Raw genomic sequence first — 72,089 nt, forward strand, 5'->3', positions numbered from 1 at the left:
GGCTGCTGCAGGGAGGGGGATTGTTGCTTTTCTGCTCAGCAGAGGGTTTATGCGGAATTTAATGCGTGGATGTTGATGGCGCGCGAGTCGCAGGGAGAGCAGTGCTTCATGAATATTCGAGGTGGCGAGCGCGCACCGGGGCTGCGTTCCTGGCCGGCCCCCCGCGGCCGCACTGCCAACTTCTGCATCGGCCCGCCTGTCCCTGCTGCCTAACTCACTCTCACCTGCTCCTATCCGCTCCCACCCACCTGCTACAATTAGCTGGCGGCCAGGCGACTGCTTATTACAGTTGCGGAAGGGTTCTGCGCTCTCCATCAACACTGTTACACTGTTCGTAACGAAAAACAAGCTTTCGACCCAGTTAGGCCGATACCCTCACTCAAGGATAGGGAAGGAAAGAAAAACAGTGATAACAGAACTTTTCTGGGTAATGCACGATTAGGTGGTTTGCAGATTATATATGTGAGGAAAGCAATGAACTGATAACACTGTGAGTTATCTGCCAGCGTGGGTTGTTGTTCTTGTGCAGACCAGTGTGTTCTTACCTTCCAGACGCTCAAGCCGAATTTCAGCTCCATACACCCGTCACGTGACGTTTTAGCGCGCCATCAGTGAAGTTGTGTTTTTGTTGTGTGTCACTAAAATGGAACAGTGGAATTTGCAGCAATGTTATTCAATCCAGTGTTCAACTTGGAGAAATCGCGAACGATACGTTTGAGAAGTTGAAACAGGCCTATGGGGAACATTTTTCATAAGAACACAAGGTTTTCGCTGGCACAAATAATTTTTGGAATGGCCGAGAATACGTTGAAGATTAATCTAGCTCAAGGAGAAATTCAAGTTCAAAAAGCGACGAAAACGTCGATCCTGTGCATGCTCTTGTGAGATCAGATGGACGGAAATAATAAGGATGATGGGTGACCAGTTAAACACTTTAACCATACATCAAATTTTGACCGCAGATTTGAACATGTGAAAAGTTTGTGCCAAAATGGTTCTCAAAAATTTCATAGACCGTACCTCACACGGCCACTTCCATCACGGAATTTGTGACTTCAAAAGATATTCCTGTTGTTCCACAGCCACTCTATTCACCTGATCCGAGTTGGTGGGACTTTTTTTCTTTTCTCAAAATTGAAAAATATCTTAAAAGGACATCGTTACTCTGAACATTCAAGAGAATGTGGCCGACATGTTAAATACGCTACCAGCTGAAACCTTTCAGCGCTGCTACCAAGACAGAAAATAAACTCCGCCGGTATATAGCTGCCAAAAGGAATTACTGTTGTCTTATAAAAATAAAATATGTCGTAGACAAGAAATCAGTCTCATTAAGTTTCTCAAACAACTCGTAGACGTAAGTTACGTGATTAACTCTTCGTGTTCAAGTTTGTATTTCGAACAATTTGAAGTCATCGTTCATCTCTGCTAATCATTTATGGATTCATCTCATTCTTTGGGTAATATTTCATGATTGATGGTGCATTTTCAACTACGGAAGCCAACTTACAGTAAAATGCTTCAGACGTACCGATACAAGTCACAGAAGTGACACATTAGGCCTACGTTGTAGATACCAAACAGTACGAGTTTCGGCATAAGTTCTTAGAAGTTTGTTGGAAAATCGAAACAACCTCTCTTTTTGTCACTATGAAGCGTGTTTTTGACCTATTATTATGACAACTAAAAATTGCTGCGCTGTTAATTCTGCAGAATTTAGTCGTATTACTAATTCGCATTGCTTACCCATTCCAGATGATAATACCAGAAGTATTTTTTTATCGTTTGTAGCTACCATAGTATGACACCGTCTTTGGTTTCTGATTTCGACGGTGCTATACAGTTCGTTTCTAGAATGAACGTAGAAAATGATAGGGCTGGTAGAGTGGGTCATGACAAGCATAGTTTTCCATGTCCTCATCCCTTAGCGTTTGGTGTTAGGCGTCATTTAACAGCGTCGCACGCCACCGAGAATGTAGACACCCAACCCTGTGCTTGAGTCGAAATTGTAGCAAGAATTCCGAGCGGTAAAATATCGCGCAGTTTCTTACTGCATTTGCAGGGATGAAAGCGCGTATGTTCTGCAGTGCAAAGGCTTGTTTAATATGCTGTCCCACAGAGAGCTGCACCCGTGTACAATGCAGAGTTCGGTTCGCCCTGCATCAGTGTGTCAACAAACGGGGACAATCTTGTGTTTGGTAATCTGCGGAGCGGACGGGCAGTGGAGCACTTTTCTTGGGGCGAAAGGGCAGACATGTACTGTGCTCAATGGGTGGTTGATGTCAGTGCTCTAACTGGTCTACAGTTGTACGTTCTGAAGTTTTTGAACAGTCGAGTGCCTGGTCCGCGAATGTTCATCCACAGATCACTGAGACACGCACGTGCACTTCAAGTGGTTTGTCCACTGACGAGGAATCTTATTGGCGCGTGTGCATTTGAGGCATACATCGAAAGCCGATGCATTTACCTTGTGATACAGCTCCGGAGGCCGGACGGAGGCGCCTACACCGCACAGTACATACAGCAGTTTGGAGAAGGGGTGTTATTACTCCTGAAAAACACACCCTCAGCAAGCTAGCAGAGCGTTGTTCGAGAAATGTGTGTAAGCCATTCCACGGTCTGACGTGTGTGGAATGACGCTGATCCGAACCGTTACCACCGTTGGAAAGTTCAAGCCCTTAACCTAAAAGATTTTCCACGTCGTATTGACTTATACCAAAGTTTTTGCAGAAGTGTTCCATTCAGCCAGAACTCCCACACTTTGTGTTTTTTACGGGTGAGACATACTCTACAAGGGAAAATGTGTTCAACAGCCACAGTAAACACTCACGGGCACAGCAAAATCCGCTCACCGCCTTTGTTCATGGTCACCAAGGGTCCTTCGCCGTTGATAGTTTGCCTGGTTTGGTTCGCAATAATCTGTTTGGTCCATAAATGCTTCCCCGATGACTGAAAGCGAACCTTAAGGGAAACATTATTAGAATGTGTCCCAGTCAACATGCGGCTACGCATGTGGTATCAACGAAATGGTGCACCTGCGTACTTTACTCTTGCGGTGCAAAATCACTTTTCTCAAGACCTAGGGTGAGAACTGCAAGGGCGTGTTGGCCAGGTGGCATAGCCTGCACTTTCCCCCCATTTCTCGCCCATTGACTTTTTTCGACTGGGACACCTGAAATCCGTTGCTTACGAAAGACCTATCGAGACGAATGAAGAGTTTATAGCCCGAATTATGGAAGAGTCTGATGCAGTCTTTACTTTGCCGGGGGTGTTTGAAAGGGTGTGACGATTACTTAGGCATTGCCGTACAGAATGGATTCAAGCAGGAGATTCTGATTTAATGTAGTTTCTGTAACTGCAAATAAAGGGCATGAAACGTTAACCCCAACCCCTCTTCTACCTTGATGTCACAAATAAACTGAAAACATTGCCCTGAAAATCTGCTACCATGTAGACAGAATGAAAGATTGTATGTCTATTTTCCCGGCCGCGCTCGACGCTGTTAAACGATGCATAGCGCCAAACGTTTAGGGATGCAAACATAGGCTACTAAGTGAAAGTTGCTCGTTATAACACACTCTAGAATACTCTCATTATTTATGTTCCATTTAGAAACACCTTCTATTCCTTTTATGTGACACTGAAGACCTGGAGAAAGTTTCAGTGACAAACATATATGGAACCTGATCAAATATGAAGAAGGTAACGTAGCCGTAAACCACTGTTTCGCCGACACGACAAGAGGTCGGACAAACGTTGACCCTACTATGGGGTTTTGACATCTGACTTGACCTGGTAACGACTCGGACGGCCATTGTTGAGGACAGCAGTTAATTCCCTTACAACCATCGAGAATAAGGTTTTCGCGATCCCTAACAACCATCAAGATTTTCGCGATCTCTCTAGATCCGAGAATTTTGCCTTCGAAAGTCCACGGCGATTTACTTAGCCCTACTTTCTCAAATTCATAAGCTACGATTACGTTGAACTATAATCTTTTATTTCTATACTTTGAGTAAACGGACAGATTAAAAATAAATAAATAGTATGCTTAAAAGAAACCAAATATTTGTCCTCGTAATATGTTACTTATTGTTTCAAAAAAATGGTTCAAATGGCTCTGAGCACTATGGGACTTAACATCTGTGGTCATCAGTCCCCTAGAACTCAGAACTACTTAAACCTAACTAACCTAAGGACATCACACACATCCATGGCCGAGGCAGGATTCGAACCTGCGACCGTAGCAGTCGCGCGGTTCCGGACTGAGCGCCTAGAACCGCTAGACCCCCACGGCCGGCTTATTATTTCATTACGCTCTTTAATGAAATAAAACGTAGCAACTTCAGGAAAAAGGAAGATGTATGAATTTTGTTACAGCAACCACAATTTACGACGAAACTGAATAACAGATTGTAAGGCGTTTCAGAAGCATATAAAGTGAAAAATCTTGTACTAACTAATCATAATGTGACGAACAGTGCAGTTCCAAAGACGATGATTATTTTATTAACGTTGACCGAAAGATGCAGGAATCATTAGTGTATATTGTTGTGTAAAAATGGACTGCTTGCTGTCTTAGCTGATATTTCAAATACTTCAAAGAAAGTTGACAACAGTACAAAAACCAACAGGGGAACTCCCAAACTTGTCAGGTTGATTCGGATATGGCTAGTAGAATTTTAATCCTTTCACTTGTTGGGGTATTAGACTGCCAGGTTACATGAGTTAATCATGATTCAGTCGATACATACATCTGAGAATTGGCGTAATGATGCAAGTTATTCGAAATTCTGAGAAAAGTAGAGGTAAGTTTCAGGGAAAGACGTGCAATATACAATATGTACAGTACAAGAGCCAATAGGGCACAATTGGAGTAGAAGACCAAGTGTGAAGTGCTGGAATTAAAAAGGGTCTACGACAGGGATGTAGTCTTTCGCCTTAAATTCAACCTGTACATCAAAGAAGCAATAATGGAAATAAATGTAAGGTTCAAAAGCGGAATTAAACTTCAAGGTGAAACGATATCAACGATAAGATTCGCTGATGACATTGCTATCCTCAGTGAAGGTAAAGAATATCTGTTGAATTGAATTAAGAGTCAAACGAGTACATAATTTTGAAGGAGAATAAATCGAAGAAAGACGAAAGTATTATAAACGAAAATAGCGAAAACCTTAACATCGGGATTGATGATTACCAACTAGATAGGTTAAGGAATTCTGCTACCTAGACGCAAAATAACCCATGACGGACGGAGCACTGAGTAGATAAAAAGCTCACTGGCACTAGCAAAAAGGGCATCACTGGCCAAGAGAAGTCTACTAGAATTAAATATAAGTCTTAATTTGAGGAAGAGATTTCTGAGAATGTACGTTTGGAGCACAGCATTGTATGGTAGTGAAACATGGACTCTGGGAAAACCGGAACGGAAGAGAATCGAAGCATTTGAGATGTGCTGCTACGGAAGATCGTTGCAAATTAGGTGGACAAAAAACAGGGAATGAGGAGGTTCTGTGGACAATCGGCGAGGAAAGGAATATTTGGAAAAACTCTCAAGAAGAAGGGACACAAGGTAGGACCTGTTAAGATGGTTCAAATGGCTCTGAGCACTATGGGACTCAACTGCTGTGGTCATAAGTCCCCTAGAACTTAGAACTACTTAAACCTAACTAACCTAAGGACAGCACACAACACCCAGCCATCACGAGGCAGAGAAAATCCCTGACCCCGCCGGGAATCGAACCCGGGAACCCGGGCGTGGGAAGCGAGAACGCTACCGCACGACCACTTGTTAAGACATGAGGGACTGACTGCCATGGTACTAGTGGAAGCTGTGGAGGCTATAAACTGCAGAGGAAGACAGAGATTGGAATACATCCAGAAAATAACAGAGGACGTAGGTTGTACTCTGAGATACTGTGCTTCTCTGAGATGAAGGGGTTCACACAGGAGAGGAGTTCGCGCCGGAACGCATCAAACCAGTCAGAACACTTATGACACTAAATAAAAATAATAAAACAAAATAAAAATGCTGTTTGATATTGATCACAACCTGCGAGATGTCTCATTAAATATTTCTGATATATTTGACAGGTCACTCTTGCGAAAGAAACAATCATAACTTAAGAAGGTTCATGTGAACCGAAACCGTTAATTTTTATAAATAAAAATAAAGTAATTTCTCTGTCGACTTTACACCTGTTTTCCAAAGATTAACGACAGCCGGTCTGGTTCACTGGACAATCTCCGTGTGGCTTTTAGGCGGTTTCCCTTGCTCGGTTAGATAACAGGTGACGTGTTCCGCAGTATGAAAATACAACAATTGAACAAAATATAGTGAGAGAGAGAGAACAAAGCTTACACAAGGTGTACATGACTTCTATCCATTAGAAAGGTTGATGTACTCCAACACCACTAAGTACAGGGTTATTACAAATGATTGAAGCGATTTCACAGCTCTACAATAACTTTATTATTTGAGATATTTTCACAATGCTTTGCACACACATACAAAAACTCAAAAAGTTTTTTTAGGCATTCACAAATGTTCGATATGTGCCCCTTTAGTGATTCGGCAGACATCAAGCCGATAATCAAGTTCCTCCCACACTCGGCGCAGCATGTCCCCATCAATGAGTTCGAAAGCATCGTTGAAGCGAGCTCGCAATTCTGGCACGTTTCTTGGTAGAGGAGGTTTAAACACTGAATCTTTCACATAACCCCACAGAAAGAAATCGCATGGGGTTAAGTCGGGAGAGCGTGGAGGCCATGACATGAATTGCTGATTATCATCTCCACCGCGACGAAAATTCAAAGCGTTTGACTTTGTCATCGGGTGTCAGCGCTTGTAGCAATTTTAAACGGTAAGGCTTCTGCTTTAGCCTTTTCCGTAAGATTTTCCAAACCGTCGGCTGTGGTACGTTTAGCTCCCTGCTTGCTTTATTCGTCGACTTCCGCGGGCTACGCGTGAAACTTGCTTGCACGCGTTCAACCGTTTCTTCGCTCACTGCAGGCCGACCCGTTGATTTTCCCTTACAGAGGCATCCAGAAGCTTTAAACTGCGCATACCATCGCCGAATGGAGTTAGCAGTTGATGGATCTTTGTTGAACCTAGTCCTGAAGTGTCGTTCCACTGTTATGACTGATGTGAGTGCCTTTCAAGCACGACATACGCTTTCTCGGCTCCTGTCGCCATTTTGTCTCACTGCGCTCTCGAGCGCTCTGGTGGCAGAAACCTGAAGTGCGGCTTCAGACGAACAAAACTTTATGAGTTTTTCTACGTATCTGTAGTGTGTCGCGACCGTATGTCAATGAATGGAGCTACAGTGAATTTATGAAATCGCTTCAATCATTTGTAATAGCCCTGTACATTATCCAGACACAATTCCGGTGGTACATGACGTCGAATGCGGGAGGATAATCCTTAGTTACTTCGAAATCAACAACAATGAACAATAACTAAAAATAAAAATAACTATCACAGATGAGTGCAGAAAAAAATAGTACGAGAACAGCACTTATTCTCAAAAGATAACGAATTCTCAATTTGACCGACGTCTGCAACTCCATGTCCTGTCAAGGCAAAAACATTGCTGAGATCGCACTCATTCATTGAGAATTTTCGATTAAGCTGCAAGCCAACTACGTTGTGTGCATTCTGAACGTACAATGGTGTTTTATGTCTTTCCCTGTACATCAGCGTTTATCGTGTAGCTTTCTTTGTCCTCAGACGTATCTCGTGTATCGCACGACAGTGTCTGTCTTTATTAGCGAAACATTTCGTAGACTATGCCTTTGTCTCTTGTTTTTGATGTTTTCTTTTTTCTCGATGTATTATCCTCCTTTATTCATACTTCTGCCATTTAATAATTCCCGTTATATTTGTTGGACACTCACCAACGACATAAGCCTGTGGTTAATTGGCTGCATCTGCCTATATTTTAGACCCTCAAATTGCAACACCAAGATATTTCAGTTATAGTGCTTATACAGTATAGTACGAAGAAGATCAATTTTGTAGGTGATTCGGAAGTATGAAGCGTGTGAAATTTAGTACATATAGCCTCTATGTATGACAGGAACAATGATGCAAACCCTGATGAGCATCGTGTCGACTTCAGCTTGGATGACAGATTTGGGTGCTACAATCGATACTGCTTCAGAGCTATGCTAAAGTTCGTCAAATTTAGTGGGTGCGGATCAGTAGCATGCCAGGCTCTACGCAACCCATGGCCAGATACTTTCAGTGGGTGAAACATCTGGAGAGCACGCTGCCCAGGGAACAGTAGAACTTCCTCTGAATCGAAGTGTGTCAGTATAGTGCGTGCGACAGGCGGTCTTGCGTTATCTTGTTAGAATATTGTGTCACCGGAGGTCAAGAAGGTAACGCACCGTCACGTCCTTAATATGTAACAAACTACTGAATGTGCAGTCCACAGGTTACCGAGTCGTCTACCAAGGTTACCGAGTCGTCTACTATCATCTCCAGGTCTTAGGAAGGATGCAATCCGGCACTGTTCATCCTTCTACTATTCTCCACACAGAGGTGCGTCCATAGTGATGCTGCGGACAGAACAGGGAAATGGGAGATACTGCAGCTTCTCTGCTCAGTGCTAACGGCGTGCCTCTCTTTGCTGCCGAGTCAAGGGAAGCCACAACAAAAGTCACCGTGTTTATAACTCTTCGTCCTCCAGACGTTAGCCGTGTGGATAGTTGGCTCACAGCTAAAAAGCCCATTTCTTGACTCTACATCGACGTACATACTCCACAAGCCACCGAAAGGTGTGTGGGGGAAGGTACCCTGTACCAAAACTAATCGTTTCCTTTCTTGTTCCACGAGCAGATAGAGCGAGAGAAAAGCGACTATCTATATGCCTCCGTAGGAGTCGATTTAGAAGAGATAAGGGCCCAGTATTAGAATCAGAAATTAAGAACTTTGGAGGGCTTAAGCGCAAATAAGACAGAAGGGATAGACAAGATGCTATCAGTATTTCTGAAACATTTGGGGGAACTGGCAACGAAACAACTATTCAAGTTGATGCGTAGAAAGTGTGAGTCTGGCGACATACCATCTCACTTTCGGAGAAATATCATCCACACCACAAAGCAACTCTCCCAGGGGCTCGGGAGACCGCTTTGGTTGCGCGTATACGGGGCGCAGGCACGTCGCATTCCGCACCCGGCAACAAGTGAAGGGCATTACCTCATAGCTACCGCCCGTCTCTGATTCGCCTGTATACATCAACGGGAGGAAATAATATAAACACCAATGAAACACGTCTTTATCAACGAGTGACGAGGAATAACGTAAAGACCAACAAAAAACGCATAACATCTCTCTTCCTATCCTCAAGTATCCTGTCAAATTACCCAAACAGCTTCCTTTGCTACTATCTAAGATCAAAAGTCTCTCTCATTCAGCAGTCACCTCAGTAGAAAGCCCTGGGCAGAGCCACTTGCAATAGCTGCCAGTCAGCCCCGATAGCTGAATGGTCGCCGCAACAGGCTGCCGTCCTAAGGGGCCCGGGCTCGATTCCCGGTTGGGTCGGGGTTTTTCGCCGCTCAGTGATTGGGTGTTGTGTTTTCTTCATAATTTCATCCCCATTCGGCGCGCTGGTCGCCCAGTGTGTCTTCGAATGTAATAAGGCCTGCACCAAGGCTGCCGGACCTGCCCCGTAAGGGGCCTTCCTGCAAATGACGCCAAACGCTCATTGGAATTTCCAATACCTGCCAGAACATCAGACAATTTTAAATATTGACAATGCGTTCAACAGCCCAGAAGAATTTTGTTGACAGTGATTAAGGGTACTCTGATGGAAAAACGGTACGTCACGGGCATCCTTTGTCGTCGTGTGTTACCCCCAGCCACAGTACCGTGGTGCCAGTTTTCAACAGGACAAAGCAAGACACGTGTCTGTGTGAAATGTAAGGGTGAAGCTAAGCTACTCCCGTGGCTAGCAAGATCTACAGACCTGTTCCGACAATACACGCATGGAACCAGCTTCTGTCGACTCCGATCCAGTGCCATCATCCAGGACCAGTTTCAACAAATGTGTGTCAGCTTGCCTTAGGAGAGGATATATCACCTTTGTTAACATTCCTAAGCCAAAGAGTACATCCATCCTGATCAGAAGGGAGGGGGGGACATTCTAATATACTAATAAATAGGCTGTTACCGCCACCGTCTGCATAAATTTTACTAGATTTCGTAATCACTAAAATAACATCACATAGTCTCTTAACCCATTGAAGTTTGTTTCTCCTTCCCCTCTTGATGCTTCAATTTTTTCTTAGACAGACTTTGTGTAGTTGCTTTAAAAAGAAATTTTGCCGTCTTCACGCTGTTCCAATTGTAATTGCCACCAGAGTATGTTAGTCCAACTTCTTACAGTATCATAGTTGATGCAATATAATTTTTTCTACACAGTCCCTTTCATAGTATCATAGTTTATACCGTATAATTTTTTTTACACAGTCTGTTTCATAGCAAACTCGAAGACCCTAGCAAGTTATCGAAAGCTCCCATTTGATTTACCTACATGTCCTCAGCAAAGTACAACACGGTGACAAAAGTCATGGGATACCTCCTAACATCGTGTCGGACCTCCTTTTGGGCAGCGTAGTGCAACATCACGACGTGACATGGACTCAACAAGTCGTTGGAAGTCCCCTGCTGAAATATAGACCTTGCTGCCTCTATAGCCGTCCATAACTGCGAAAGTGTTGCCATTGTAGGATTTTGTGCACGAATTGACCTCTGTGTCCCGTAAAAGATCGAGGGGACTCATGTCGGGCGATCCCGGTGTCAAAATCATTCACTCGAGCTGTCCAGAACGTTGTCCAAACCAATCGTAAAGAACCGTGGCCCGGCGGCATGCCACATTTTCATCCATAAAAAATAAAATCGTTGTTTGGGAACACGAACTCCGTGAATGGCTGCAAATGGTGTCCAGATAGTTAAAGATAACTATTTGTAGAGCCAACGACCGGTTCAGTTGGACGATAGGTCCCATCCCGTTCCAAGTAAACACAGCCCGTAACATTATGGAACCACCACCGGCTTGCACAATGCCTTGTTGACAACTTGGGTACATCTTTTAGTCGGGTCTGCACCATACTCGAAGCCTACCATGAGCTCTCAAATCGAACCGAAATCGGGTCTCATCTGACTAGAGCATGGTTTTCCAGTCATCTAGGATCCAACCGATATGGTCGCGAGCCCAGGAGAGGCGCTGCAGGCAATGTTGTGCTGTTAGCAAAGGCACAGGGTCGGTCATCTGCTGCCGTAGCCCACTAATTCCAAATTTCGCCGCACTTTCCTAACGAATACGTTCGTCATAATCCCTCATTATTATTATTACTATATTAAGCATCAATTACAGTAACACACATTTAGCAAAACAAATAAATACATATAAAAATGAACATGTGAAATTATATACAGTACACAAGTTTTTAAACGGCTCAGACTACACTTGGTTGTTGATGGACTCGATCCAGCGGAGTGCCTCGTGGGATGCTTGATGGAGCTTCTCAATTCCACCAGGGAAGCGTCTGATAGGTCACACACATTGTCTTGAAAAGCCCCACTTGTGTATGTTGTATTTGCACCTACCCTCTTCAGTCCGATACCCGTTGAACTGCACCCACACCTCCCTTGGTTGGTGGGAGCCTGGAACTGGAACTGTAGGATTGTCTACAAGTTTGTGGTTTCGGGTTCTTGTAGCTTGCCACTCACGTTTCCACTTTGCGTCCTGGTCGAATCCTGTGGATGGCATTTGGACACTCATTGATTTCTGAGGTTATTTCACTCAGTACTGCTTGCGTATTACCGCTGACAACTCTAGGCATGCGCCATTGTTATCGGTCGTTAAGTGAAGGCCGTCAAGCGCTGCGCTGTCTGTGTTGAGAGATAGTGCCTGAAATTTGGTTCTCTCAGCACACTCTTGACACTGTGGATTTCGAAATATTGAATTGCCTATCGATTTCCGAAAAGGAATGTCCCATACGTCTAGTACCAACTACCATTCCGCGTTCAGACTTTGTTAATTCCGGTCATGAGGGTATGGTCACCTTTTCACATGAATTACCTATGTGCCGGTGTCACCTCCGCCAATGTACTGCCCTGTACACCTTGTGTACGTGACAACACCGCCATCTATAGATGTGTATAACGCTAACGAGTTTTTTTTCCTCAGCGTATTGTTTATGTCGTATAATACTTGTACACGGTAAACTGGAAGTCTTTAGCAAGTAGTCGAAAGCTGCCATTCGTTTTACCTAAGAGTCTACAGCGCAGTACGCTGTACTCGCTGTGGCGCCAAAGTGCACAAGCACAAAAGAGAGGGTGTCAGCGTTCTCGGCGGGAGTACGCCACCACAGTATATCATAATAATCACAAAGGGGCTATCGCGCTGCGGCGCGCCCACTCCGGGGGACGCTAATCTCCGGCGACCACCCCTGCCGACCGCCCTCGAGTGGCTCCCAGAAAGAGGCGGAGCCGCCCGGAAGCGCTGCCCTAACTTGATTGGGCGAGCCGCCGCCACATCGCGAATTATGCATGGCCGGCTTTACCCGCGCGCCGTCCTAAATAATGTTACGTCTGCAGCCATAGCGCTCATAACTTACTTATATGGTTGCCACCCCCGCGCTCCACTCGGATAAACCCCATTTCTACGCTTTTCTGTTTTCGTCACGTTCTGGTTCAACATGGGAAAGGCAGAGAATGTGAACACAGCAAGAATATGTCAACCCTTCTTCGAACGAAATTATGATACTCTTCAACGCAAAGATAAGCCACGGTGTCTGGCCACTCGTTCTTTGGTTCAAAGGGCTCTGAGCACTGTGGGACTTAATATCTGAGGTCATCAGTCCCCTGGAACTTAGAACTACTTAAACCTAACTAACCTGAGGACATCACACACATCCACGCCCGAGGCAGGATACGAATCTGCGACCGTAGCAGTCATGCAGTTCTGGACTGAAGCGCCTAGAACCGCTCGGCCACCGCGGTCGGCCACTCGTTCTTTCCTAGCGTTTAACCTCTCATAAGGAGTACGTACGGGCGTCACTCCAAAAGAAATGCACACTATTTATGTAAAAATACAGTTTTCATTCTGGATGTGTGAAAGTTTTACAGTGTGTAGATACATCCTTCCCGCTTGTTTTCAAACTTAGTTCAACCTGTTCCCGTGAGTGGCGCCGTCACAGCATGTCTGCTACACTTGACATTCGTCAGAAGCAACGTGCTGTCATAGAATTCCTGTGCTGTGAAAACGAGACGGCGGGAAACACCCACAAGAGGTTGAAAAAGGTGTATGGAGATGCTGCTGTCGATCGCAGTACAGGTAGTCGGTGGGCAAGCAGGTTACGTGATGAAAGTGGGCACGGGAATATTGAGGATTGTCCTCACAGCGGCAGGCCTCGTGCTGCACACACTACAGACAATGTGCAGAGAGTTAACGAATTGGTGACTGCTGACAGACGCATCACAGTGAACGAATTGTCACACTACGTTGGGAAATGGGAAGGAAGTGTTTGCAGAATACTGAAAGTGTTAGCGTTATAAAAGAATTGTGCCAGGTGGGTTCCGAGGATGTCGACAGTGGTTCACAAAGAAACAAGAGAAACGGTATGCAGCGAACAGTATGAGAATGGTGAAGATGAATTTCTTGGAAGAATTGTGACAGGTGATAAAACATGGCTCCATCATTTTTCATCAGAGACGAAGAAGCAATCAATGGAGTGACATCATGCAAATTCACCCAAGAAAAAAAAATTCAAAACCACACCTTCTGCTGGAAAAGTTATGGCTACGGTGTTTTTCGATTCCGAAGGACTCTTGCTTGTGGACATCATGCCAAGTGGAACCACCATAAATTCTGATGCGTATGTGACGACACTGAAGAAACACACATGTCAGTCAAAAAAACATGGAAGCGACAATACTGAAACACCCGCCTTACAGTCCAGACCTGGCTCCATGTGACTATCATCTCTTTTGGAAACTGAAAGACTCTCTTCGTGGAACAAGGTTTGAAGATCATGACTCCTTTGTGCACGATGCCAAACAGTCTCTCAAACAGGTTGGTCCAGAATTTTACCGTGAGGGTATACGGGCGCTGGTTCCAAGACGGCGTAAGGCAGTTGAGAGGGATGGAAATTATGTGGAGAAATTAAAATATTGTTCCTAAAGGATGTATCTACACACTGCAAAACTTTCAAACATATAGAATAAACGACGGATTTTCAAAACAATAGTGTGCATTTCTTTTGAAATGACCTTCGTAATTTTTCAAGATTTTGTGATACACGAGGACTGTTCGGAAACTAAAGGACGAAATGGAAAATACAGTGAAAATCCTATTAAGTTTTGAACAGATGTGGTGGGCAGTGTCTCTAGTATGACCGTAGATAACGCCACGTCGTTCGTCTCAGTTATGAACGCACAGCGAGTGCGTAAAAGATTAGAAAATAGTGTCTCTCTCTTAGAATCGCTGCCTGCCGCGAATTTGCGTCTGATTCAATGCAGCCCCAAATAACGTAACTGTCATCCATTCCCTTCTTCATGACGGTTCTAGGCCGCAAACTGCAAGGGCAATGATGACGTTCCAGCAGCGTTTTCGATGGAACTGTTTCATGAACTGTAGTATCCTGCCAACTTGTCTAATACAGGATGCCTAGGATCCTGTTTTCTCGGATCGCTAGACAACAATTCAAGCAAATAGGATTAATGGAGTTCATTACAGTAAGTTAAATTGACAATACTTAACTATGTGTATTGACAAAGGTGTGTTGGAAGAAAATAGAGAGATGCAAATAATCAGTATCGTCCCGTATATACAATTTCAATGCAAGGAAAACAATTAAGTTCTTAAGTCACTACTGTAGCGTTAGTATGACGGCTAGCCTTCCAATCCGGCCGCGGCTAGACGGGGCGGCACTTGTATTCTCTTCATGTTGAAGCCGCTCCTGTCGAGGTGTAATAGTCAGCGTACTATTGGATGACGTCGTCTCACAGCCCTCTCTCCTCTTCCGTTCTTCATCATCGTAACGGCGCTTGTCGTTACGCCGGAACATCACCAACCATACGGAATCGACTTGGCTCCTCTGTTTTCAGCTGCTGTCAAATAAACCAGTGGCCATGAAGAAAACGTTTTGCACAGAGAACGAGCCGCAATCCAGCCTAGAAAGTTGTTGCTTTCTATGACGAGGCAATTAGAAAGTTGGTACAACGCTACGACATGTGTCTAAGTCGGAGCGTCAACTATGCAGAGAAGTAGCTGGAAAGCGTATCTAACTGTCGCAAATAAAACAGTTTTAAACGATAATATTTGAAACCCTCAGCTGCCGACAGGTGTTGTTGATGTACCTCTATTGAGACAGCTGAAAATGTTGCCCCTACCGGGACTCGAACCCGGGATCTCCTGCTTACATGGCAGACGCTCTATCCATCTGAGCCACCGAGGACACAGACAAGTAACGCAACTGCTGAGACTTATCCCTTCCACGCTTCCAGTGAGACCGACATTCCCAACTGTCCACAGAAACTCTGTTTTATCCTTCCGGTTGCGCTCACTGCAGTCAGCCGAGTAACGTGTTTGCCTCTTTTGCAATGATGCGAAGTGTCCAGTGGAACAGTGGAACACGGAGTGTGAGCCGTTAAACCTCCAGTGTATGCAGGGTGTAGTTAAGACCACAGGTGGTTTTATTATTTTTGGGAGTATTTTTCGCACCACAACTTTACCCAAGTCTTCCATGTTGTGGTGAACATAAATTACGCTGTATATTTTAACTTTCCCGGGCTCATGTCGTGCCCTTTATGGTAAGGTTGTTATGATCACTACTGCATTTCAAGTTGACAGCACATGTGTTCTCACAGCTGCTCTCTTAAGCTCGCGGTTTGAGAAACACTCAGGCAGCCCATGGCACCTCGACAGACCCGCTTATCATAATTCGAACGCACGTTATTATTCCCCACTCTTTCAGCTATAAAACCCTGTTTTTCAACTAATACTTGTTACTGGAGGGGAAGGGCGCAGGCTTTGCGCCGACATGTTACCACTCTAGTGGTTGATGTCAAAACCAACTTCTTGCTGCGTCAGTACCCTCCCGATCATCCACGTACTGTTTCCCGCACTGTGCGTCCTTCATTGGGCCATAGAGTTGGAAGTCGGAAGATGCTAGATACAAGCTGTAGGGTGGTTGCCAAGAAGAGTCCACTGAAGCTTTAAGAGCTTCTGTCGGGTTCGCAGACTTATGTGAGACCTTGCGTTGTTTTTGTGGCACGAACGCGCTGAAGTCATTCTTGCTTGTAGCACAACACAATTCAGAGTTGATCTTTTGTACCATGAGGAAGGAAATCGAAGAGAATAGTGAACCGTGAATTTACTTTCAAAACCTTTTCTTAATAATTATTTTATTTACTAGCGATTCATCAAGAACATTAACACATTTAATCACACTATGTGAGCGTGGAAGTCGTTTCTAGTGGGTAACTGATGAAAACAAATTAAATTTCTTTCAACAAATTGAAAATTTATTCCTAAAAGCCCTCTTTTTAAAATAGATTTAAAATTATAATCTGAAAGCACCCTCTAAATATCAAGTTACAATTTATTCAGAGTCAGAAGAACAAATTTTGACAGTATGAGCTTTCGGGCTGTGAACCTTGCCGCTCCCTTTTTACACGGCCGTAGTCACAACCGCTCACAACAATCTTTGAAAGATTGCACTGGTGCAAATCTGCAACACACCGGATTACTTTAACTAAAAATTTTAACAACTCACACAAGCACATAAACTATGCACCCCGTAGGAGGGATGGAAATGGTACAAAACGCTAACATTAAAAAAATTAACTTGCCACCGAAGGTGCAACTTGAATAAAAAAAACTCTTACGGTGGAAGGGTGGCAACTTTATATACTAAAATGACCATCTAAATAAAAAAAACCTATGAAATGCAGTCTTACATAAAATATACAAACATGCTCTACATTACACATATACCGCCTCTCAAGATGACAGGCAAGATAAAAACATGTTTCAGGAATTCGGCCGTTACACTTCAAGCAATAAATTCGTTAACACCGAATCCGACAAACATGACAGAGGCTGCTATTATCGTATGACAGATTGACAGGGAGATTACTGAACAACCCGAACCGCAGGTTGCTCTAACACGCCCCTACTCCACAAGGGAAAAACGGACCACTCAATTCATAAATACCCACCTCCCCGCGGGTGGGCAAACGGAGAAGAATGGTGGGACGACCGCAAAACAAAGCGGCTGGTGACCTCACCAAGAAATCAAGTGGAATTTAACAAGTAAATGAAACAACATATCTCCAGTCACTTAACTTCTAATAAACTGCAATTTCTGGCGAAGACCTGGAGCAGCACCCCCAACGCTCTCCCGAACCGTCCGCTGCCAGCCGCTTCAACGGACGCAGGAAGGCGTGCCAAACTCCCGTCTCACGGCGTCGCAGCTCGGACCGGCTAGCCCGATGTCGTGGGTTGACTCCTGTTGCTCTCGTGTCGACCGCGAAGCCACTACCCCTCGCTATACGGCGCGCCCCACTGGACTCACGTGGCGACCTCACATGGGCCGACGCTCTAGGCGGACAAGTCACCTTGTGTCTCAGTGCGCGACCGACCAACCGATCGATCCAATCGCGAACGACCGTTGCCCGAGCAACTCGAGCAGACTGGCGGCTTAACGCGCAAACTCAGATGCAGGAACTCAGCCCCGACCGGACGATCACGAGCTGAGTTCTGTTACTGGCAGAGTGGCAAGACTCTCACTTGCCGGCTTTAAAGTTTGATCCAAACGACAGGCATACTAGCACTCCGACGACAGACAGACACTAACTGCCGCACAAATGCGAACGAGAGACAGACCAGCAACTGGTGAAGCGAGACTGACCCAGACTCACTCCGAATGACCAACCGCCGCTGGCGAGCTCGTCGCGCCCTTAAATGCACGTGAACAGGCAACCTTTTCCCTTTTCCACCAGAGGGAGGCACCAAAGCTGCGATTGCCACAGCGGCGCCACCGCCAGAAACGGAGGGCGACTGCTTCACACAACGTGCTGCGGCGCGCTCTTGAAAAGAGCAAGTTTTTCCACGGCTCAAATACAACGTTCCCGAAGACCGTCGCCGCGATTTTGCCTGATGCAGGTGCATCTTTGAACTTTTCTGCGGAGGAGAGTTGGTGCTCCATGGACTGCCATTTTGTTTCCAGTGGAACCAATATTTCATCACCTCTGACGATATTTGACAAAAAACTCTCACAGTCAACCTCGTATGGCGCAAGCAATACCGCACAAATGGTGCTTCGTTGCTCGTTATGGTCTCTGTAAGGCGGCGAGGAACCCAGCGGCACGCACCTTTGAGTAACAAAATGGTGGACGAATGTGTCAGCACTATCAAGAGAGGCGTCCAGTTGTGCAGCGAGGTGTCTGATTGTGATCCACGGATCAACTCAAATGAGCCCGCGCGTTTCAACATTGCAGGAGTCACCGCTGTGTGCGGCCGGCCGACACGCGGAAGATCGGATAGCTTTGTGCGACCTTGTTGCGATGATGACAGGTGTCTTGCCCAACGACTCACCGCGCTTTTGTTTATTTTCAGGTCTTCATAGACCTTCTGCAAGCGCCTGTGAGTATCTGCGAAGCTCTATTTTTCCGGGGAAAGAAACTCATTGAGAGCTCTCTGCTTTGAACGTACCTCTGTTACGGACACCACTTCTTTCACGGTGCCCCACAAAAAATTACGCCTTTTTTCATCCGGAACTGGCCGAGAAACAATGTGCTGCTGCTTTAGTGATTGGACGCCCCTCGCGTTTGCAGCGGTGGCTTAAGCCTTACAACCAAAATCTCCGCATGATCTGATATGAGAGGCTTCGGATGGATATGACATACCGAAAGAACCTTGTGATCTCTATTCCTCTTTGAAGTGAGATCCTTATCAAGGACGATATGTTTCTTCCAGATATTGATTACTTTTTTTAATCAGGTCCGCCTAGTTTCGTAGATTGACCGTGCATCCAGTAGAGGTTGCAGTAGCGCCCCGTGCGGGGGTGGTAGGACCTGGCTGGCTGCGGCTAGGGCGCCGCCCCCAACACCCGGCAGCCAGCAGCCCAGGAATGCCTTTGTGGGCGGTGCGGGCGCCCATCTGACTGACACGCACGCGGCGCGACCTCCGCAATCGATACGACACACGCCGGTGAAGCTGTTTAAAGGATATGGCGTGCAAACAGCCCCTCCACCGCCTTGGAAGGGGAAGCCTGGGCTCCGCACTGCTAACAAGGCACTCCACGGCCGCTCCGTCGGTTCTTTACAGGCTCTCCCGACAACAGGTGCGCCCCTGTCGCGCAGAGCATCACATGCTGGAAGCTCTTCTGGTATACCTCTCTTGATGTTTTGTCGGTATAAAACTTGTTGGTCCTTACAGAAAAGCGTATACACAAACAGTGACGGGGAAAAAGAACTATTAAAAATTGAGAGGGGGGCCGGGGGTATACGTCTTGTGAAATGATTAGTCTAAAGGTAAGAAATGAGATAGATTAAAGGAACACTTGTTGCAGGTTTGAGTGACACCCGATATCATGTGCAGCCGTCTGAGGCAACGAACTCTTTCTTCAGAAATTTTTAGAATTCTCTCCTGAAAGACATTTTACTCCTTTGGACATCGGTGATAAACGCAGACGAAAACCGTAATCGCAATACCAAAAAGAGTCGTGCGACATGAACTAAACTTGTATTTCTACATCTGAAAGATGATATAAAAAACTAAACTTCTCCCGAACAGGCCATGAGGGCCCAACGGTACCGATCGGCCTCCGTGTCATCCTCAGCCCACAGGCGTCACTGGATGCGGATGTGGAGGGGCGTGTGGTCAGCACACCGCTCTCCCGGCCGTATGTCAGTTTCCGAGACCGGAGCCGCTACTTCTCAATCAAGTAGCTCCTCAGTTTGCCTCACAAGGGCCGAGTGCACCCCGCCTGCCAACAGCGCTCGGCAGACGGATGGTCACCCATCCAAGTGCTAGCCCAGTCAGACAGCGCTTAACGAAAGACGATATATTGGGTGTAAATTTCAATTTAAGAAACCAGAATAACTCGAAAAATAAGCTTCACACGAAAAAATGTGTAGAATCCCAAGTTGATTATTTTCGAGGGGACCATCTGCTAGTGCTAAAATTAGCCCGCCACCCCAGCCCCCTAGGGGTGGGGCGGGAGGCACTTTAAAATTTCAAATGGGAACCCTGATTTTTTATTGCAGAATCAGATTATACAAAAAAAAAAAAAACTACGAACATTTCGTCTTAAACATTTGTTTCGATTCTTGGTAGTTGGCGCTGTAATTCAAGAAAATCAATGGCCGGCCGCGGCGGCCGAGCGGTTCTAGGCGCTTCAGTCCGGAACCGCGCTACTGCTACGGTCGCAGGTTCGAATCCTGCTTCGGGCATGGACGTTTGTGATGTCCTTAGGTTAGTTAGGTTTAAGTAGTTCTAAGTTCTAGGGAACTGATGACCTACGATGTTAAGACCCATAGTGCTCAGAGCCATTTGAAGAAAATCCATGTTCTCATATTTGTGTGGTAAATGGTTACGGATAAACAAAAAATACTTATTTACTTGGTTTGGTTAGTTAGTTAGCAAGTCAGATGATTTTTATAATTAAAAGTCGTGTGACCTCATAACCACGAAACAAACAAAACGTATCCGAATCTGCGCAAAAAATTAATATGTGGGTCAACATTTGTAAAATTGTAATTCCTCTCTCCCAGAAAGGGACAGTTTCCATATTATCGAATCAAAATTTATGAAGTAAATAAGTATTTTTTATTGATCCGCAATCATTCTCCACGCAGAAATGAGAACATGGATTTTCTTGAATTACAGCGCCAACTACCAAGAATGAAAACAAATGTTTAAGACAAAATCTACGTAGGTTTTTATGTAGAATCTGATTCTGCAATAAAAATGGGGGTTCCCATTTGAAACTTTAAAGTTGCATCCCGCCCCACCCCCAGGGGTTCGGGTGGCGGGCTAATTTTAGCACCAGCAGATGTCTCCCTCGAAAATAATCAACTTTGGATTCTACACATTTTTTCATGTGAAGCTTATTTTTCGAGTTATAATGGTTTGTCATTTTAAATTTTACGCCCTGTACATTCAAATTTCGCGTCAGTGCATAAGAGTGGGCTGCTACCGCCACTATGAGTATGCAAATCAGTTTCCCTTTACATACATGCAGTAACGGTATTGAGATTTAGTTACATTTGTGATTGGTGGTGGTGAGTTGATGTTAGCCACCATTATCAACACCTCACTGAATTTGAAGGAGGTCGTGCAATACGGCTATAAGAAGGTCGACGTTCTTTCTGCGATAATTCAGAAAGACTTGGCAGGAATTTAGCAACTGTACACGATTACTGGCAGCGGTAATCACGAGATTGTACGGTCGCAAGGAGAAGGGGCTCCATACGGCCATGTGGCACTACCGAGAGGGAGGAACATCTTGTTTGCTGACTGGCTCTGGCGTATCGTACTGCAGCAGCAACTGAGCAGCAGTCGCCACCACAGTGACACAAGGAATTGTTACAAATCGGTAGCGCATCCCTCTGACCCCGAACTACCGCCATTTGAGATTTCAGTGGTCTCAAGTGAGAGCTCATTGGAGGGCAGAGTGGAAGTGGTTTTTTAATCTGACGTAAGCTGCTTCTGCGTCGGTACCTGTGATGGCCGAGTGTTGCTTACAAGGGAACCTCCCCATCGCACTCCCCTCAGATTTAGTTATAAGTTGCCACAGTGGGTAGGCCTTGAAAAACTGAACACAGATCAATTGAGAAAACAGGAAGAAGTTGTGTGGAACTGTGAAAAAATAAGCAAAATATACAAACTGAGTAGTCCATGGGACACATAGGCAACATCATGGAGAATGTGGGCTAAGGAGCGCCGTGGTCCCGTGGTAGCGTGAGCAGCTGCGGAATGAGAGATCCTTGGTTCAAGTCTTCCCTCGAGTGAAAATTTTACTTTCTTTATTTTTGCATAGTTATTATCTGTCCGTTCGTTCATTGACGTCTCTATTCACTGCATAAGTTTAGTGTCTGTGTTTTGCGACCCCATCGCAAAACCGTGCGATTAGTGGTCGTGCCTCTCCAATGGGAACCGAAAACATTTGATCGCCAGGTCATAGGTCAACCGATTCCTCCACAGGAAAACACATCTGATATATTCTATACGACACTGGTGACGGCATGTGCGTCACATGACAGAAATATTTTGTCGACCCACCTAGCTTGTAAACTTGGCGAATAGGTAAAAAGATTCTTCTACCTTGCCCGATTTAGGTTTCCTTGTGGATCTGATAATCACTCCCAAAAAAGTGATGAAAACATAACAGTTTGTCACATAAACTGAAAATAAAAAATCGAACTTTTTACTCGATGGAAGATTTGAACCAAGGACCTTAGGTTCCGCAGCTGCTGACGCTACCACGAGACCACGGCGCTCCTGCGTTCCCACAGTACTTGATGTTGCTTATCTTCTCATGAACTATTCAGTTTGTATATTTTGCTTATTTTTTTCACAGTTTCACACAATTTCTTCCTGTTTTCTCAATTGATCTGTGTTCAGTTTTTCAAGGCCTATCCACTGTGCCAACTTATAACTAAATCTGAGGGGGGTGCGATGGGGAGGTTCCCTTGTTAGAAGCGGGCCAGCTTAGGGCCTGCCACCAACTTGTCTGCGTGCTAGACACACAGGTCTTACACCTACAGTTATGGTCTGTGGTGAGATTTAGTGTCTTACCGAACTAGTATCGTAGTTATCCCACGCAATATGACTGCAAATTTATACCCAATCTAGTGATTCGACCTGATGTGTTGTCATTCATGAACAGAATTCCAGGGGGTGTTTTCCGACAGGATAATAGTCGCCCACCTACCGCTATATATTTTGATGTGTGTTACCTTAACAAGTACACGCAACAGTGTTTTAGTTGTTTCCAACAGTGTACCCGCAAACACGTCACATAATTTATTACCTGATGTTTAGTGCACAGCCGTAACTGCGCAGCTAAGTGGCCTGCACTCGTCAGTACACAGTGCCGATTTTGCGTCCACGCGTTCACACTTCAACAACTGGCTTGCTACCCAGGGTAAAATAAGCAATAGTATTAATGGCTCCTGCCACACGTGATTAGAGGTATTACCTAAAGTACAAAAGTATTATTCGTAAGAGCTGTGATTACTAGTCTTCAAGGGACGTAAATACTGATGTAATATTGTTCAGTACACCATCTTCAACCACCAGTAGAAATCTCTACACTTATACCCTTTAAACCATGTAATCCTGTCATATAAATGATCTGGCTGACAGGGTGAGCAGCAGCTTGCGGTTGTTTGCCGATGAAGCTGTAATCAACCCCAAATACAATAAGAAGCGAAATATTGCAGTCAGTTTCGACCTGAAATGTTGGTAAATAATGTACCGTGTATGAGAACATGTCGAAATTAAGGTACTATAAGAGGATAAGACGACTCGGAAAAAAATTATACTTGGTTTGATGAATGAATGGTAGCTAGCTCGAAGTGTAGAAAAATATGTTTGTACGGATTATTAGAAAAAAAACACCATAATATTCAGATACAGTATTAGTAGAAACCTGCTTGACACAATCAGGTCGTTCAAATATCTATGTGTAACGTTGCAAACATTATGAAATGAAACGAACATGTGAGGATCGTAGTAGGAAAGGCGAATGGCCCACTTAGGTTTATTTGGAGAATTGTAAGAATGTGAAGAATGTGTGGTTCATCTGGAAATGTGACTGCATATTGGACGCTAGTCCAACCTATTCTTGAGAGCTGCTAAGTGTTCGCGATCAGTACCAGGTCAGGTTAAACGATGATATCGAAGTAATTCAGAGGTGGGCTGCTAGATTTGCTACCAGTAGGTACGAACAACACGAATGTGTTACAGAGACGCTTGGGGGGCTCAAGTGAGAATCCTTGGAGGCAAGGCGACTTTCTTTTCGAGTAACACTTCTGAGAAAATTTTGAGAACCGGCATTGGAAGATGACTAGAGAATGATTCTACTGCCACCGACATACATTTCGCGTAAGGACCACGAAGATAAGGTACGAGAAATTATATGGAGGCATACAGAAAGTCGTTTTTGCTCGCTCTATTATCGAGTAGAAGAGGAATGAAAATGAGAAGTGGTGGTACAGACTACACTCCGCCACGCACCGTACAGTGGCTTACGCAGAGCGTATGCGCATATACAGGATGACAACTATTGAACTACATGAGAGATAACGTAAATTAGTTACAAACTACGGCGTGCACACACTTTATTCAACATGTAAACGTCACCACAGATAATCGGATTTAGCTCATGACATGTTCGATATGGCTGCCATTATTAGGTTTAAGTAGTTCTAAGTTCTAGGGGACTGATGACCTCAGAAGTTGTCCTATAGTGCTCAGAGCCATTTGTGTTCAGAGGTCCATTCCATTGTCAGTCATGCCAAAGTCAGAATGCGGTCCCGGAACTGCTTCTCCAGGACACCAAACACTCTCCTGCTTCGATGATGTCGAGCTCCCTCTTGCAGGAAGCACATCTTTTTGAAGTCAGGGTCACTTTGGATAATGGGAATTTAATCATCTTCCAACACCTGCACATGCCGCTTGATAGTCACCGTGCCACAAAGGAATATCGCACCGATTATTCCATGGCTGGGCAGTGCACACCACGCTGTCATCCGTTGAGGGTGAAGAGACTTCTCGGTCGCGAAACGCGGATTGTCAGTCCCCTAAATGTGCCAATTTTGCTTATTGAAGAACCCATCCCAATAAAAGGGGGCTTCGTCACTAAACCAGACCATATACACATAGTAATTCCCATCATGTCCTCGGCCAACCGTGCAATTTGAACTTCCTAAAGCAAACCATTCAGAAGTTATGATGATTTTATCTCATATAGTTCAATAATCTACGACTATCTAGTCGTCAGCAGGAAGTCTGGTCTGCTATCGTATGATCTTGAAAGGCGTTATCTGTGATGTGTGTGATAGTCTGTGGTTCTCCACAAACACAAAATAGCGATGGTTGCTTACCACATTTGTATTAAAAATATGGTGTTGGGTTCTGATCCTGCTTAGCATTGACCAAGTTTCGATTGGCAGGCCAAATCCTAGTGGTTTTTGCATGATACGAGGCATGTCCATCAGTAAGTTTGAACAAATCTTCCACAGCGGCCCTTGCTGTTATTCCAGTATTAAGAAAACAGTCTTAATCGCCACACCTCGGTAGACGTGACGTCACCAGCAGTCGACCATATGCTCGCCCTGAAGATGGCCCCTGCGATGGGCTGAAACCGGTCTGCAGTAAATAAATAAAAAATCGCAATTAAGACTGTTTTCTTTATACCGAGTTAGTTTATAGCAACCGCTGTCTCTCCACAACTATGTTGTCCAAATGTGTTGCTGTTATTGTTGGTCGTGTAGAGCGGAGCCGGTTATGGTTTGCCTCATCGGCGTCTTGATGCGATAGTGGATTCTGTTTCGTCCCCCGTTCGTGAGAGGATTCATGCGTCGCTGTTATGTCGGTGGAATGTGGCTTAGTAATGGCAGTTCTTCCGTAGGTGTTGTTCTGATAACACCAGCAATCATTCTCATGCAGTTATTTAGTTGAACATCCATCTTTCGTGCGTATGATCTGCTTAGCCAAAACGGGGCACAATATTCAGAGGCTGAGAAGACAAGACCCAGAGCAAAAGAACTTAGAGTGGACTGGATGTCCCCGATGCCCAGGTTGTTCCTTATTTTCAATTTTTTCGGATGTTCTCATTAAGTACTCTCTGTAAGATGGTTCTGTGAAGGGGTGTCCCAGGTACTTTGGTATTTTATTGCAAGTATAGTGTTTTTAAACTACATTTTAAGTTTTGTACCAGCTAGTTAGTTATTTAGGTGAAAGCAGGAAACCTCCATTTTGGTAGTGTTTGGTCAGCGTCTCCATTTGCGGAAGTACGAGGATTGGGACTTCAATAATGCCAACTAATTATTTACGAAGTATACAAAATAAACACAAGTTTGGAAGTATTAATGTCCTTCAGAGTAGTCACCAGGATTGTGTATAATCCGTTGCCAACTACACAGAAGACATGGGATACCCTTAGCAGCACCATGTTTGTTGTTAGTTCAAAGGGAGCGGTCTATTTCGCGACAAATCTGTGTAACAGTTCTGAAGCGATGCCACGAACTGCTTTCTTCATCTTAGGAATCACGTTAAACCCACAGGGGATTACGTTCGGGCAGTATTATGTGTGGTACAGCACTTCGCTGGCCCATCGCTCGAACAAATTAGTCACAACTTATCTCATATGCGCCCGAGCATTGTCCTGCAAGATCATGGACGGGTCCTGCATAAAGTGTCGGCGCTTCCTTCTCTAACCTAGTCGCGTGACGTATTCCAGAAATCAGCAGCTGTTCTACAAGCCACAACAATTTGCCGACTTAAGCCTTTGTGATTCAATGTGATTCCTGAGATGAGAGAACCACTTCACGGCTTCAGAATTATTAGAGATTCGTCGCGAAATAGACCGCTTCACTCGATCTATCGACACAACTGGCGCTGCTGAGGGTGTGCTATGACTTCCACATTGCTGACAATGGATAATACACAATGCTGGTGACTACTTTGAAGGAGAGCAAAACTTTGAAAGACGCGTCTATTTTATATAAACTGAAAGTAAATAGCTACCTCTATTAAAGGGCCAACTCCTATTTTTTCATTAAAAAGAGAAGTTTCTTCAACCTATCCACTTGCTCCTCCTTCTTTGTCCATTTGTACTACCAGTCCCACACCTGTATCATTCACATGAGATAGCTACACCATTGTAAATGTTCTTCTATAGTGTCTGCTTTCACACCACGTCGGTTATCTTTTAATTGATGTAATGAAGAACACTTGCGGCGATTCCCTGATCATGATATGCAATATGATGCCAAATATTTTCCGAGTATTATCATCCTGGGCAATCCGAACATTTTTCCCCCTTCATTGTGGCTCTCAGTAATGTGGGTGGCTGTTTGTTCGATAATCCAAAGTGCTGCATTTTGTTTCATAACTGGGTATCGCATGCAGTCAGGCCGCACCAGTTTACGAATGTTAAGGTAGCGTGCGTTCATTCTATCAGAGACAGTTAATCGGTGGCTGAGTAAGTTCCACATGTCTAATGCTGTTCTTTGGGCGAACGAGTCACCGTTCACGCATTTGTGGCAGGTGACTGTTGTACTAAGGTGGATTCTGTGCAGTTTATTTGTCGTGGGGATTTTTATCATTGACAATCAGATACCACCGTGAGCGAATCCGTGAAGACAGAGACGGTAGATGAATTTTTCGCCACAGTACTATTCTGTTCATCTGTGATTCCTTTTCGTTAGTGGGGTTTGTACGTGTGGTCCTTGTCATGATTTTGTATATTGTCTTGTTGAGGTGCTGTGAGGTGCGTGGAACGCCGGCACACACATAACTAAATTCAAGGACGTATTTCTGAATGTTTTGGTATTCCGGAGGAATCGTCGCGAGGTGGATCGGTGGCGCAAGGCTTTTTGGTCTCATGCTGGTTAAGAAAGAATGCATTTTCTACTCGTAGTTCACCCTGTTCCAATAAACCCATCAACTTTTCCCCATTCTCACTGCTAACATGCTCCCCATGTATCCTAATAGCCTTGCTAGCCCTATCTTTCCCTAATCTGGTACTCAGTCTTCTGCCCGTGTTAGTTCATGGCCACTTCGAAAGGCTTTTCTATCAGCATTTGTTCAAATTCAAAGGAGACATGCAACAACATTTTATCGAGATCTGAAGATGGTAGCCGGCCGTTGTGACGGAGCGGTTCAAGGAGCTTCAGTCCGGAACCGCGCTGCTGCTACGGTCGCAGGTTCGAATCCTGCCTCGGGCATGGATGTGTGTGATGTACTTACGTTAGTTAGGTTAAGTCGTTCTAAGTCTAGGGGACTGATGATCTCATATGTTAAGTCCCATAGTGCCTAGAGCCAATTGAACCATTTTTGAGGCAGTGTGAATGTCACGAACTGTGCTTTAAAGATCTTTCCACGTAGAAGAAAGTAGCTGAATGCCCGCTGAATATTCGTCGCCAAAGCTACATGGAGTGGAGGTACTTGGATTATGTAGTATATTTTTCTTGCGATGGATTGTGGCCCTGATGCGTTTCAGGAGGTCCGCCCAGCTCTTGGAAGATGCCCAGTAGATGCCCAGAGATTGGTGTGAGGCCAACTGCTCGGCCCAAATCACTTCAGGAGTTTCGTCAAAGCCGCCACGAAGGGGAAGTATGGTCATCTTCCTGCTGCTAACCTTCACCTAGATTTTAAGCATGTCTTACAGGAACGTCATATCTTGTTGGGAAGACACAACACCACATAGGTCGTCTGCGTATGCTGTGCAACAGATTCTCGTTTTCTGAACCACTAAAAATCATGCTGCCAGACCATTCGCACTCAGATATCCTCGTACTTTCCGCAACTTGTATGTCCTCAGTCAGGATTTCTCTGACTGTACAGCTGAGGTACACCGCCTTACAAGTATAGAAAATAGTGAATTTTCTTTGATTGGAGCACAGAACGATCTCTGTGGTTGGGCTGGATCAGGAAATGATCCCTGTGGTAAACTGTTATTTTAATTTTCTTGTAGAGCTGATGTTTGACCCATGACTTCTTCGAACAGTAAGTCGTTTACAATATTGTCGGGTAGGTAAGCGACTTCCTTGCAGCGAATTATATGAAGATGCTTGTATATCATGCCTTCTCTTCACACGTCACCAGTCACCGCTGATATGTCAATGAGCGCAGCTGCGGTTTTAAGTTTTCTTTGAAACTCTCTCTTGATGTTAGTGGTAAGTGACTGAACTTGATCGGCATATCTTCCTTTTAGTAGGAAGCCTGTTAATTCAACCGGGGTTGCGCCAAGTAACTTTCACCGAGCGAGGTGGTGCAGTGGTTAGCACACGAGACTCGCATTCGGGAGGACGACGGTTCAAACCCGCATCCCGCCATCCTGATTTAAGTTTTCCTATGGCTCAAATGGCTCTGAGCACTATGGGACTTAACAGCTGTGGTCATCAGTCCCCTAGAACTTAGAACTTCTTAAACCTAACTAACCTAAGGACATCACACACATCCATGCCCGAGGCAGGATTAGAACCTGCGACCGTAGCAGTCGCGCGTAAGTTTTCCTAGATTTTCCTAAATCGCTTCAGGCAAATGCCGAGGTGGTTCCTGTGAAAGGGCACGGTCGATTTCCTTCCCCATCCTTCGTTATTCCGAGCTTGTCCTCCGTCTATAATGACCTCGTTGTCGACGGGGCGTTAAACACTAATCTCTCCCTGCGCCTCCACCTCCTCCAAGCAACCCTGTACTGCTTCTATTACGGATATGGAGTTCTAGTAGCTTCCACGTCGCATATAGCACGACTATTGGTCTCCAGCTTTTGGACGTAGGAGCTGGTTGCCTGTTTAGCTGGGAGCTATTTTTCTGATCGTGGGATATATGGTTCCTGCAGGTTGTCCCTTTACTTCCAGAAGCAATTGGACACAAATCCATACTGTCGTTTTGTGAACAAAATACGAGATTACCGAGTGTCGGGACAGAACTGTGAATTTAGGACTTCCTACCACAAAGAACTCTGCACGTTGCTCTTTATGAGAGGAAAGCCGAAAGATGTCAAGCTAATTTCGCGATCTTTGTAGAGGCTTTACTGCTTTCAGTATGTACTATAATATTGAGTAAACAAATAACTATTCTGTGCTTTATCTAATTAAAAACCTGTTATTGTCACAAGTCTCAGGCCCCTCGAGAACGTGTAATGAAAACGACATTTTCAGCACATTTGTCTTTGGTGAATGTCAGGTGTCAACAAGAGGCAGTAAATTCTCTAACAACCCCAGGTTGCTGGCTGAAAGAAAAAAATAATACTAAATAACACTATACGGATGGTAAATTGGAATATCACGACTCTTAATTAATCACAAGAATAAATGATACCGAACTTCGTTGTGTTGGTCATTCATCCTTTGGATATAGGGAGAGTTATTACAAAAATCACGTATCAACAAGCCAGTAACGAAACGTTAATCGGATTAAACGGCAAACTGTATTTCCCCTATAAGCATTTCAGAAATTGTATATTTACAACAGCTGTTTCGTCGATTATATCACGAGAGTGAAAACCCACAACGGTATTTTTTTTTTAAGTACAAAATAACTATCCTTGGATGGGCTGGATTTAACGAGGAACACAATAGTGTGGGTAGCATTAGAAAAATAGAAATGTGAACAGAATGAGGAACAACGAGATACAGGGAACGGCGTATTCCTTTAGAGCAGTGCTTTCACATTTTCGGTGGTAGACGTCATTGTCTTAAGTTTAATGTACGATGGACTCTTCTGCTAATATTTTATAGCCCTACATCATTTGGTCTGTATTATTTCTATTAAGAAAATTAAATATTGAGAACTGTTATTTACCACGGGAGATTTTCGATGCCTATGAAGAGCATGGCTATAATCATTCTCGCTGAAATGTATATGTTACATTAATATCGACGTGCCTTCATGTTCTTTACGACTTCATTTCTCGTAGACATTCAATTACTATCATTCCTTGCCTGATTGTACTGCGGTAAACGTTGAAATATGGTGACAGATTAAAACACTGTACCGGCCACGTAGTTGTGTCTATGGAATGCGCCCATTCTTTTCTGCCTCTAGTTATTTCTCAACAGTCACACCATCCAATGGAAAAGAAAACGTAATTTATATTACGTGGTAAGCTATAACTGCGTCCCAGAAAGGATAGACATACTAATCCTTATCTTTAGAGAACAGTGTGTTACCACTTACCCAACACTTTTGCTTTTTCAAGCGATTCTCTTATTTTACGAAAATTGTTTACAGTTTACGAAATTAAGTCTCTCTCTATGAATGTATTGACTAGTTGAGTATATTATCTCCATTAAGCAAAGGGGCAAAGTAAATATGAAAGCAATTTTAGGTGACAAACACAATGCGGAAGAAGCTGTAACTATTAACAGCTGTAACAGTGATACCAGAACATACAGAAACCTCTCACAGCAAACAGCATAGTGCAAATTGCATCTATTACAGTACCCTGAAATAGTAAGAAAGCAGCAGCGGACATGATGTGTAATTTTAAACAGTGTATGTTTTTCAGTTTACAAAACGTCTTTTACATAAATAGGCGCTAATTAGTCTGTTCTGAGAAGCTCGTTACAGACTATAGTAGTGTGAACAACATGTACTAATGGACATCAAATATGAGGTCACGTACAGCCGGTCTCTTCAATCACTGTATACAACACTTGACACTTAATTCCAGGGACACAGTTATTACACAGCGCAGGGATAATGTTAATTCTGTTCCGCCGTATCAGTCAATGTCGGTGAAAAGTGCCTACAAAATTGGACAATAAGTAACTGTGATTTAACTAAATGGTAGAACTTACGAAAGAAGACGAAAAAGCCACATCAAGTATACATATACTAAAATATATTGACAATATGTTTTTAGGTCATCTTGGATTGTATCATACTTTCACTTTCCATGTCCCGCTTGATTTTAAAAGTCCCTCCCGTTCAGTACATGAAGTCTTACTGTATTAAATGTACTAGTGGTCACATGTAACTTACTGATATTTCCTTGAAGTTATTTTCGTTGAAATTGTTGTGCAGGCTCACTCTCATTTAGATTCTGATATTTAACAACTTTTTGTGTTCAAAATAATACTCACCATAAATGATGGATAATACTCGTACGTAAACATCTCCGACTTGTTGGACATGTGGGGTACAGTTCAAAAATGGTTCAAATGGCTCTGAGCATTATGGGACTCAACATCTATGGTCATCAGTACCCTAGAACTTAGAACTACTTAAACCTAACTAACCTAAGGACATCACACAACACTCAGTCATCACGAGGCAGAGAAAATCCCTGACCCCGCCGGGTTCAAATGGCTCTGAGCACTATGGGACTCAACTGCTGAGGTCATAAGTCCCCTAGAACTTAGAACTACTTAAACCTAACTAACCTAAGGACATCACACACATCCATGCCCGAGGCTGGATTCGAACCTGCGACCGTAGCAGTCGCGCGGCTCCGGACTGAGCGCCTAGAACCGCTAGACCACCGCGACCGGCTGACCCCGCCGGGAATCGAACCCGGGAACCCGGGCGCGGGAAGCGAGAACGCTACCGCATGACCACGAGCTGGGACACAGTGTTGGAGGCGTTCTACATTATTATATTGTCTCAAAATATGTCGTCTGCGATTATCAGGCTACAAACAGATCCGAGTTTCATTCGTAAACAATACCCGATGCCAGTACTGAGGAGATGATTTCTTCCTCATCTGTAACGGAGTCCATGGTATTGTGGCGTACGACTTGGTGCTCGCCATGGTCGTCAGGAATGGAGATGCTCGTCATGCAATCGATTCATAACAATTTGGTGCAATACGTAACTTACTGTTCTACAGTAACTGCCCATAGACACCCTGACTCAAATGTCATAGATGTCCATCATCCTTTTTTTTTTTTTTGGTTTGGTTTTAGGGCGCAAACCTGCTATGGTCATTAGCGCCCAATCCATCATCCTGTGTGAGTGGCCTGTGGGGTATAAATCCTCATCACTACCTGTCAACTGGAACCGATTCTTTTAACGCACCACTTCACTTAGACTCCAGTGCACACACACAAGACTTCCGTGTGTAGCGTGGTGATGCAGGATCGATTACGTGCCTCGATAATCGTTTCTTGAATGTTCATCTACTTTTTCACAAATGTCTCTAATATGTCTCTACTGGCGCTTTACTTTCAGCTGAAGTGTCGGACCCCATTATACTGAGGTGTTCTTCCCGTGGGTAGCACACGTGGTAGTGACATTTATGTTTACAGACGACGTCAGGGGTGACGTTTTGATCGACACAGGGTCTCAACATCAAAAACCTGAGTGGCATACATGGAGGTTGCAAAAGTTTTGTTAATGTTTGTATTCTTAATGGTGTAGGATGCGAGCTCTGAACTGTCAATTGTTTATGTTCTTACGACAGCGGTGGCGTCACTACCACCGACGTCAACGAAATCTATGGCAACGTGGCATAATGATGACGTACGCTGACAAGTCAAAAGTCGTCTAACGAGAATGTCGATCACTATAGGACTCCTTGTCCAGCACGGCACTCCTAAAATTTAGTGTCTCTTTTTCACAAGCTTGTAAGCACGTACCTAGTTAACGAATAGAAAGACATAAACCTAATTACATTCTCAGAAAATAAGCCTAAGTAGCTTAAAAATGGTTCAAATGGCTCTGAGCACTATGGGACTCAACTGCTGTGGTCATAAGTCCCCTAGAACTTAGAACTACTTAAACCTAACTAACCTAAGGACATCACACAACACTCAGTCATCAGTGTGTGATGTCCTTAGGTTAGTTAGGTTTAAGTAGTTCTAAGTTCTAGGGTACTGATGACCATAGATGTTGAGTCCCATAATGCTCAGAGCCATTTGAACCATTTTTGAACTGTACCCCACATGTCCAACAAGTCGGAGATGTTTACGTACGAGTATTATCCATCATTTATGGTGAGTATTCCATGGAAATTCTGCATGAAAGTTTGCCTAGTACATTAAAATTATTTTTATACAAAATATTACACAATTGTGTACAGGCCTATATCACTAACGTCGATTCGCAGCAGGGTTTTACAACATATACTGTATTCGAATATTATGAAGTACCTCGAAGAAAACGATTTATTGACATATAGTCAGCACGGATTCTGAAAATATCGTCCTTGTGAAACACAACTAGCTCTTTATACTCATGAAGTAATAAGTGCTATCGACAGGGGATGTCAAATTGATTCCATATTTTTAGATTTCCAGAAGGCTTTCGACACCGATCCTCAGAAGCGTCTTCTAATCAAACTGCGTGCCTACGGAGTATCACCTCAGTTGTGCGAATGGATTCGTGATTCCCTGTCAGAAGGTCGCAGTTCCTGATCTGTATTAACGACATAGGAGACAATCTTAGTAGCCGTCTTAGATTGTTTGCAGATGATGCTGTCATTTACCGTCTTGTACAGTCATCAGATGATCAAAACGACTTGCAAAATGCTTTAGATAAGATATCTGTTTAATGCGAAAAGTGGCAATTGACCCTGAATAAAGAAAAGTGCGAAGTTATTCACATGAGTAGTAAAAGAAATCAGCTAAATTTCGATTACACGATAAGTCACACAAATCTGAGGGCTGTAAATTCAGCTAAATAGTTAGGGATTACAATTAAGAGTAACCTAAACTGGAAAAATCACATAGATAATATTGCGGGTAGATCACACCAAAGATTGCGACTCATTGGCAGAACACTTAGAAGGAGGACTACTAAAGAGACTGCTTACACCGCCCTATTCTGGAGTAGTGCGGTGTGGGATCCGCATCAGGTGGGACTGACGGATGACATCGAAAAAGTACAAAGAAGGGCAGCTCGTTTTGTATTATCGAGAAATAGGGGAGATAGTATCGCAGATATGATACGTGAATTGGAGGGGCAATCATTAAAACTAAGGCATTTTTCGTTTCAGCGGGATCTTCTCATGAAATTTCAATCACCAGTCTTCTACACCGCTTGCGAAAACATTCTGTTAGCACCCACATACATAGGAAGAAATGATCAACACGATAAAATAAGAGAAAGGACTCGCGCGGAAAAATTTAAGTGCTCATTTTTTCCCGCGTGCCGTTCGAAATGGGAACCGTAGAGTGACAGCATGAGGGAGGTTCATTGAACCCGCTGCCAGGCACTTTATTGTGAATAGCAGAGTAATCACGTAGATGTAGATGTTATACACTGTCTGACGAAGAAAGTTAAGTACGCAAAAGACATAGACGGATGGTACTGTAACTTTGTACTCATACACATGTTCGGCGGATATGTAAATGATAAGAGTTCCAGTTGTCTGTAACAGGCAAACGGCTACAAGATTCGTGTTATTCATGTTCAGTGTTGTTACCAAGTCTGGTTAGACAAATAAGGGACTTGAACAGCGTCAGATGTTGAGCAATCACTGTGAAGGACGCAAAGTTGTTGCATACTCGTGTATTGTAGCGTTATCATCACCTGACAGAGTTTGGAAAGAGACTCACTGTGAGTCTCCATTTGGCCAGCTGGCCAGATCGTGTATTATCGAGTATTGTTGGAAATTCTGATGTGAAAATGGATGATGTTGGACTACACGGGAATATGGGGGCAAGCATACTCGTCATCAAGGTTCCTGTTATTTTTTTCACCAAACCGGTGTAGTCCCTGTATCATGCTTAGGCTGCTGTTTAAGACCACAACACAAACCGCTGCGTTTAGAATAGTAGCTTGAACGGGAAGCATTGCGTCGCACTGTGTTTAGCAGTGAAATCGTACTTCTTCACTATGTTGGACGAGTATCAGTGGCGAGAACGGCTACGACCTGGGAAGTGGTTCCACTCTTACAACGTTTTTGAGAGGTAAGCTGCGTTATCCCTGGTGTCATGGTGTGTGGAGCCATCGAGTATGACTTGGTCATGGCTGGCCGTGGTTAACGAAACTCTCACCGCACTAAGATACGTCACGAACATTTGCGTCCTCATTGTGATACCTCTCATGTGACCGAGCGAGGTGGCGCAGTGGTTAGCACACTGGATCCGTATTTGGGAGGACGACAGTTCAATCCCGCGTACGGCCATCCTGATTTAGGTTTTCCGAGATTTCCCTCAATCGCTCCAGGCAGTTGCCGGGATGGTTCCTTTGGAAGGGCACGGCCGATTTCCTTCCCCGTCCTTCCCCAATCCGATGAGACCGATAACCTCGCTGTTTGGTCTCATACCCCAACCAACTCAACCACTCTCATGTGACAAAATGGTAGTGCCGTTTTTCAACAGTGCAATGCTCATCTGTGGCACATGTCTGTATGAACTGTCTGCGTAATGCTGAGGGACGCCAGTCATCAGCAAATATACCAAAATCTGTCCTCGGGAGCACATGTGTTGGACCAGCCCGGACGTCAACTCCGTCCCAGTGCCAGTATCCAAGGATATCAGTGATACAACGGATCAGCTTGCCTCGGACGAGAATAGAACGGCTTTATAATTACCTTACCAGCCGAATCTTTGCATGTATCCATGCCACAGAGGGTGCAACGTCGAAGCGATAAGTGGGCTCATTCTATCAAATCCTTTCTAAATTTGAATCCATTTTGCAATCACTATAAAAACGTTACATACTCTTTGTTTCCGTTAAGTTTCATTTCGATCCCTCTTCCCATTCTTGGTGCTCCAATTTTTTTTATTTATTTATTTATTTTTTTTCTTTGTCGACACCGGGTAGATGGATATCTTCACACTGGCGGGTTTTCCTACTAGCTTGACCCGTAATTTCCCCATTGCACCACACAACAAGCTCTCACGACGACTACGCTCTCTTGTCCGTGGTAACTGCCATTCTCTGTCTCTTAGTTGCAGCTCTGTTTTTGTACTGTAATGAGATTTAGAATGCACATAGGAATTTAGTTTTGTAGCACACAATACTGCCAGCTAACGACAACATGTCGCAATCTGTGAAGGGAATCTTCAGATGTGCGCCTTAAAATCGTCAGTCCACTGTGCTAAATGCTGTACCTTATCACCAGGTAACTCGAGCTGATATTCAGCAACTCTCTACATGGTGACTACGAAATCCTACGAACAGCTCAATGCCTTGGCTTTTACTGACGATCTGATAAGACATATATGGCTGGAAGCAATTGTAACGGGATAAACGGATGGATGAATCTCGGAAATAAAATCTCAAAATAAATTAAGCCTAAGCAGTGCTAATGGCAGTGAACAGGGAAAGGCGAAAAGTAAAAATGAAACCAGGTAATTGTCCCCTCGGGAAATTTCGAGCACCTTGCCTACATTGGAGGTGTAATTTCTCGAGACAGTCCAACCAAGAAGGAAGTGGCAAGTAGGGCTCTCAAGAACTGTTTCAAAAGCTCCAAGCACTATGGGACATAACATCTGAGGTCATCAGTCCCCTAGACTTAGAACTACTTAAACCTAACTAACCTAAGGACAGCACACACATCCATGCACGAGGTAGGATTCGAACCTGTGACCGCAGCAGCCGCGTGGTTCCAGACTGAAGCGTCTAGAACCGCACGGCCACACCGGCCGTCTTCTCAAGAACTCATGATTCTGCTAACATGTTCGCTTTTGTAGGGTCGAGATAGATCAGCGATGAGCAACAAATACGTGAATCCAGTTGTAACATTCGCCAGAAAAGAAACAAAGAAAGAAAAAACAATAACAACCACGCACCCTCTGAATGAGTAACATATGGCAGCTACAGGAGTTGGAGGTGAAGTTCTTGTGGACGATATCGAATAACTGTGTTAATTAAGTAACGAAGAGGTGGGAGAGATGGCTGTGTTTCAGACAGCAGAAGTAGAGCAAGCCAGAATATACAGGGTGTTTCAAAAATGACCGGTATATTTGAAACGGCAATAAAAACTAAACGAGCAGCGATAGAAATACACCGTTTGTTGCAATAAGCTTGGGACAACAGTACATTTTCAGGCAGACAAACTTTCGAAATTACAGTAGTTACAATTTTCAACAACAGATGGCGCTGCGGTCTGGGAAACTCTATAGTACGATATTTTCCACATATCCACCATGCGTAGCATTAATATGGCGTAGTCTCTGAATGAAATTACCCGAAACCTTTGACAACGTGTCTGGCGGAATGGCTTCACATGCAGATGAGATGTACTGCTTCAGCTGTTCAATTGTTTCTGGATTCTGGCGGTACACCTGGTCTTTCAAGTGTCCCCACAGAAAGAAGTCACAGGGGTTCATGTCTGGCGAATAGGGAGGCCAATCCACGCCGCCTCCTGTATGTTTCGGATAGTCCAAAGCAATCACATGATCATCGAAATATTCATTCAGGAAATTAAAGACGTCGGCCGTGCGTTGTGGCCGGGCACCATCTTGCATAAACCACGAGGTGTTCGCAGTGTCGTCTAAGGCAGTTTGTACCGCCACAAATTCACAAAGAATGTCCAGATAGCGTGATGCAGTAATCGTTTCGGATCTGAAAAATGGGCCAATGATTCCTTTGGAAGAAATGGCGGCCCAGACCAGTACTTTTTGAGGATGCAGGGACGATGGGACTGCAACATGGGGCTTTTCGGTTCCCCATATGCGCCAGTTCTGTTTATTGACGAAGCCGTCCAGGTAAAAACAAGCTTCGTCAGTAAACCAAATGCTGCCCACATGCATATCGCCGTCATCAATCCTGTGCACTATATCGTTAGCGAATGTCTCTCGTGCAGCAATGGTAGCGGCGCTAAGGGGTTGCCGCGTTTGAATTTTGTATGGATAGAGGTGTAAACTCTGGCGCATGAGACGATACGTGGACGTTGGCGTCATTTGGACCGCAGCTGCAACACGGCGAACGGAAACCCGAGGCCGCTGTTGGATCACCTGCTGCACTAGCTGCGCGTTGCCCTCTGTGGTTGCCGTACGCGGTCGCCCTACCTTTCCAGCACGTTCATCCGTCACGTTCCCAGTCCGTTGAAATTTTTTCAAACAGATCCTTTATTGTATCGCTTTTCGGTCCTTTGGTTACATTAAACCTCCGTTGAAAACTTCGTCTTGTTGCAACAACACTGTGTTCTAGGCGGTGGAATTCCAACACCAGAAAAATCCTCTGTTCTAAGGAATAAACCATGTTGTCTGCAGCACACTTGCACGTTGTGAACAGCACACGCTTACAGCAGAAAGACGACGTACAGAATGGCGCACCCACAGACTGCGTTGTCTTCTATATCTTTCACATCACTTGCAGCGCCATCTGTTGTTGAAAATTGTAACTACTGTAATTTCGAAAGTTTGTCCGCCTGAAAATGTACTGTTGTCCCAAGCATATTGCAACAAACGGTGTATTTCTATCGCTGCTCGTTTAGTTTTTATTGCCGTTTCAAATATACCGGTCATTTTTGAAACACCCTGTATGTACCAAAGGGGTTTGTGTACACGTTACGAAAGGAATCAAAAAGAATATTTCGAGTAAATCTGGAGAGAAAGTTGAAGTAAATCGACTAGTAAGAACTTGGACTTAGATAGGATGTGCAAGTGCAGGCCAATGCGACGATAGCATGTACCTCCATAGGACGATACGGAGGGACTTGTACACAGGTTTCTCGAAACTGGAGGTCTTAATTGGAGATTATGACGAATACGAGCTTTGTGCCCCGTGCTCTACAATGTCCCCTAACGGTCGAAGCTTAACCTGAATTACACATTGTCATCGCTGCTAATGGAAATCCCAGAACCGTCATCGTCCCGTTATCCAGCTAGGAGGAGATTGTGAACCTCAGAAGTGCGACCTCTCACAAGAACAACAAAGGTGGCTGCCTTTCCGGTGTGAAATACCCGCACCTTCGCTATAGACAGTCCCACTGTGTCCCTCAGCAGATTGGCACCTGCTGCGACCTGATAGCGGCATTGGCGGGTGCGAGCTACCGGCGTGCCCTGCACTCGTCAATGTTCCGGCTAGTAATTACGAGGGACGACGGGTGGTAGCGGTAGTGTTGGTAAGCTGCACGCGGAGCGAGTGAATGCTGCCGCCGGCGGCAGCGACAGACGGAACAAAAGCGGGATCTGTCGCAGCCTCTGGCCTCGTTTCCACTTTAGCTCGGCTCGGTCCCCCCCGTGTCTGTACGCCAGACCTCCCCCCCCCACCCCTCCCCCGCCCTACAACCCCCCGACACCCCCTCTCCCCATCCTCTTCCGCGGCAGTAAGTCTCTCACCATCACATAATCCGGCGACGCGTCTTTTGTCCGAATTATCAGTACTTTTATATAATGAACGCCCGAGCCGCGGCTGCTGCTCCTGCTACTGCTGCTGTGAAAGGACGTGCCCTACGGACAGAGAAGGGAGCGAGGGGTGAGCTCGTTGTGGGGTTGGCTGGAGCTCCGATGTGGAGGAACAGAAAACGCCAGCAAGCTCGCCACCGCCCCCGCTGCAGATAGGGTGGAGCGCCCTGCGAACACTGCTCCCTAGCGCGGACGTCGACAAACCCGCGCGGCGCCAGTTGATTCTTTTGTTCCGCCCTCTGTAAACACGAGTTAAATCTTGGAAGGTGTGCCTGCCTGCCGCTCGCGTTTCTCTCTCCAGTCGTCTGTGAATGAACTTCCATTCTCGCCCATCTCGTTTATTTTTCTTTTTCAGTTTTTTTTGTTTTCCTCCCTTCCCCCTCCCCTGCTTCGTGTAGGAGGATGAATCGTTTCAAATGGAATTTTAACTTCGCCTGGAAAAAATTTAAAAGTCAGTTTAGCTTTCTCGTTACTGCGAACGCGTCTACTCGTCCCGACACGAAGGCAGAAGACAAATTCAAACCTGAGGTCTCGGGTGACAAACATCCCATTTCGGAGAACACACAAACGTGCGAACGCTAGCCGACTCTGAAATGAAGCATGGTATACAAGAAGAAAATCTCATTGCATTACTTATTACAATTTTCCAAACTTCAGAATCACATTAGCGTAATAATATGACACGTATAGCAAAGTTTTATCTCACTGTCGGCACTAAAAAATTTCGCAACCAGGTTTTCTTTTTACACATGTAATACCTGACCTTACGTAGTCAATTTTGGACTGTTGTGAGGAACTGCGATTGCTTATGATAGAGAAAGTTCAAATAAAACATCTGCGTCAGTCATTCTTTTTATTTCATCCCATGACGAGTTTCGAGGGTTTAGTCTCTCATCTTCAGGTGGAACAATGATATGTAATGTTTCCTTAGGGAGGCTCAACAGCCGTAAGGTATTTTAAAAAATGCATTTTTACCATCAGCTGCTTATTTGCCTGTTTTCGGGATGATGGTTAATATCCGAAACCGATAGACGACTAATGGGACAAATAAACAGCTGGTGGTTTAAAATCACTTTATATTTAAAAAGAGAAGGAAAATAAACTGCTACATTTTTGCTAGCTGGAAGCGTCCAGTTGTTTGTCGTTGTTTTATTTTCCAAGTGATGGATGGCATGAAATGAAACGAGTGACTGACGCATGTAACTGCTTTATTTGAACGTTTATGTCATTCTTTCTGTTCCTCCACTTGTGGCAGGGCATAAATGTTGACACATTAGTGATGTAACTGTTGCAAATTTTCACAAATAAGTTTTGATTGCGGTTAATCAAACATTTTTCGCTGTCACATTATCAGTGTTTTCTTTACAACATATTACTTAATAATTAATCGGTGCCAGTGACCGAAAGAGAACCGCCACGCTGCATGACTTCTTGCTACATAACTCATAACCCTGGTGTAGTGGCGCATGTTGTTATTTAGTACAGCAAAGTGTCTCAATTATTCCTGCTATACAGGTGAGAGACGTTCGTAGAGAAACAAGATTTTAGTTAAATGCGTAGGAAGAAGGGCCCATTGTCCGCTCATTATTTGGATTTATGTGCAGATATGAAAGGCGAAATATGAACATAGTGCATCCACAAGACGCAATGACGAGCCAGTGTCTGTACTTAAAATGGGAAAGTCATTTACACTCTGCAGTCGCGCTTTAGAGATGCTGCGTACTCCCGAGAAGAAGAGGTCCGTCGTCACTGGTTTGGCCCCAGAGTAAACGAAGCTACACAAATCAAAAAAAGGTTTGCATCACCTCGACTGTGAGAGTTCCGGAACCTACACAGAAAATTGTAATGGATATTAGCATAAACATCATTTTAGCATTTTTTATTGCTCTTGAAAACCACACAGTGCATGTTGTTCCACAATACAGCGAGACCTTCAGAGGTGGTGCTCCAGATTGCTGTACACACCGGTACCTCTAATACCAAGTAGCACGTCCTCTTGCATTGATGCATACTATTCACGAGTTCATCAAGGCACTGTTGGTCCAGATTCTCTCACCCCTCAACGGCGATTCGGCGTAGACCCCTCAGAGTGATTGGTGGGTCACGTTGTCCATAAACAACCCTTTCCAATCTATCCCAGCTATGTTCGATAGGGTTCATCTCAGGAGAATATGCTGGCTGCTCTAGTCGAGCGATGCCGTTAACCTGAAGGAAGTCATTCACAAGATGTGAACGTTGGGGGCGCAGGTTCAGGGCACTCTCTTGTCTTAGTGGTGGGAAACTGCCCCTGCAGGCGGGAGAATCAGCAGTGATCAACGGCATGAGGATGCAGAAGGCAATGGAAACCGCTGCATTAAAGACACGTAACGCGTATCCACAGGACATGTGGCCTCTAATTGGAAAAGTGTCATGATGGCCTCTCTATTCCCAAAAGATTCCGGAATAGTCCCCCAATCGGATCTCTGGGAGGGGACTGCCAAGCGGTAGGTTACCATGAGAAAAAAATTGAATAATCAACAAAAGGATAACGTTATACGAGTGGGGGCGTGGAATGTCAGAAGCTTGAGCGTGGTAGGGAAACTAGAAAATCTAACAAGGCAAATGCAAAGGATCACTCGAGATATAGTAGGGGTCAGTGAAGTGATGTGGAAAGAAGACAAGGATTTCTGGTCAGGGTAATATCAATAGCAGTACAAAATGGAATAACTGGAGTAGAATTTGTTATGAATAGGAACGTAGGGCAGAGAATGTGTTACTGTGAACAGTTCAGCGACAGGGTTGTTCTTATTAGAATCGACAGCAAACCTACACCGAGAACGATAGTTAAGATATATATGCTGAAGTCGCAAGCTGAAGATGGAGAGGTAAAGGAAGTCTATGAGGATATTGAAAGGGTAATACAGTATTTAAAGGAAGATGAAAATCTAATAGTAATGGGGGACTGGAATGCAGCTATAGGGGAGGGAGTAGAAGAAAATGATACAGGAGAATACGGGCTTGGGACAAAGAATGAGAGGGGATAAAGACTAATTGAGTTCTGTAACAAGTTTTAGCTAGTTATAGCGAATACCCTGTTCAAGAATCACAAGAGCAGGAGGTATACTTCCAAAGGGCCGGGTGATACTGGAAGATTTCAATTAGAATATATCACGGTCAGACAGAGATTCCGAAATCAGATACTGGATTGTACCCACCAGCAGATATTGACTCAGATGAAACTATAGTATTGATGAAGAGTAGGCGGAAATTAAAGACATTAGTCAGGAAGAATCAATCCACAAAGAAGTGCAATACGGAAGTAGTAAGGAATGACGAGACACACTTTAAGTTCTCCAAGGCTATATATACAGGAATAAGGAATAGCTCAATAAGCTGTACAGTTAAAGAGGAATTGACATCTCTAAAAAAGGCCATCACACAAGTTGGGAAGGAAAACATAGGTACAAAGAAAGTAACTAGGGAGAAACCATGAGTAACAGAAAAAATATTTCATTGGTCGATGAAAGGATAAAGCATAACAATGTTACCGGAAACTCAGGAATACAGAAATACAAGTCGCTAAGGAATTACATAAATAGGAAGTGCAGGGAAGCTAAGGCGAGGTGGCTGCAGGAAAATGTGAAGACATCTAGAAAGAAAGCCTGTATAGGGAGGGGGGGGGGGAGATTTATCGGATGTGATAGAAAAAGAAAAAGGAGTCGATTTGGAAAGGTAGGAGATCCAGTATTACAAGCAGAAGCTAAATGTACCTTTGGAGGACTTAAGATAATATAAGGCACAGGGTATAATAACATTCGCTCAGAATTTCTAAAATCATCGGGGGAAATGGCAACAAAACGACTATTCACGGCCGGCCGAAGTGGCCGTGCGGTTAAAGGCGCTGCAGTCTGTAACCGCAAGACCGCTACGGTCGCAGGTTCGAATCCTGCCTCGGGCATGGATGTTTGTGATGTCCTTAGGTTAGTTAGGTTTAACTAGTTCTAAGTTCTAGGGGACTAATGACCTCAGCAGTTGAGTCCCATAGTGCTCAGAGCCACTATTCACGTTGGTGTGTAGAATGACTGAGGAATGAACTACAGACAACACGAACCGTGTACCTCCTTCCTGGTGGAATGACTGGAACTGATCGGCTATCAGACCCGCTCCATCTAATAGGTGCTGCTCGTGTATGGTTGTTTTGGGCGGGTTTAGTGACATCTCTTAACAGTCAAAGGGACTGTTACTGTGATACAATATCCACATTCAACGTCTATTTTCAGGTTCTTGAAACATGGGTGATGCGAAACTTTTTTTGATGTGTGTATGTTATGTAATCTATTTCTTACCTACTATCTGACATTCGATGACTAATCATATCTAGACTAGGTACCAGCGTATGGTAAATTAGAGATCTGTTCACTCGATGTTATTGTGGTTTATGAGAAACGTTGCATACGGTAGAGTTCCCTGAAGAATGTTTAATTGATTTTGCAGATAGTAGCCAGAGAAAACTCTCTCTCTCGTACACTCTTCTACCTGCTGCAGTTGAAAATGAAATCTCACGGTACAATTAGTGGCACTGCACAGCACGGCCACTGTATCAAGATTCGTCGAAAAGACGGCCGTGCCATGTAAACGATATTACAAACTGAATCTTGGTGGCGGGTCACTTAATAAAGAAGATACTCTCAGTAAGACAAACAAAACCAGGTTCACACAGGCAACTAATGTCGTGCCACAGCTTGCGGCTTTCTGAAATAACATCGCGAGCTACCGTTCACACAGGAGGCCACAAATTCTACGTAGTGGCACACCTTCAAATATGGTGGGAACTGAAATCATATGGGCGGGTATGAATATTATAGTGCAGGTTATTTCATTTGAGCTGTGACATTAATGAGAAATAACACTCGGAGTCGAAAATTTTGTCTGCACTTGCAAACAAACCAACAGCTGCCATGTAAATATCATCAGCCACCCTTCCAAGATTTTCGGGTCTTATTGTATTCGTCGATACAGGCATTTCGAATAACAAATTTCTAGATTAATAGCTGCCACATCACACTCGGGAGCTATTTTCTGCATACGGTCTGTAATTTATAAAATTATTGGTCTCACGTACCACCGTGTTTATACGACTAACTATTTTGATTACATATTTGAAGTTGAAGTTTTCCCCCCCATGAACCATGGACCTTGCCGTCGGTGGAGAGGCTTGCGTGCCTCAGCGATACAGATGGCCGTACCGTAGGTGCAACCACAATGGAGGGGTATCTGTTGAGAGGCCAGACAAACATGTGGTTCCTGAAGAGGGGCAGCAGCCTTTTCAGTAGTTGCAGGGGCAACAGTCTGGATGATTGACTGATCTGGCCTTGTAACATTAACCAAAACGGCCTTGCTGTGCTGGTACTGCGAACGGCTGAAAGCAAGGGGAAACTACAGCCGTAATTTTTCCCGAGGACATGCAGCTTTACTATATGGTTAAATTATGATAGCGTCCTCTTGGGTAAAATATTCCGGAGGTAAAATAGTCCCCCATTCGGATCTCCGGGCGGGGACTACATAAGGGGACGTCATTATCAGGAGAATGAAAACTGGCGTTCTACGGATCGGAGCGTGGAATGTCAGATCCCTTAATCGGGCAGGTAGGTTAGAAAATTTAAAAAGGGAAATGGATAGGTTAAAGTTAGATATAGTGGGAATTAGTGAAGTTCGGTGGCAGGAGGAACAAGACTCTTGGTCAGGTGAATACAGGGTTATAAATACAAAATCAAATACGGGTAATGCAGGAGTAGGTTTCATAATGAATAAAAAAATAGGAGTGCGGGTTAGCTACTGCAAGCAGCATAGTGAACGCATTATTGTGGCCAAGATAGACACAAAGCCCATACCTACTACAGTAGTACAAGTTTATATGCCAACTAGCTCTGCAGATGATGAAGAAGTTAAAGAAATGTATGACGAGATAAAAGAAATTATTCAGGTAGTGAAGGGAGACGAAAATTTAATAGTCATGGGTGACTGGAATTCGTCAGTAGGAAAAGGGAGAGAAGGAAACATAGTAGGTGAGTATGGCTTGGGGGGAAGAAACGGAAGAGGAAGCCGCCTTGTAGAATTTTGCACAGAGCATAACTTAATCATAGCTAACACTTGGTTCAAGAATCATAAAAGAAGGTTATATACCTGGAAGAATCCTGGAGATACTAAAAGGTATCAGATAGATTATATAATGGTAAGACAGAGATTTAGGAACCAGGTTTTAAATTGTAAGACATTTCCAGGGGCAGATGTGGATTCTGACCACAATCTATTGGTTATGAACTGCAGATTGAAACTGAAGAAACTGCAAAAAGGTGGGAATTTAAGGAGATGGGACCTGGATAAACTGAAAGAACCAGAGGTTGTAGAGAGTTTCAGGGAGAGCATAAGGGAACAATTGACAGGAATGGGTGAAAGAAATACAGTAGAAGAAGAATGGGTAGCTTTGAGGGATGAAGTAGTGAAGGCAGCAGAGGATCAAGTAGGTAACAAGACGAGATCTAGTAGAAATCCTTGGGTAACAGAAGAAATATTGAATTTAATTGATGAAAGGAGAAAATATAAAAATGCAGTAAATGAAGCAGGCAAAAAGGAATACAAACGTCTCAAAAATGAGATCGACAGGAAGTGCAAAATGGCTAAGCAGGGATGGCTAGAGGGCAAATGTAAGGATATAGAGGCTTGTCTCACTAGGGTTAAGATCGATACTGCCTACAGGAAAATTAAAGAGACCTTTGGAGAGAAGAGAACCACTTGTATGAATATCAAGAGCTCAGATGGCAACCCAGTTCTAAGCAAAGGAGGGAAGGCAGAAAGGTGGAAGGAGTATATAGAAGGTTTATACAAGGGCGATGTACTTGAGGACAATATTATGGAAATGGAAGAGGATGTAGACGAAGACGAAATGGGAGATAGGATACTGCGTGAAGAGTTTGACAGAGCACTGAAAGACCTGAGTCGAAACAAGGCCCCGGGTGTAGACAACATTCCATTAGAACTACTGATGGCCTTGGGAGAGCCAGTCATGACAAAACTCTACCATCTGGTGAGCAAAATGTATGAGACAGGCGAAATACCCTCAGACTTCAAGAAGAATATAATAATTCCAATCCCAAAGAAAGCAGGTGTTGACAGATGTGAAAATTACCGAACTATCAGTTTAATAAGTCACAGCTGCAAAATACTAACGCGAATTCCTTACAGACGAATGGAAAAACTTGAAGAAACGGACCTCGGGGAAGATCGGTTTGGATTCCGTAGAAATGTTGGAACACGTGAGGGAATACTAACCTTACTACTTATCTTATAAGAAAGATTAAGAAAAGGCAAACCTACGTTTCTAGCATTTGTAGACATAGAGAAAGCTTTTGACAATGTTAACTGGAATACTCTCTTTCAAATTCTGAAGGTGGCAGGGGTAAAATACAGGGAGCGAAAGGCTATTTACAATTTGTACAGAAACCAGATGACAGTTATAAGAGTCGAGCGGCATGAAAGGGAAGCAGTGGTTGGGAAAGGAGTGAGACAGGGTTGTAGCCTCTCCCCGATGTTATTCAATCTGTATATTGAGCAAGCAGTAAAGGAAACAAAAGAAAAATTCGGAGTAGGTATTAAAATTCATGGAGAAGAAGTAAAAACTTTGAGGTTTGCCGATGACATTGTAATTCTGTCGGAGACAGCAAAGGACTTGGATGAGCAGTTGAACGGAATGGACAGTGTCTTGAAAGGAGGATATAAGATGAACATCAACAAAAGCAAAACGAGGATAATGGAATGTAGTCAAATTAAATCGGGTGATGCTGAGGGTATTAGATTAGGAAATGAGACACTTAAAGTAGTAAAGGAGTTTTGCTATTTAGGGAGTAAAATAACTGATGATGGTCGAAGTAGAAAGGATATAAAATGTAGACTGGCAATGGCAAGGAAATCGTTTCTGAAGAAGAGAAATTTGTTAACATCGGGTATAGATTTGAGTGTCAGGAGGTCGTTTCTGAAGGTATTTGTATGGAGTGTAGCCATGTATGGAAGTGAAACATGGACGATAACTAGTTTGGACAAGAAGAGAATGGAAGCTTTCGAAATGTGGTGCTACAGAAGAATGCTGAAGATAAGGTGGGTAGATCACGTAACTAATGAGGAGGTATTGAATAGGATTGGGGAGAAGAGACGTTTGTGGCACAGCTTGACTAGAAGAAGGGATCGGTTGGTAGGACATGTTTTGAGGCATCAAGGGATCACAAATTTAGCATTGGAGGGCAGTGTGGAGGGTAAAAATCGTAGAGGGAGACCGCGAGATGAATACACTAAGCAGATTCAGAAGGATGTAGGCTGCAGTAGGTACTGGGAGATGAAGAAGCTTGCACAGGATAGAGTAGCATGGAGAGCTGCATCAAACCAGTCTCAGGACTGAAGACCACAACAACATTTGAAGTTTATATATTTATTCACAAAAAAATCTTTTAAGATTTTGGGTTACGTCTGTGGTTTGCAAACACACACACACGCACACACACACACACACACACACACACACACAAACACTCACTGCAGGAAATCAAACATTGGTTGCTTTTCCAGGCAATCACTGTTTTCACTTTTGTTTTGTAATAAAATGAAACCACACTGAAATATAATGGAGCATACAGGCAGTTATTCCACGATAAATGCAACGGAATGCTCATGTTTTGAAAAATTGCCACCAGGAAGCGCTGGTGGAAGAGAACTTGGGCAACAAAGTGCAACAACACGTTGAACTATTTGTGGCGTGACAGAAATGTCATTCCTTAAGTAACGACACTAAAAACTGGGAGTTGACACGTCCCACTGCTTTGCAACTGCAGTGTGCCACTAGCTGCTGCGACATTTCTGTTGCGTGTGTGAACCCGGCTTATACCTGTGCCGTACCACTGCACTTGGTAACAGCTGCACAGGCAGTAGTCTTTAGTCAACCCACCCCTCCACATGCATCTCGACTCTGAGTTCTCTAATAACGTGCAGGAAAATAAATTCGGTTGTCGTGTGACAATCATAAACAGGGCAGTATAAAAGAAAGACTATCAACAGAAAAAATCGGTTTAGTTGTCCTGAACAGGATTGCTGCAGTTATTGTTGAAACGGCGTCTTCAGTAGTGGCTTTAGTTGCCGACTTACGCGGCTTAACGGCCGAAGGGGTTTTCTGAAATACAGGGTGGCGCACGAAATGTGTTACCAATTGTTTCTTTCACAATTTACGACGCAAATTAAATATCCCGCTGGGATCTCTACAGCAGTACCAGCAGAGCTTGGAAAAACAAATGAGTTACGAAATGACGTGTAATTCACGATACTGCCGCTAGGAGACTAGTAAGCAGCAATGGCTGACAATGGAAGACTGACGACACAGCAACGATCGGCCATTGTGTTACTTTTTCATGAAACGAAAAGCCTTGTTGTGACTCAGAGGCGTTTTCGACAACAGTTTAACACACGATGGGTCCCTTGCAAGAAGACCATCCACAGGTTGTACAATAAATTTGCACAGGAAGGAACAGTATTGGAAGCGAAGCGACCTCGGCCTAAGCCTGTTTGTTCGCCGGATATATTGAAGCGGTACGAGTTGCTGTACAGAGAAGTCCCGGGAAATCGTGTAGAAAGGCTTCAGTGCAACTGGGAATATCAAGACGCTCCGTTTAACGCATTCTTAAAAGTGACCTCCATATGTTCCCATACAAGAAGACCTGTGCACAGAAGCTCACTGAAGAACACAAGCAGCAGAGACTACTGTTTACTCAGTGGGCGGAAGCTAGGGAATAAACTCTCAACAACGTTTGGTTTTCAGACGAGGCGCATTTTCATTTAGACGGTGTGGTTAACAAACAAAATGTACGCTTTTGGGCCACTGAAAACCCACAAGTGCTTCATGGATGACAACATTATGCTCTGAGGATTACAGCGTGAGTAGCAATTTCCAGTCACGGACTAATTGGACCCTTTTCTTTGAAGAAACTGTGAACAGCGAGCGTTATTTGAGCATGCTTCGCAGTAGCTTCATTCCACAGCTTCTTGCTACTGCCTTGCCCTTCAACACGCAGTGGTTCATGCAAGATGGAGCAAGGCTACATACTGCAGACACTGTGTTGAGTTTTCACACGAGCATCTGGACATGCGGATCATTTCACTCAGGTTTACAGGTCGCTTCAATGACGGACAAAATTGGTTCCCCAATAGTCCAGACCTCAATCCAAGTGACGTTTCTCTTAGGGGGTACCTAAAGGAAAAAAAATTTCCCGAAATGTCCACGTGATTTAATGGAGCTCAGAAGACTTATTCTTCAAGCTTGCAGTGAAATTACGGAAGACATGTGCCGTAGGGTAATCACGAACTTCAATGTTCGTTTGAAGGAAGTTAGGAAACGAAATGGTGGACATATTGAGCATGTGCTGAGTTAGAACAAATCTCCATGGACGGCTGTTCGTTGTAGTATATGTTCCTCTCAGATTGTATTGACAATAAAGTTTATATTCAAAAACTAAATGGTAACACATTTCGTGCGCCACCCTGTAGAATGAAAATTCTCTTTTCCCAACATATCATCACTCGACGTCGTAGCTTTAGCGTCCACACGATCTACTAAAATTGTTACATTCCATTACATATTATATCTCTCTACCAGTTACGATGGCAAAAATACCCTTCAGAGCTCGAGAAACTGCGATTACAAAATTTCTGTTAAGACACTTCAAGGAATTCTTATAAATTTTTATTGTGTTGTTACGACGAAATTCTAAATCCGGAAATGTGTGGTAAGATTTTATGGGACCAAACTGCTGAGGTCATCGGTCCCTGAGCTTACACACCACTTAATCTAACTGAAACCAACTTACGTTAAGGACAACACATACACCCATGCCCGAGGGAGGACTCGAACCATCGACGGGAAGAGCCGCGTGAACCGTGATAGGACGCTCCAGACTGCGAGACTACCCCCCGTGGCTATTACGTCGACCAAGTAGTATGAAATCGCCAACATCACCTTACGGTTGCAGAGTTTTGGATTGTCACAATTACTTATAACTGCACTGTAAATCACTATAGTACAGTTGTTATGTAATACTGCTTCTCTATGTGCAGTACACTGTTGTAAATTTCATTTCTGTACCATTAGCAAACTACGCGTTAACAACTGACGCCTCTTCTGTGTAAAGTTTATCCGCTCGAGAAATCGAATATACTGCCAGCGATCGTTGGACAGTCGTTAAAAGCGTAATTTATTTTCATACAACACAAAGCGGAATGCGCAACAACGCCAGCGTATGTGTCTTTATTTTCTCATTCAAATTTTATTACTACTGACATTTCTTGCAAAAAAAGTGAAAACACTCGCAGAATTTTTCCCGCATACGCACATGCGAGAGCTGTGATGTATTTTTAATTTGGTTTTTCTGTTTCCCATGTAGCTCGACGTAGGCCATGAGAAAGTAATCTCGGTGGAACATGGTTACAGAAAAGTTAATGGAATACCTCTGCTGAAAGTAAATACACATCAGTGTCAGTGAGATAAATTGTGTGTCACGCAACAACTTTTCGAACGGCTAATAACGTCGGATAATTTCCATCTGTAACAGCTCTACACGCATGCTGGAGAGGAAAACAAACAAGGGACAAAGGCGGAATAAATTACTTCAAAAGTATTTCCAGTTGTTTACCGAGACAGACGGGATGTACTGTGAGAGACGCGTTTAGAAATTTCAGTCGAGTAAAATACATTTCAAATGCTCATCATTCTATCCGATTCACTAATCAACTGCAACACACGATGTTACTTCACGTAATTTTCGGGCAGTGTCACAATTTACGAGGTTGTAAGTCTTCCTGCAAGTAGCTACTTTCTTCGGAGTCGTCATCAAGAATTAAAATTTTACGATGCTGCACAGGGTGTCTTTTTATGCGATGTTAGTTTCCTTACGTTTTTGCGACAGCTAGAGTGACTTTCCTGAATGATCTGTGTACAATATTTCATTCTTCAACATTCACACCATATCTGCTTAGTCGCTCATTCTGGTACACTTCCTTTTTCATACATTCTAGTACTTCGCTGTTCCGCACCATCACTATTCAGTACATCTTCTACATTATTTAGTAGTAGTACATTTCATGTTCGTAGAGGTGATTTCTTCTTACTAAGAAATAAAGATTCCGCAATTTAAGTAAGATGGTGACGAAGTTCAACAATAGCTGGACATTGGACAACGGCTGTTGATAAAATAAAATGTTACAAGTCGACTGTTTTGAACCGAAAGACTGAACGGCATATTTTATTTATCTTTTTGACAGTCACACAAGCTTTCAGGTTCTATCCTAATGCTAGCAATTTGTTTGCAACCGATGATAATAATTAAAATATTGCAAACGATGATAATAGCTACAGAAACTTAAGCGTACATAGAGATATAAACAAGGTTTTCGTGTTTTAGTCCATTTGGTATTGTAGTGTATTCTGCTTGTGAATTAATAATAGTGGCAACACTATTACGTCTGCAAGTAATAATAATAGTGTTGGTGTCAGTGGAAAATGCTGATTTATTCCTGAGTAATGTTACTAAGTCATATATTATAAGACATAAAATTCTAAGATATATTCAGGTAGAATGCCCCAACTAGCGACTTTTAAAGGGAAAGACAATACTTAGTCGCAACAAGGTAAGAGCTATATGCAAAAACTTAGGCAAATATATAATTGTTCTTTTAATTATTAAGTAATTCATTATCTCTCGTGTGATCAAAATGTAATTTAGTTCTCTGATACTGTTACGATGATAATTTCAAAGTTGGGCTGCTGGGCCTTAAAAGGATTTGGAGAAGACGGCTATGTAATCGAGTGTGGTGGAAAGGATTTCGCTCTGATCGAATGAATTTTTCAGCGATGCTGTTCACGTATCAGACAGACGGAAAGAAGTGTATAAATTCATCTGACTGCTAAATGGAGAGTGTGTACGGAAGCCACCGCACTTTCCAGCTCATAGTCGGGACAGCTGTGAATGAAATGTGAATAAAAATTCAGAAACATTTTGCTATGTGTGTTTGCCACCTGTAGCTATGAGGGGTTAGCGTAATAAAGTGATACCGTCAGTTTAGTAAGTTTAGGTGTTATGTTTTGGAATTCACAAAATTCTGGTAACAGGTGGTTTGATATGTATCGATAAGAAACGTTATCTGCTTTATAAATTGTTGCGTCTCAGTATATTAACGTTCGTCTCTTTGAATTAGAGTTATCATATTATATGTAGTACTTCTAACTACGGTCTCTTTTCATTTTGGTGACCAAAATGTCAGAAAATTTTATCTATCTTGCGACTTCGCATTCATTGTTATTGAATCCAGCCCTCTTCTTACGGGGCTCGTCCACTAAATTTTTGTTCATATATCCACCTGCAATCGATAGTTCTGTCCAGGCTCTCATCGAGTCGATGTTTTGCAGCTCTTCTCCGATTGATTTAAGTCTGTTTGTAGGTCACAGGTCTTGGTGTATAGGGCGTACTTGGCCGTCTAGAGTTTTAGTGTGTGTTCATGAAGCGAACTATGATCGCCTACTTTTATGGGGCTCCGGCATAGGGAACCCATAGACATGGTGTGGCCCTGTGTTCCGGAGATTATCTGCGGTGTCTCCTTCAGTTGGACATCCACTTTAGCTTCGTGTGCACGTTTTCTCCAAACTGGCGAACAATTCAACCATGCGGTAGACAAAATTTACCGCTATGGTCATCAACGTGCTCGCAGCAAAACTCCATGTCGTTCCGGCCACTTTCGACACGATAGCATTACGGGAGTTTAGTTTCTGATGTGTATCTTCTAGACGTGAGTTATACGTTATAGTGCGATCTAATTTCACTCACACGTATTTAGGCTTATTATCATGGCTGATACATTGGCCATTCACAGTGAGCAGTTGTTTTCTGTTTTTACCTCTATTGTTATGGTGCATTATGCCACTGCTCGGTTTGTTAGTTTTGGGATTTTCGTGCCACATGGAGTAGCTGGTGTTCAGTACTTCCTGGTCTGCATTCAATATTTTGTATCATTAAAATTTTTGCTTTTATATTTGATGAACAGGTCGTCCAGGTAGGCAAATCTGAGTGATTTTGTGTCTGGCACATCAGAAATAAACAGGGTGTTAAAAGCGCAGGGACAAGTATTGCGATAATTACTGTGTACCCACATCAGCGTGTTAGTTGTTTTCTCACCACATCTAACTCTCTCCCCATATCTACATCACTTAAATTACTACCTGATGTTTTCTGCATGATTGTAGTTACACCGTGAATGCCTGTCAGTACAGAGTATCAGGTTTGCTTCCTAGTGTCCGAACTTCAGTACCTGACTTACTGTGGTGGGTGGGTGGGGGGGGGGGGAGTGGTGGTGGTAGGATTGTGCCATGTGTACTTGGAGATACTAACCAACCTGAAAACATGCTACTCGTAATGGCTACAATTATCAGTCTGCAAAAGATATAAATACTGTTGTAATGTTGCTTAGCACACTGTGTTCAGGCTTCAAATGAAGTATTTCCAGTTATATCCCTAACACCCAGTCTATTTTGAAAAGATTTTGTGCGAGTGACGAACCCTGTGGCAGGCCATTATTCAGAACCATGCTCTTGCTCTTCATGCCACGATGTGAATCCGTGATTTTCCTGTCAACGTGTTTTTGAGTAACGTGTTAGTATGTTTGCTAATTTTAGTTAGCTTAAGCTACGGCGACCAATCACACTAACCCCTCTCGGTGCACATGAAGGCGAACGGTGCAAGTAGCCAATTTTAATACGAAGAGACTGACTGTATGGTGGCAGATAAAAGCAGGTGACGAACTAGACCAAGACTTCATGGTCAAAATGTCTACTACATATTTCCGTTTGCAACATATTTATGTCCCTTGATGCAATGAGGTAGGATATTCTTAAGAGCTGTTGGACTGTGCGTGCGTGTGTGTGTGTGTGTGTGACCACGAACATTCGCAAGCTGTGGATTGTTCGTTGCACCATGCCGTTGTTTCCCAGTTACATGTAAGGGATGGGTGCTCATATTCTAATCCCTGCAAGGAACGACTTCATTACAGCCGTAATATCGAACCTTCTCTTCAGCACTATGCTCTAGGGTTTGCCTCCATAGACCCTACAGCTTTGTGTGTGTGTGTGTGTGTGTGTGTGCGTGTATGTGTGTGTGTGTGTGTGTTTGTGTATGTGTGTGTGTCCGAGGGTCGCAAACACTTGCAAATGAGGACAGCGGCCATTGTGCAACTCCACACGAGGACAACCGTGAGCTCATTCTCCGCTATTGATGACGTTTTTACTGCTTCTATTGTCATAAAGCAGCTTCCACGCTGCGCAGATCCCGGGGCCAGGGGCGCGTTTAATATACCGAACCAACAAACAGTGCGGAATTCTGCAGCCGTCCCGGACTGCGCATATTCAGCAGGCGGAACAAGTAACACGGGGGTGCCGGCAGCGGCATTCCCCGCGGCAGAACAAGGGAATATCTGACAAGCGTAATTCCCTCTCGCTTCTTTGTGCGCGCCGGCCAGCACGCCGCGGTTAAGTCAAGAGCTACGGCCGCAATAATGCGTCCTCCGGTTCTCCTGAAGCACGCGGTCCTGATTCTGAAATACGGCACGCACTCCCGCGCTGGAAGCAATTTGCCGGGATTAAGAGCTTATCTCGAGTCGCCGCCCGTAAACCGGTAAAAACTAACTCCTACAAAGACGACGCGGAGGGAAGGAAAGTTGGGCCTGAATGCGGATTGCACCGCCCGCTCAGTCCGCCCGGCTTTACTTAATTTAAAATGAAGGCGGCAGAAATCTTTAACTTTTAATTATTCACCTAAATGGTATTTCATTCAGAGAGAATGGGAAGGTCGGAGCGGCTGCTGGCGGAATAATGGCGGTGACTCGGAGAATGGTTCGCACCTACAGTCGCTGACGTAATATTTCGCTCTGTTCAGGACAATTTCCTGTTTGACATGGTCGTTGCTACTGTGAAATCCGCTCAGAGGTGTTGTGGCTGCGCCCTCTTGTAGTGTTTCGTGGTTCCTGGCTGGATGCCCATCCTTTCGGTAGGAGGTCTCTGGGACTACCGTGACAAAAAATAAAAACACCTACAACCGCCCTTATGATTTTATTTTATTTAGTCGCTACCAGTTTCGACATTTCATTGCGTCATCTTCAGGCCGTTTTTAATGCGGTACAGGTTGATATGATCTCCATGCATAATCCTCCAGTGGCCTGCATTATCTGCGTATCCAGTAATGCTGGCAACTGATGGGTTATGCTTGGAGATCATATCAACCGGTACCGCATCAAAAACAGCCTGAAGATGACACAATGAATCGTTGAAACTGGTAGCGACTAAATAAAATAAAATCATAAGGGCGGCTGTAGGTGTTTTTATTTTTTGTCGCAGTGGTATGACAAGTGGGTGGCCAGGTTCCTCTGAGTACATTGCAAAATGCACACGTGGTTAAAATACAATTTATTGCAGGTACCAGTTGACTACTTCAGTAGTGTCCACTCCGAAGTCCTTAGCTTAACAGCAATCAAGAAACATGTACTAACTCTTGAATATTGTCCGTGTCCATAACACAACTATACAGGGTGTTACAAAAAGGTACGGCCAAACTTTCATGAAACATTCCTCACACACAAAGAAAGAAAATATGTTATGTGGACATGTGCCCGGAAACGCTTACTTTCCATGTTAGAGCTCATTTTATTACTTCTCTTCAAATCACATTAATCACGGAATGGAAACACACAGCAACAGAACGTACCAGCGTGACTTCAAACACTTCGTTACAGGAAATGTTCAAAATGTCCTCCGTTAGCGAGGATACATGCATCCACCCTCGTCGCATGGAATCCCTGATGCGCTGATGCATCCCTGGAGAATGGCGTATTGTATCACAGCCGTCCACAATACGAGCACGAAGAGTCTCTACATTTGGTACCGGGGTTGCGTAGAGAAGAGCTTTCAAATGCCCCCATAAATGAAAGTCAAGAGGGTTGAGGTCGGGAGAGCGTGGAGGCCATGGAATTGGTTCGCCTCTACCACTCCATCGGTCACCGAATCTGTTGTTGAGAAGCGTACGAACAATTCGACTGAAATGGGCAGGAGCTCTATCGTGCATGAACCACATGTTGTGTCGTACTTGTAAAGACACATGTTCTAGCAGCACAGGTAGAGTATCCCGTATGAAATCATGATAACGTGCTCCATTGAGCGTAGGTGGAAGAACATACTGACGAAACTAAAATGAGCTCTAACATGGAAATTAAACGTTTCCCGACACATGTGCACATAACACCTTTTCTTTATTTGTGTGTGAGGAATGTTTCCTGAAAGTTTGGCCGTACCATTTTGTAATACCCTGTATAAATGACTAATGTTTCCTCACAGCTTGCTAAGGTGCGAGGCGACAACTATCACTGTGGAAGACTGTTCAGGTGCAATGCGAACAGAGTACCGATGCCACGTACTGAGGTACTGAGATGAGAGATGGAGACAGCTCGGTCGCCGGGGGCGGCTTATATGCACTCTGATCCGGGGAGGTTTTCGGTGCGTAGCCTGGGGAGTGTCTTGGTCTTCTCTTCTCATAGCGGCGCCTAGTTTAGCGCCTGCTGTATAATGTTTCCTAGTGCCGACCGGCGTGCTAGTGAAGGCGTACACCAGCATAATAAGAGCGTTACTGGTGTCACGGTAAACCTATGTAAACATAGCAAAATATCAGTTTTGCTCCGTCAAATAAAATCTGGAATAAGAGCCCAAGACATGCCTTTTTGAGACAAGCTCAGTGCAATTCTCATAAATCAAAAATCATAAATGCAGCTAAAAATACTTTTAATATCTAAAGAAAAGTGTTGGCATTTGCACTGCAATGGAACACCGTCACATTGTTTTTGTTGTTGTTGTGGTCTTAAGTCCTGAGACTGATTTGATGGAGCTCTCCATGCTACTCTATCCTCTGCAAGCTTCTTCATCTCCCAGTACCTACTGCAACCTACCAATTTAAGAAAGCAAGGACTGTACTTGCTTTTGTAATGGTTCCCCAAGCAGGATGAGTTGTAGGAGAATATTTGCCGGCTGGTGTGGCCGAGCGGTTCTAGGAGCTTTTGTCTGGAGCCGCGCGAGTGGTACGGTCGCAGGTTCGAACCCTGCCTCGGGCATGGATGTGTGTGATGTCCTTAGGTTAGTTGGGTTTAAGTAGTTCTAAGTTGTACAAGATTGATAACTTCAGATGTTAAGTCCCATAGTGCTCAGAGCTATTTTAACCATTTTGACAATAATTAGGTTTTGAGATATCAAGTCTGAACTTAATGAGCACTATGTTTACGCAAGAACTCGGTGTTTAGCACATTAAAGGGGCATGACGTTCAAACTAAATGAACATAAAGTCTTACAGTGTTACTGAGAAATTGCTCCCACGCAACTAGCTCTCTATAAACTAGGTGTGATTATCAGTGTCCCTCTAATACTGTGGTGAGGTACGTCAAGTATGTGGAAAATAGTTTGGGATACACTACAAGCTTCCCTAATCTGTGCAGCTTGAAATGCCAGATAAACGAGTCCAAGGCCCTTAAAAGGGAACAATTAATCATGCAACTCTAGTTGACTAGCAAATACTACAAATTGTGAGACGGTCAGAAAGTATATTGTGTTGATGCGAAATGCACTCCGTCTTCAGGCCACAAGTGACCCATCGGGACCATGCAACCGCCGAGTCATCCTCGGATGAGGATGCGGATAGGAGGGGCATGTGGTCAGCACACATTTCTACCGGTCGTTATCATGGTTTTCTTTGACCGGAGCCGCTACTATTCGGTCGAGTAACTCCTCAGTTGGCATCACAAGGCTGAGTGCACCCCGAAAAATGCCAACAGCGCATAGCGGCCCGGATGGTCGCCCATCCAAGTGCCGGCCACGCCAAACAGTTCTTAACTTCGGTAATATGATGGCAACCGGTGTATCCATTACACCAAGGCCGTTGCCCGAAATGCGAAATTTACTCATAAAACAGAAAACGTGTGCCAGTACGTGCCACTCAGCATCGTATAGGGACTGCCAAGATGTCGGCAGAAAAAAGTTTCCATCGACGTCCTCAGCAACCCGAGTGCTTCAGAATTCTCCTTGAAACCTACTTCCCACTTTTCAGAAACTTCCACATGGATGGGAGGAACTCAGAAGTTTCCAGAATGAAAAGTGAGAATTTTGCTTCGTCTACTTGAAAAACACGGAACCCAACGGAGTTCCCCCCTTTCTTCACTTACAAAATACGAGGGTTGTTTTTTAAAGTAAGGGTCGTTTTTATTTTTAAAAAAAGATACAAATACTTTTGTAAAAAAGCTTTTATTTTCGGATTCTACACACTTTTACCTATTTTTGTACATAGTTGCCTTGTTTATTTAAGCACTTGTCATATCGTACAACTAAGTTTTTAATTCCCTCTTCAAAGAATTCGGCCGCCTGCACCGACAGCCAAGAGTTCACGGCCGCTTTCACTTCATCGTCGTCATTGAAGCGCTGCCCGCCAAGATGGTGTTTCAGGTACCGGAAAAGGTGGAAATCGCTAGGAGCAAGGTCGGGGCTGTATGGTGCATGGTCCAAAACTTCCCAGTCAAAAGAATCATCAAATCCCGAGTCTTTTGAGAGGTGTGAGGCCTAGCGTTATCGTGCAGGGGCAAAACTCCTTTTGTCAGCATGCCGCGCCTTCTGTTTTGAATTGCATCTGAGTTGATTGTCGTTCCTCGTGGCATAAAGTCCACTAGCAAAACACCGCGCCGGTCCCAGAACACAGTTGTCACAATCTTGCGCTTTGACAGCCTCTGTTTGGCTTTGACCTTGACGGGTGAGGTTGTCTGTCGCCATTCCAGCGATTGTCGCGTGCTTTCAGGAGTGATATGGGATACCCATGTTTCATCTCCAGTGACAATTTGACTCAACATGTCATCCCCTTCTTCCTCGTAACGAATCAAAAAGTCAAATGATGTGGCAAATCTCTTCCCTTTGTGGTCCTCTGTGAGGAGTCTGGGTACCCACCGAGAACACAGTTTCTTAAAGTTTAGGTTTTCAGACACAATTTTGTACAAAAACGATCTTGAAACTTGTGGAAATTCCAAAGAAAGAGTGGAAATTGTGAATCTTCTGTCCTCACGAATCTTTGTTTCGACTGCAGCCACCAAATCATCAGTGATCACAGAGGGCCGGCCTGAGCGTTCTTCGTCATGGACGTTTTGACGGCCATTTTTAAACTCTCTAACCCATTGACGCACTTTACCTTAACTCACTGCATTCGAGCCATAAACTTCTGTTAACTGACGTTGAAATTCTGCAGCTGATAGACTTCTCGCGCTCAAAAAACGTATTAATGACCGTATCTCACACGCTGCGGGCGATTCAAGAATCGTAAACATTATAAAGTAGCACGGCGATGCGTACACGTCAGCTACAGAGGTGCAAGTTGCATCAGTGTGAGCGGGAAGGATGCCGGCAAGTGGCGCGGTGGCTTGTTGCGGCGTCCGCGCGAACTACGGAACTATACGCGCGAACGGCTGGTGTCAGCTACTAGATATTTCCATTCATTGGTCAACCCCATCAACCTAAGCACGGTGGTAGGCGAGACTCAGTCGACCAGATAACAAGATCTGTAGGGAAAAAGGCAACGATCTATCACTTTGGCCAAAAAGCGCCGCGCCGGCCAGTTCTTATATCTACATACAGGGAAGTGAATTCGTCAGACAGTTATTCTCTCGATGGGCTTGCAGTGGCTCGGAGGCAGCAGCCTTCAGAGGAGTAAGCCGCATTCGCTAGGGCTAGGGCTAGGGCTTACGGTAAAAGCGTTCACGAACTGCAGTGGCCTGGGGAAGCACCTCCCTTCTCCAGAGGGTCTGTGACTCGCTTCCTGTAGTCAAGCTAGACCACAGGACAGGTACCTGGCCCGCTCATTTATTTTAAAAAAAAAATAATCTGAAGCCTTCGTCCGGAGTTAGCAAGCGCTGTACTCTCCTGTAAACGAGCCGGGAAATGAGTCGAAAAAGAATCAGATGTCACTCAGCATCATGTTTAGAAACCAATGGTTTCTCCAATACGATGTATTTTCTCTGAGTGCCTTTACACCTTATAAGAGACTCCCTGAGGATACACACTTCAGATATGCAGCTGATGACAAATTACAACAAGTGTTCAACACACCCACAGCTCGTATGAAGGCAGCCTTCATCAATGCCTGTAAAAGTTCACAAATCGCAAGCGTGTTGAATTTCACTGGAGACCATACACATTGCGTTACCAGGTCTCATCAACATTTTTAGCGGGGCTGAAGTACATCAAAACTTATATACAGGGTGATTATAATTCAAGTTAAACTTTCAAACCACTGGCCAGAATGATGTCAAATTGCAATAGAATATTATCGGAGAAGGGGGAAAATTTAAGGCAGAAGAAAAATAAATAGTTACAAAATGTAGCAATAGATGGCGCTGGAAGCATCGGAAATTAATAGTGGTCGACTACAAATCTCAAATGAATCCTACAATAATGCCTAAGGTGTACGTTTGACCTTAAACAAACTGTACTGCTCAGTGTACATGGGTGTACATGAGTGATACTGTTGGTTACGTAAACCTATCCACCGCTGCGAGGTCATATCACATCGCATCGGAAGAATCATTTTTTAATTGTCCTGAGACCAAAAAACGCATTAAAAGCATCAATCACAACGGTTTTTAATTGTCTTGAGGGAAAAAACGCATAAAATCGTCAATCACGTCGGTTTTTAATTGTCCTGAGGCCAAAAACCGCATAAAGACCATCAATAAAAACCAAATCGGATTATTAATTTCCATGTGACTGGCGCAATACATGTTAAATATGCTGTCCACCGTTTTCTGCAACAAGTTGAAATCGAGAAACAGTATGTTCCACAACTGATCAAGGTGTTTCCGGGGTCACGTTCTGAAAGTGTTGCACAATGATTGCCTTCAACGCAGCTTAGTTTGCAAATAAGAACACTGAACACAGCATTTTGCAGAGAGTCCCAAAGCCAGAAGTCAAAGAGATTAAGATCAGGTAACCGGGCAGGTCATGCTGTAGGGAAATGGCGGCTGATAATCCTAGCATTTCCGAAACGACGCTTGAACAGCTGCTTAACTGGATTTGCAACGTGTGGAGGTGTGCCATCCTGTAAAAAATGATCCCATCCATACGTCCACGCTATTGGAGAGCTGGCATGACGTAGTTGGGGCACTTATAGCGGTAACCAGTGACGGTACAGCCAACAGGAACGGAAACACCCCTCTCTTCCAAAAGATATGGCTCTATGATAAATGATACCTTAAACCCGCTCCAAACAGTGACCTTTTCAGGATGAAGTGGTACTGGTTTATATGCGTGTGGATTTTCCGTTGTTCATATTCGACAGTTCTGTGTATTGTCATATCCTGTCAGAAGGAAGTGGGCTTCGTCTGTCTTCAATATCTTCCACGGCCAATAATTGTCCACTTCCACGAGAGCAAGAAATTCTAAAGCAAAGGCCTCTTTTGCTGGCATATCAACAGGAAGCAACTTGCGCACGTGGGTAATTTTGAATGTGCCGCAAAGAAGGATATTTCGTAGGATTTTATGCACTGTGTGCAATGCAGTTCTCCGTCCACTGCGCGTTTGCACACCCCACTCGTCTCCTGCATTTCTGTGGCCTTGCTTCCACTGACGCCGAATCAATTCGTTTCCTCCCTCTACCAGGTTGCACACCATAAGAACCCGTCTTTCCGAATCATTTTCTCCAGACTCACGGCAGTCATCGGACCAACGCCTTTTTTCAAACCCTTCAGTGTGCAGCTTTTGACAACGTTAACTGGAATACTCTCTTTCAAATTCTGAAGGTGGCAGGGGTAAAATACAGGGAGCGAAAGGCTATTTACAATTTGTACAGAAACCAGATGGCAGTTATAAGAGCCGAGGGACATGAAAGGGAAGCAGTGGTTGGGAAGGGAGTGAGACAGGGTTGTAGCCTATCTCCGGTGTTATTCAATCTGTATATTGAGCAAGGAGTAAAGGAAACAAAAGAAAATTCGGAGTAGGTATTAAAATTCATGGAGAAGAAGTAAAAACTTTGAGGTTCGCCGATGACATTGTAATTCTGTCAGAGACAGCAAAGGACTTGGAAGAGCAGTTGAACGGAATGGACGTGTCTTGAAAGGAGGATATAAGATGAACATCAACAAAAGCAAAACGAGGATAATGGAATGTAGTCAAATTAAATCGGGTGATGCTGAGGGGATTAGATTAGGAAATGAGACACTTACAGTAGTAAAGGAGTTTTGCTATTTCGGGAGTAAAATAACTGATGATGGTCGAAGTAGAGAGGACATAAAATGTAGACTGGCAATGGCAAGGAAATCGTTTCTGAAGAAGAGAAATTTGTTATTATCTAATATAGATTTAAGTGTCAGGAAGTCGTTTCTGAAAGAATTTGTATGGAGTGTAGCCATGTATGGAAGTGAAACATGGACGATAACCAGTTTGGACAAGAAGAGAATAGAAGCTTTCCAAATGTGGTGCTACAGAAGAATGCTGAAGGTAAGGTGGGTAGATCACGTAACTAATGAGGAGGTATTGAATAGGATTGGGGAGAAGAGGAGTTTGTGGCACAACTTGACTAGAAGAAGGGATCGGTTGGTAGGACATGTTTTGAGGCATCAAGGGATCACAAATTTAGCATTGGAGGGCAGCGTGGAGGGTAAAAATCGTAGAGGGAGACCACGAGATGAATACACTAAGCAGATTCAGAAGTATGTAGGTTGCAGTAGGTACTGGGAGATGAAAAAGCTTGCACAGGATAGAGTAGCATGGAGAGCTGCATCAAACCAATCTCAGGACTGAAGACCACAACAACAACAACAGTGTGCAGAACGTCTGCAGAGCGATGTGTGCACAGTCATCATCCCTCTAATACAGCTTTACAAGTAGAGAGCAATCTTGCATTGAGACAGTCATGGCGAACATCGCAGACGCGAAAGCAGGAAAAGTGGTGTACCCGGCGTGTTTATACGAACTTCAGTGCGTCGTGCGCATGACAGGTGTTTTCATTTACGTATTTTGACACATGGCAACGGCCTTCCCGCAGTGAGTACACCGGTTCCCACCAGATCACCGATGTTAAGAGCTGTCGGGCGTGGCCGGCTCTTGGATGGGTGTCCATCCGGGCCGCCATGTGCTGTTGCCACTTTTCGGGGTGCGCTCAGCCTCGTGATGCTAATTGAGGAGCTACTCGATCGAATAGTAACGGCTCCGCTCAAAGAAAACCATCGTAACGACCGGGAGAGCGGTGTGCTGACCACACGCCCCTCCTATCCGCATCCTCAGCTGAGGATGACACGCCGGTCGGATGAGCCCGATGGGCCACTTGTGGCCTGATGACGGAGTGCTTTTATTTTGACTCATAGAGCTACATCTGTTGATCAATTTTCACACTATTATTTTTTTCTTGTGACGTACTTTTCCCCCTTCTCCGATAATCTCACTTTGCAATTTGACGTCATTCTGACCAGTGGTGTAATTTCTCCAGCGTTTTGAAAGTTTTACTTTAATTATAATAACTATCCTCTCTCTATCATTTCCACCACAGTTTTTGATTGCAACGTCTCCCTCAGTTTCTATGGAAGTAGAACATACTGGGAGTACTACAGTACTGTACTTTATGAAAGGGTATAACTAATAAGAAAATATTACTGCAGTTTCTGTTCTGCTAACTTACAGTCTCCACACGTGACTATCATTTCTGCGTTGGTGTACAATGTCCTCACACAAACCTTCGACTGCAGACGTATGGCTGAGCGACTTGTGTGCACATTCCTTACATTTCCATTAGTCTACTGTCAATCGCAGCAAGTAAATGAGTTTACGTTACTCCAGGCACATGCACTGTGTGACGGTACAGGGAAGTCGGCTTCAGTGCTGTGTTACATTTTTAAAACGTCATGTTTACGTTTTTAGAACACTGCGCTAAGTTTCTGAACAGATCTTGACGAGAGGAAGTGAATTACCGATTAATAAATATGTTAGGGGCTGTTTACTCAACAGACGAGAACCACAAGTGGGTACAAAGATGGGTGAATACCAAGCAAGCTTCAGAAAAGTAAGGTACTGTATTGAACAGACTTGGAACCTGGGAACACTCCTGAAGGTCGGACAGACGAACAGCACTGCAGTCTCATTCGTGGACTTTAAGAAGGCCTACAACTCCATAAACTGGCAAATTCTCTTTGAATATACACTAGAAAAATATGGAATTGACAGGAAAGCTAGGACACAGACCCTTAGAGGCACCACATCAAAAATACAATTTATGGGATAAATCTCGGATCCATTCGAGACACATACAGGGGTAAGACATGGAGGTGGTCTATCACCATTTTTGTTCAACATGATCTTGGACAAAATTGTCGAACAATGGGAAGAAAAACTGAAAGGAATTCAGTTAGGAAGTACGTGCGCAAACAAGACGATCATAAAATGCCTGACATTTGCAGATGACCTGGAAGTACTCAAGAACAATACACAAGAAGCAACTGGGTGTTTGTAATTACAGGGCAACTACTCATATAAGTCGAGTGTGGGCTGTAACTGAGTACTTACAAGGTCTGTGCCAAAACAGGTCTACAGGTAACATACGAGAAAACGCACTACGAGGTAAGAAAGAATAACAATAACCAAACCATGTATACAAAATATGGAAAGGTTAACAGACTGGAAAAAGTCAAATATTGTGGGAAATATATACAAATAGGAGGATTAAACAAGGCAGCAAACATAGTAAGTCGAGAAAAACTTCAGAAAGCACACAAACTGGAAAGGACACTCTACGATAAAATAAATATTTCAAGATGGGCAAAACTCAGGCACTATAGTACAGTTGAACTATCAGAAGCCCTCTAAGCGTCATAAACGACCACAATCGTAGCAGCAGGCATGACGGAATAAAATAGAACGTAAAATCACCAGAAAAATTTTGGACCAGTACACAGAGATTGTATATGGATGAAGAGACCAACCAAAGTATTTTATGAACGCACAAACAGGCTCACAGACGTGATCAGAAAAGCCCGACCAATGTTCTATGGACACAAACATAGAATAAACAACAATAGACTCACAAGGAGGATTTTTGGTGTAGTAAACCGTTCAGTCCAAAAACCTGAATGTTTTCAAGAAAAAGAAAAAGAATAAAACAAGGAGATAACAGTATTAAAACGATAAATGAAACTGATAAATTCGGAATCGAAATTACGTACATGAAGCTTGAAGTAGAAGAAATGAGTAAAACAGGTAAAATATGGACACAAGAAGCCGGCCGGAGTGGCCGTGCGGTTCTAGGCGCTACAGGCTGGAACCGAGCGACCGCTACGGTCGCAGGTTCGAATCCTGCCTCGGGCATGGATGTGTGTGATGTCCTTAGGTTAGTTAGGTTTAATTAGTTCTAAGTTCTAGGCGACTGATGCCCTCAGAAGTTAAGTCACATAGTGCTCAGAGCCATTTGAACCATTTGGACACAGGAAAGTAAACAGGAACGCAGCCAAAGAATGAAAAGCTTTGGGGAAGAAGAAAAGTAGAAGCAGACAAGAAGGAAATGAATAATCATGTCACATTCTAGTTTGCCACTGTCCTGGAGACAAAAATATGTACTAATAATAACAATAATATTAATAATAATAATAGGAGGTATTTAAAGTAACGTACCCCTTTTAATATCACTGTAACGAACAATTTTACGAGAAAGGCAAACGATTATAGCTTCTGTACCCTGGTGACTAAGCATTTGCTTCATACACTTTTGTATTTTGCTTCTAACAAAACGCCATTTGTGGTGTTCAAGATAAATGTGACAATCTCTACTCAGGTGTGCAGAAAGACGTTTTTGGTAGGACTGCATACTAATCTTACACAGAATGTTAAGTTCAGTTTCATTCCTCTCTTATACAAGAGTAGCTGTAAACTCTAATTCTATCATAATGTGTTGAATTCCAGGGAACACATCCATGTCAGCTCCCACGTTCCTTCTGCCAGTGAGCTTTGTTTGAAGCTATCTTTTATACAGCTGATATATTCTTCTGACGCTTGGAGTTTACTACCACTGTGATATTTTACCACCGCGACAATAAAGACTGTTCCTTGCAGACTGCTTTTGACGTTAATATCGAGAGTGCAATACGAGACACGTGTCCTCGTACAACATATTTTATCCTTTTGTTCTGAAACACACTGTGATACTATCTTATTTAGCGCAGTCGAGGGGTATAAAAATTTACTGCAACAAACTGACAAAACGCAGTCTGACTGCTGATATCCATTGCCGATAACACACACTGCTTTCGTTTTGTAAAGAATAACCCGCAGCCTTCGTCAAAAAGAGTAAAAAGGTGTTGTTCCTATTCCACGCCAAACATTATGATCAGAGAATATTTTGTGGTAGGCATTTGACTGTAGTTACTGTTATGATTCTCGTCGTCAGTTTTTATGATGACAGGTTGGCCAAAGCTAAATAGAAACATGTATTGCAGGTTTGGCAGTGAAGTCGATAAGGAGCTGTCTGCATAGTCTGTACCTGCAACGAATGAAGTAATCAGTAGTCGTTGGTAAAAAATAATACACTCCTGGAAATTGAAATAAGAACACCGTGAATTCATTGTCCCAGGAAGGGGAAACTTTATTGACACATTCCTGGGGTCAGATACATCACATGATCACACTGACAGAACCACAGGCACATAGACACAGGCAACAGAGCATGCACAATGTCGGCACTAGTACAGTGTATATCCACCTTTCGCAGCAATGCAGGCTGCTATTCTCCCATGGAGACGATCGTAGAGATGCTGGATGTAGTCCTGTGGAACGGCTTGCCATGCCATTTCCACCTGGCGCCTCAGTTGGACCAGCGTTCGTGCTGGACGTGCAGACCGCGTGAGAACGACGCTTCATCCAGTCCCAAACATGCTCAATGCGGGACAGATCCGGAGTTCTTGCTGGCCAGGGTAGTTGACTTACACCTTCTAGAGCACGTTGGGTGGCACGGGATACATGCGGACGTGCATTGTCCTGTTGGAACAGCAAGTTCCCTTGCCGGTCTAGGAATGGTAGAACGATGGGTTCGATGACGGTTTGGATGTACCGTGCACTATTCAGTGTCCCCTCGACGATCACCAGTGGTGTACGGCCAGTGTAGGAGATCGCTCCCCACACCATGATGCCGGGTGTTGGCCCTGTGTGCCTCGGTCGTATGCAGTCCTGATTGTGGCGCTCACCTGCACGGCGCCAAACACGCATACGACCATCATTGGCACCAAGGCAGAAGCGACTCTCATCGCTGAAGACGACACGTCTCCATTCGTCCCTCCATTCACGCCTGTCGCGACACCACTGGAGGCGGGCTGCACGATGTTGGGGCGTGAGCGGATGACGGCCTAACGGTGTGCGGGACCGTAGCCCAGCTTCATGGAGACGGTTGCGAATGGTCCTCGCCGATACCCCAGGAGCAACAGTGTCCCTAATTTGCTGGGAAGTGGCGGTGCGGTCCCCTACGGCACTGCGTAGGATCCTATGGTCTTGGCGTGCATCCGTGCGTCGCTGCGGTCCGGTCCCAGGTCGACGGGCACGTGCACCTTCCACCGACCACTGGCGACAACATCGATGTACTGTGGAGACCTCACGTCCCACGTGTTGAGCAATTCGGCGGTACGTCCACCCGGCCTCCCGCATGCCCACTATACGCCCTCGCTCAAAGTCCGTCAACTGCACATATGGTTCACGTCCACGCTGTCGCGGCATGCTACCAGTGTTAAAGACTGCGATGGAGCTCCGTATGCCACGGCAAACTGGCTGACACTGACGGCGGCGGTGCACAAATGCTGCGCAGCTAGCGCCATTCGACGGCCAACACCGCGGTTCCTGGTGTGTCCGCTGTGCCGTGCGTGTGATCATTGCTTGTACAGCCCTCTCGCAGTGTCCGGAGCAAGTATGGTGGGTCTGACACACCGGTGTCAATGTGTTCTTTTTTCCATTTCCAGGAGTGTATATATTGTACTTGTGTTATACGCTTCTTCATATGCTGCATACATATAATTACAAACATATCTAGAGAGGCATTACTTGCGCCATGCTTAAGTAAGCGCGTTGTTCGAGGTTGAATCCTATCAGCCGAAGGCTATGCTACATTCCTAGTTGACGTTCCGAGCAAGAGTGGGCGAGAGCTCGCTAGAAACTTGTCACAAGCCGCCGAGCGGCGTTAGCGGCGCTGGACGCGACTCGCGGGTCCAGCGATATCTATTATGGACTGCGGTCGATATCTGCAACCCGTAACAAGTGTGGTATCGAACGTTGGTACCACAGTAACGTTTTACATTTGTGTACTTTTATGCTTCTGAGAGAGCCTCCTATTATTATGCGCTTCCGTCTCTCTAAACGTATTCCAGTCGCACTAAATATTTTCACTGCTTTGTCCGTGAATATTCAGTAGAGCTTTGTTAGTAAATACATAAACTGATAAGCCAAAAGCCGGCCGCGGTGGTCTAGCGGTTCTAGGCGCTCAGTCCGGAACCGCGCGACTGCTACGGTCGCAGGTTCGAATCCTGCTTCGGGCATGGATGTGTGTGATGTCCTTAGGTTAGTTAGGTTTAAGTAGTTCTAAGTTCTAGGGGACTGATGACCACAGATGTTAAGTCCCATAGTGCTCAGAGCCATTTGATAAGCCAAAACATCGGGTGGCTTTGCGGGCACATGAGGTAGAGCCTGTGAACGAGTATTCCGAAAACGGTGAAGTTCGTCGAATGTTTACGTGCTTCCGCCTTGAACAGAAAGCGTTAGAAGAACAGGTTAAAAAATGGTTCAAATGGCTCTGAGCACTATGAGACTTTACATCTGTGGTCATCAGACCCCTAGAACTTAGAACTACTTAAACCTAACCAACCTAAGGACATCACACACATCCATGCCCGAGACAGGATTCGAACCTGCGACCATAGCGGTGACGCGGTTCCAGACTGAAGCGCCTAGAACCGCACGGCTACACCGGCCGGAAGAAGAACTAGGAAACTATCACAGTGCTAAATGGTTGCATGTCCACGACTCTTCAGAAAACGTGGGTTCGCAGGTTTGACTGCTCTGTAAAGAAGGGTGGATGGTGATCTGTGTCGTCTGTATCGAAATGGCAGAACCCGGGAGCACGCACAAGTGTTTCGGGGCACACCGTTCATTTTACTTTGGTGAACATGGAGCTCTGCAGCAGACCAAGCCTACGTGTTCACATGTTGACGCGACGAATCGTCAATGACGATTGTAATGGGCACAGGACCATCAGGATTCGACCGTACATCAAGGCAGACGTGTCGGCTCTTCGGGTGAATCACATTGTTGCTACACTAAGTGGATGGTCGTCTCCACAAACGCAGTCATCGGGGTGAACTACGGCTCGGAACGTGCAGCCCACACGAACGCAGGCTGATGGGGGCAGTACTGTTGTTGTTGTTGTGGTCCTCAGTCCTGAGACTGGTTTGATGCAGCTCTCCATGCTACTCTATCCTGTGCAAGCTTCTTCATCTCCCAGTACCTACTGCAACCTATATCCTTCTGAATCTGCTTAGTGTATTGATCTCTTGGTCTCCCTCTACGATTTTTACCCTCCACGCTGCCCTCCAATGCTAAATTCGTGATCCCTAGATGCCTCAAAAAATGTCCTATCAACCGATCCCTTCTTCTAGTCAAGTTGTGCCACAAACTTCTCTTCTCCCCAATCCTATTATATACCTCCTCATTAGTTACGTGATCTACCCACCTTATCTTCAGCATTCTTCTGTAGCACATTTCGAAAGCTTCTATTCTCTTCTTGTCCAAAATGGTTATCGTCCATGTTTCACTTCCATACATGGCTACACTCAATACAAATACACTCCTGGAAATGGAAAAAAGAACACATTGACACCGGTGTGTCAGACCCACCATACTTGCTCCGGACACTGCGAGAGGGCTGTACAAGCAATGATCACACGCACGGCACAGCGGACACACCAGGAACCGCGGTGTTGGCCGTCGAATGGCGCTAGCTGCGCAGCATTTGTGCACCGCCGCCGTCAGTGTCAGCCAGTTTGCCGTGGCATACGGAGCTCCATCGCAGTCTTTGACACTGGTAGCATGCCGCGACAGCGTGGACGTGAACCGTATGTGCAGTTGACGGACTTTGAGCGAGGGCGTATAGTGGGCATGCGGGAGGCCGGGTGGACGTACCGCCGAATTGCTCAACACGTGGGGCGTGAGGTCTCCACAGTACGTCGATGTTGTCGCCAGTGGTCGGCGGAAGGTGCACGTGCCCGTCGACCTGGGACTGGACCGCAGCGACGCACGGGTGCACGCCAAGACCGTAGGATCCTACGCAGTGCCGTAGAGGACCGCACCGCCACTTCCCAGCAAATTAGGGACACTTGCTCCTGGGGTATCGGCGAGGACCATTCGCAACCGTCTCCATGAAGCTGGGCTACGGTCCCGCACACCGTTAGGCCGTCTTCCGCTCACGCCCCAACATCGTGCAGCCCGCCTCCAGTGGTGTCGCGACAGGCGTGAATGGAGGGACGAATGGAGACGTGTTTCTTCAGCGATGAGAGTCGCTTCTGCCTTGGTGCCAATGATGGTCGTATGCGTGTTTGGCGCCGTGCAGGTGAGCGCCACAATCAGGACTGCAAACGACCGAGGCACACAGGGCCAACATCCGGCATCATGGTGTGGGGAGCGATCTCCTACACTGGCCGTACACCACTGGTGATCGTCGAGGGGACACTGAATAGTGCACGGTACATCCAAACCGTCATCGAACCCATCGTTCTACCATTCCCAGACCGGCAAGGGAACTTGCTGTTCCAACAGGACAATGCACGTCCGCATGTATCCCGTGCCACCCAACGTGCTCTAGAAGGTGTAAGTCAACTACCCTGGCCAGCAAGATCTCCGGATCTGTCCCCCATTGAGCATGTTTGGGACTGGATGAAGCGTCGTCTCACGCGGTCT

Source organism: Schistocerca nitens, chromosome 1 (genome assembly GCF_023898315.1).
Source record: "Schistocerca nitens isolate TAMUIC-IGC-003100 chromosome 1, iqSchNite1.1, whole genome shotgun sequence".
Taxonomy (NCBI): Eukaryota; Metazoa; Arthropoda; class Insecta; order Orthoptera; family Acrididae; genus Schistocerca; species Schistocerca nitens.